Here is a 69,831-nt window from a genome sequence, read left to right as displayed (position 1 = left end):
GCCCATTACACCGAAAGCCGGGAGGCCAGTGCTTCTTGGGTAAAAGAGCTGTGTGATTATAAATACAAAATGTAAGGTGGTTTTGTATAAGATCTTTACCTGACACTCGAAGATCAAACGGGTACCAATATTCAAATTCTTGCTTCATCTTTTGCAGCAAAGAAGTTGGTATTTCAGATTTTGGTTCGGGCCCACCACAAAAGACATAATCCCAAACTTCATCAGTCATCTGTTCAGGCTTTATTGAAGAATTATCTGAGCCATACATATTACCATTTTGCAAGATGTGGGCAATGGTGTAATAAGCCATGTAAAGGGTAGAATCAGAAAGTGATTCGACAAGGAATTGCTCATCCCAAGGAATTCGAGTTCCGAGCCCAAAAGATCGCGAACAGGCCCACTGATTCAACCAGCTTAATGTATGTCTGAACCCATTTTTTGTTTCCTCACAAAAAGTGTTCATATTTTCTAAGCAGTCCTCAGCATTTTTCTTCCACTCTTCCTCACCATAGGTAATGTACCACTGATCCGTGAGGGCCACTATACATTCATCCCCTGATCGCGAGATTACTTTCTTTTCGGGCTCACTGTACAAAACTGCTAAGCCAGCCTCCAGAAGCTTGCTCTTAATTAACGGCTTCGCTTCTTGAACCTTCTTCCCTTTGAATTCTCCTACCAACATTGTACCATCAGTGAAACCTTTTAAGTATGTAAGCCTCTTTGCCTCCGCAAGCTTCTCTTTGTCATTTTGGCTCTTGATCTTAAGATCGTTACACACCTTTTCTGCCGATTTATCCCCGAATTCTGGGATATTAATTATCGGAAATACCTCGAATGGCAAAACCCACTCATCATTAACTCTGTATTTCTTCCTGAAATCTGGCTTTGATTTTAAATCTTGCAATGCCCTATAATCATCGGGTGAATCACTCGGAACACTTGTCACTATACCGGTTCCTTTATCCGTTAAAATAGTGAGCATCGGAAGTGAGTAAATAACTTCATTAAAAGCAAGAGGAGATTTCAAAGGCAAACCGATCAAATCATAGCCAGATAACTCAAGCAAGCACATTGGTTTTTCAGGGATTTTTGATAAATTCTGATATGATAGATTAAGCGCAGCGCGCTCAGTAAGAATAAAAACATCAGCCTCATTGATCTCAAAGGCCCCATACTTCCCATCTGGCAATACCCAACAATTTGTTTGCCCATACATTGTTTCGGGTCTTAACGTAGCCGCAGCCAAATACACTTTTTTACCTTCCAAAACCTTCAACTTTTGAGGGAAAGGAGGAATAATTTCCATTTTAATTAAAACATATTCTTGCGGAAGAACCCCTTCGCCAGAAGCTCTATCGTGATCCGCACAAGGTTGACCATCCAATGGTGAATAAATAGTATATCTTGTATCCTTCACAATCTTTCCCATGTTCTTTAACTTATTCATTTGCCATCTAACAAACGAATCGTAGAATGGGTTCATATCAGTCGTTATAAAAGACCGCCTCCAATCACAACCCAACCCAAAAGCCTTGAGGTCTTCTTTCGCCAAAGGGGGGAAGTAAGTGAGCCAGTGATATGGGTCCTGAAACTTCGCTATCTCCTCATCGGGAAGACCAAAACTTCTCATAATTTCCCATTGCGACTTATCTCCACTAGATTTGGCCGCGGCTTTTGATCTCTTGCTCTTAAACTTATCAGGTTCGGTTTTGCTCTCGGTAGTGACTTCGGGGGCCAAATTTGATTTCTCTTCCTCTTCTACGGAAGGGAAAACGGGTGGATTTCCGAACTGCTTTACTTCCCGTGCAAGCTTGTCTGCTGAGGCCTTAATGGGCATTCCGGTACAGTGGAAAGCGAAAGGTAAGAGGACGTTACTGCCACGTAGGCGGTGGTAGGCAGCACCGAACTCAAGTTTAGAGATAGAGAAGGCATGACCAAGGTGAAGTAAGCCATTCATGTAGGGGTAAGGGAAGTTGCCAAAGAACTTCTCACCTTCCTTTGGTGTTTTGCTGCCTGGCTCTGCCTCGAAAACTTTGTTTTCGTACCAATAATTTTGGATCTCTGACTGTATTTTAAGTAACAGGTCCCTGCGAGCATAGCTCCTTCCTCCCTCCGTAATTGTCGACATTCTTCTAATCAAATTAGTTGAAAATTAGATATATGAGCAGCGTAAGTATAATTTCAAGCAAAAAAAATGTTGTAACTTGTACTTCTAGTCACGCCAACACAAATCAAGAGAAATGACTAAAACAAATAATCAATTTACCATATGCAGATTGCAAAACTTAGGGTAGCAGAAACAGAAAAGGGGGGTGGGGGGATCAGCTTCAACTTTGTAGTAACTTAAGGTAAGAAAGAAGACCATCTTCAAGAACAAGCAGCCATGAAAAGGTAGGAAGAAGAGAATTACACAGCAAAAGCAACTACACCCATATCTAGAGCAACATATTAGCAACATATTACAGAGATATAAACAAAAGGTAAAAGTCTATGGCGATTCCCTCAAAATTTGTGTTATTTCCTAAACTGAATTGAGTGTTCAGTATATTAGCAGCTATGATAGCTATCATTAGCTAACCGTTAATGAAAATTTGCAGCTCCGTCAGATGAAAATGTTTCAAACAGTAAAATTCAACAGAATCACCATTAAATTTAAGAAAATTCCTAAAATTAATTGACGAAATAACTAAAATGAAAAGAATTAAAGGTTAAGGGAGTGTACTCAAAATAAAATTAATATACAGTCCTACTTCAAAATAACGTAAGAGTTAATCCAGTCACTAAAGTACATTTTTAGCAAGAAGAAATAATTCTACATTCAATTACGTCCTAACTCTACATTTCACAAGGAGAACTCACTTCAAATTCCAACTATCACTCTACAAGCACCCAGAAAACCCTAAAACCACTCAAAATTTAAACCCATTTCAATATCATAATCAGCAGGTAAAGAATAATTCAAAAAAGTAACAACACAAAAGAGCATCTTTTCTCTTCTAATCCAACACTAGGACTATAAACAACAACAACAACAACAACAATAAACAACAACATGAAAACAAGATCTTACGAATCCAATCAAAGATTAGCTACACAATAAGAGATTAGGAGATGAATTCGAAGATGAAATAGAACTGAGATCGAAAACGTACCTGATTAGGGTTGGAGATGGCGCCGCAGAGAGAAGCGTAGAGTGGGTTTGGAGGAGGACGAGGAGGGGGCGAAGAGGGCGGGGCGCCAGGAGAAAGGAAGAGGGAGACTCTTCTCTAGGGTTTTGGAACCAAAACGAGGCGGATTTGGACGATAAAGTCCGGTTTAACGGGTACTTTTGAAAAAAAAATGAAACCCGATAAGCCGGTTGAACCGGACCGGGTTTGGATCCTAAATATGGACCAGATTAGACCCGACAAATGATCCAACAATTGCAATTCCTTTACCCTGCTATTTTTTTTAGTATAATCAAGAAATCTATACCTCTGTACCTATACATTATTTCTTATAGTTTTACCATATGGCAATTTCTCCTTCACCGTTACCTTCTCCTCCCTTCTCACTTCTTGATGCTTCGTCTTTCCATCTCCCATTTCTGTTTGATATTCCGTCTTCTCAGTTGCTCACTTTCTAATTAATGCATTCATATGATCAATTATTATTTGAACAAATTACTTTCACAAGAAAAAATTAATAAAATAAAATTTCTTCATACTCTTTTTTCTTATATTATTTATATTTATTGATGTCTCATTGCAGCTCAAAAATTTTAAAATTGTTATTTTATTAATCTTTTGTTTTTTTTATAGTATTAACCCGTCGCAATACACGGGCAACTTCACTAGTACTTATTATATTCTTAAGAATGATGAAAATATATAAGAATATTTTTATTTCTCTCAAACTAGATAATTATCTGAAATATGTTCTTACTATTTGTTAATCAACTTATTTTTTATATTAGTAGTTACTTAGTTGTTACATATTATATGAATCTATTATTTTTATTGAAGATGAAGTTCAAATTCTTTCAGACAAACTAGAGTTTAGGTAAATTTTTTTTGATTGTTTATTTTTATAATTACGGAACTGGAGTTTCTTTAATTGTCTGTTTATATCTAGTAGAAAGTGAATGAAATAGAAACTAAATATGTGAAAGATGAATTAATATTTAATTATTATTTCTCACTTTTTTTTTATAATTTATTTCGATTTAGGATAGAGCAAAATTGATTACATAATTTACGGTCAAGAATTACTTCATCCCTTCTTACTTTGGATATAACAAATATATTCTATATGGACGGAATGATGACAAAATAGTAACAATCAAAATTAAGTACTATAATTTTTAAATTTTAGAAGACAAAATAAAATTTTTTTAAAAATAAAAAAGTAACATCCAACTGCTGATATTTAGTAATGAAGATTTTTCTAATTTTAACACCACAAAAGATAAATAGAGAAAGGCCCGATTGCCCTGCAAGGTTAACAATTTTCTTGCCAACCATACCCGACAACAACTAATATAACTTTTTTAAAATAATTTTTTAAAAAATATTTATTTGACAAAATAACTCTTTTAAAATTTTATTTGGCTAGCTAACCTTCTTTTTGCCAACTTTCTAATTATTCTTCTACTCTGGTACTGAGTTAGACGAAATAAAATTATTTGACTAAGTAAATTTTGATAGAATTATTTAACAAATTTTAATGGTTTATTTGAAAAAAAAAAAAAAAAATCCAACAAACAGGATAGGATAGTATCGGGTTGCCGGGTAGGGTTAAAAATTGCTTTGCAAACCCTACCCGACAACCTACTAGTGTATAATAATCTTTATTTTATCTATCCTGCCCTTCTCACAAGAAGAGCAGCTCTTCTTCTTCGTCTCTATCCTTGTAGTAGTGTTTCTCTCTCTCTCCCTCTCTCTCTCTCTCTCTCTTAGGGAGAAAAAGGGAGAAATGGGGAAGAAGGAGTTGTTGGCGTCGGCGCCATGGAGGGGGGAAGAGGAGGGGAAGGGCAACAAGTTCAAGGACGCGAAGCTCCGCGTCACGAACCGCCCCGGGGAGACGCCCACCATGCACGTCCCCACCAAGAACAAACCCCCGTCGAAGCGCCGCCATGGCCACGACGACGACGGCGACGACGACGACGACGACGACGATGTGGCCGAGATCGACCCCGAGCTCCGGTACAGCTTCCAGAGGAACTTCCAGGTCCCCCCTCCTCTTCAATTTAATTTCTTTCAATTTAATTTTGCCCCCATTTGGTCATAATTTCTTTTTGTGTTGATTTCATATGTATCCTTAAAAAAATTTGAAATTGCAGATTTATCCCTGTAAAGGTTTACTTATCAAAGTAATATGTCCTTTAAAGCTTCAAAATATGTAAATTTATCCCACAAACGCCTGCATGTTGAAGTAGACTCTTGGGTGAACTAGAGTTCAATTAAAAATTGCTTCGCATCTTTTCCGTTGTTTGTTTTTGTAGCTGCAGGACTGAAGTTTCTCCAATTCTGTTTTTTATTTGCCAGAAAGTGAATGACGGGAAAATTGAAATTCTCTATTGTTAATATTTTGTTATCTTCTCGCTCTTTTTATTCGTAGTTAACTTCGGCCTAACGTTGGTCGAAGTCAATTACGGTATTTTGGAGAGTTTGAGTTTCGATTGTAGGTGAAGTTTCAGTGAACCAAACAATGGAAATGGGCATTCACGGCAGAAAATCACTTCACCCCTATCAACTTTCGGTGAAACAGACACATCCTTCACTATCATTAGTTGTCTGTTAAATTTTCACCTTTTGGACTGTTAAGCTCTTGTAAAAAAAATCTTTTTTTTATAATTTCTTTTATAGCTTGTAATTTGTAGTTCACGTAGAGTGGCATGAAAATTAGAATAAAAATATTATAATTGATAACTGATTTTAAATATAAGTAGAAAGATATTTATCAAATAGTAGAATGGTCATTTTGTAGAAGAAAAGTCAACTTTAACCGGTCAACAAACAGAGAGGATAAATTTGCAAATTATGCTATTTGGGAGGGATATGTATGATATTTAAATCTCTATATAGGTATAACTATGCAATTTTATTACTTTGTAGGGATGTATATCCAATTGACCCCTTTTTTTTCTCTTTCCAATTTTCGGAGTTAACAATACAATTTAGAATATATTTTAATTAGTTTTCTTGTGGTTTTGTACATTTTTACTTTGTCATCCTATGGTTTGAAAAGTAGCACTTTGGTAACATCTGTTTTCTTTTTGTTTCTGTCTAACTGTGAGAATCTACTGTTAAATGGGATAGCAAAATGATAAAATATATTATAAAGCATGGGTGATGAATTACAAGATAGTACAATCCTATAATTTTCACTTCGTAAATGGTATCATTGTACTACTCTATTTGACGGCAGATCCTTACGGTGAAACAAAGATTAAAAAGCATGGGATAGCAAAGTGATCTCTTTTTAAACCACGTGTTGATAAAATACACCAAATTACAAGCCTATAATTTTCAGTTTATTGACTTGTAGTTAGTAAATTGTATCATTTTGCTACCCTATTTAGTAGCAAATCTTTATGGTGAAATAAAAAGAAAGCTACAGGGTAGCAAAGCGACACTTTTCAGGCCATAGAAAATGCTCTAGACCACGCGAGGGCTAATTGAACGTTTCCATCTTGATACTTTAAGATTTTCCTCTGTCGATGGTTGAACGTTTCCATCTTGATAGTTTTTTTGTAGGTTATTCTAGTTTTAAACAAGTAATAAATTGCTTGTTTCCTTTTTGTGCCAAGAAGAGTTGCCCTGTTGGGGTTTTGAGAACTCCCCCATCTCGAGACCTATCAAACAGAGATTGGATCTGTTGGTTTTTCACATTAGACATGTTAAATTGTGGAGCGATTATCATTGTATGGTTGCTCTACATGTTCATGCTTACTGAAATTATTGCAATGCACTAGTTTGTCGCACAATTTTCCTAGGTGTATCTATATGAGATTGGATTGTGTTGATTTTCATTTTATAATTTATTCGAACATGAAATCATTTTTGTTAAGGTTTTAAGTATGGCCATTATCAGGCCGGGCTAATTATCAGTAGCCTATATCACTGCACCTGGTTCCAAATAGGTGTTGATCAAGTGAATTTGAGAAAACGAATCAAATTTCAACATTTTCCATTTACTTTTTATATACCATAATCTGGCTCAGAGGTCTACTGATGGCTAATCTAGTATTCCTTTACATGTTATGAGTTAAATTTGAAATTTCATCTTAACATTTTATACATTTGTTCCTGAAGAATGGGGATTGATTTGTTCTCAAGAGATATGAACACCTCTATTGTTTAAATGCAGCTGCATAGGATTAGTTAAAGGATTGAATAATTTTTTACTGAGCTTCAACCTATATATTTTGACCGAAACCATTTATTGGAAATTCTTTCCGTATCCATATTTATACTAAACATCAAATTTATGTTTCTTTCCTAATGGCCAATGGTAAATATTGGAGAGTCCTTTTCTTCAGAAACTGCCTGGTTGTATTGTTTAGACAAAAATTTTATGGAAATGCCTATGCTGTAGATTAATTATAGAAATCACCAAAAATTTAAGGTGGGGGTTTTGATAACTATGTGAGAAAAACCTATAATGTTTGAGACTTTATTGCCTATGCATTAACTGGGGACAATAATGATCAGTGCAAATTGAACAAGCTTTCTAAATGTAGTGATAAAATTAAAACAACTACTTTTATTCAAAACATTTGAAAGAACCTTTTCGCGAATATTCAACTGATTTGAACTAGTCTAAACTGCTAAACAAAGAGGTATTTCCGCAATGTGCGTGTTCACTTGTTGCAGCTGCTTGGCCATTGATTTTCTAATTAAATGTTTCTTTACATGTTTGCAGTTTCTACAGAGGGTTTTCAGCATCGATACTGTTGTGAAGCCTCTCCCTCCTGCTATGGCATACAATGTTTCTCGCAATCTGCACTTTTTCCTTCGCATCTTCACACAGTTTTGGGGTAAGTTTCTGCTGTTGATATGGGATATGTATAGCATGTGGAGGTAACTGCATGTTACATTCACTCTATGCTTGTGGTTTTACAAATGTTCCATCATATCTTAAATAACTTTTTAATGTTAATCATTTTAAATTATTTGGTCCTTTTGGAAGTCAAGCGGTGTTATATTTGTGAAGTATTAGTTTTGTATCCTATATTATGTTGTTATTATATAGTTAATATCACTGCATGAGCTTGCGCTACGAGCAATTAATAGGTCTCGTATGTGCGATTCACATTATTGAGTTACATAATATGGTTCCTATTGCAGCATGTGCTGCAGACGGATTACTTGGTGTTCAATTAATTATAAGATCGATCAATACTAAGCTACCACTAGTTTTCTAGGCATTTCGGAAGGGACGGTGACAAATTGATAGCTAGAATAATTGATTACTGCCCAAATGTTGCTTAAAATACGTATGTCAATCAGAAAATTGTTAGGTGTCAGTAAGTATCCAATGCCTATGTGACCAACCAATATCTTCTCATGAATTATTTATCCAAAGCTGCAGAATCTGTGCGAGACTAGGAGACTCCTTAGGTTGGTACTTTCCGATGTACTAGCTGTGGTAATTTAAATCACACCATTAGAGGTGATCTAGAATATTTTGAACATCTAGAACCTGAAGAACACAATTTTGCGAGCTCTTTTACCTATGTGTCGAAATGTCTCAAAATTGACAATTTTAATAGTAGACTATAAGGATTCATTAGATTGGTGATGGACGATGATCTAGCTTTGTTGAATCATACGAAAGGCTGAAAACTCAATAATTTACGTACAAATATTATAGCCATTGATATTTACATTATAATTATTTTCATACTTATTTCCAAATCATTATCCATTCCAATTCTGCTAACTATTATTTAGCTCAAAAATGGTAGGACTCTCTTTCCAGGTAAGTTTGTTATAGTTGCTCGCATTATCGCATAGTTGTTGGAAATCATTTAGTGAAAGTAAGTGTGATGAAAAGGTAGTTATGATCGCTGAATTTATGCTCTCCTGCAGATCCTGAGGGGATTGCCGGTGCGCAGAAGTCACTTGGACTAGGGCAGGAAGAGAAGGGCCGCCGAGTTCGCTGAGGATGGTTCTTTTTATGTTTTTGTTAGTGGAACTGTGATTGTCAACTCTTACCAAAATGCGCGTCATCTTAATCTTGGATTGTCTTTCGTAGTTTATAATACTATTCCAACTTAAATTATTTTTGTGTTAAGTATTGAGATCGTTCTATTTATGCAGAGCAATTCGAAAAAGCACTAATAACTTTTTCATAAGAGCCTCCTCTTCAGCTACTATTTTCTTAAAACTCGTGCTTTTGGTGCACGCGAGTGCGTTTCATCCTCTTGAGAGAGACAGGCCTTTTGTTTTCCAAGCATTTGGTTCCTAGAAGCGATTATCTGCAAAGTGCTTCATGTGAATGCCTCTTTATGACACCGTAGCTGTTTTGACCTCTCTATGTGTTTGTATGTGTGTTTGCTTCATGGATTTTTCCGAAACTTTTGGTTAAGTACTAGCAACTATCTATATTTATAATTTGGTTGATTTTCAAGGTCCTGTTTGTAACTTTGCATACATCAATCTCAACATAGTGGTTGAAAGAAAATTAAGTATGGATCGTTAGATAGTTAATGTGCGGGCCTATTTTAAAACGGCCTATAGTTCAGGTGGTCTCCATACATTTTCTCCTCATGGATCATAAAAACCATGCACTTGAGGCCATTGTATTAAGAGCTATGCTACGCTACAACCCTTTTATTACGACCCTTGTCATTAAGAGTTTTTTTTTTTTTTTTTTACTTTTTTTTTTTTGAAAAAAAAATTAAAATCCCTTAGATAAGGAGTTGTAGTGTTGTACAAGATTGAAGAGATTACAATTATTTAGATTGTAGATTTAGCATTTCTCTTATATTAATACATTGCGCTAACTCTATGATATAATTTGAGTATTAATAACTTATCAGGTTCAGATTCAGAACCTTTATAGATCCAAATTGGATCTGATCCATTTTATACCTTATCGGATGGGAAAAAATATATATTATTGTTTGTGCTGTAGTAGAGAGCAAAAGTAAAATTCTGTCCCTCCAATTAAGTGTTTCTAATATCGCAACAAAATTAAACTGTTAGAAGTATTTCACTGTTTTAATATAATGAGCGTTGTTTAAACAGCAGTTCATGAATTACCAATACACGTTATAGGATTGATTCAGTATTTAGGACTATTTAATACCATCAACCAAAAAGGATTAGAGAAAAAGTAAATAAAAATATATTTCTCATCATTGCGATCTATATATTTTTAATGAAAATAAATTTAATATTTTTTGCATTGCATTTTCTCGTTACAATGTCAAATGGTGCCTTAGTTTGTATGAAATAGTATTAAAAAAGATTGTTGCAAATGGTGCATTTTTATTAATGAGATTATAATAGTGGGAAATTTAAAAAATAGAGTATTCAAGAAAAAGGTTCAGAAACTAAACTGCAGTATTAGAATAGTGTAGGACCTATCTATACATTTCACTCAAAAGTTTAGAAACTTTCTTGCAATTCGAGAATAGTGTAGGGGCTATCCATACATTTTACTCAAAAGTTGAGTAACTAAATTGAAATATTAGAAGAGTTCAGGGGCTATATATACATTTACCCCCTATCGTCCACCTCCGAGGCTCTATACCCGACTCCGAGAGAGAGAGAGAGAGAGAGAGAGCGCTGTAGATCGATCGAGCTCGGATTCGAGGTCATCAATGGGGATCCTCGGCGACCACATCGAGGAGGTGAAGGAGCACTGGAGGAAGAACTTCGCCTTCCTCGACTATTACAAGAAGCTCTACGGCAGGGAGAAGCCGCTCCCCAAGTGGACCGACGCCGACGTCGAGGAGTTCATCGCCTCCGATCCCGTATACGGCCCCCAGGTATAGCAATCCCATCGATTCGGTTGATCGATCCCCCCCCCACCACCCCCCCCACTTGTTAGGGTTTCAGTTTTTGCAATCGATTTGATGCTTCTAGGGTTTAATCTGATGTATCCGTATGTTTACGTTTAGTTCTTGATTTGAGTGTGTTTATTTGTTGATTTGAATCGATTTGTCGTGTTTGGTTTTGATTAGTATGTGCAGTACTGTTTGATGAAGCGCTATGATAACATTGCCCAGCAGATTGTTTCTGCAGCAGGATCGGAAGCACCAAATTGGAACTTCTGCTTTTGAGACTTTGAATCTCATTTCTGCTTGCTTCCCGCTATAGCAGACTCGGACGAAATATGTGCAAACCCTACAATTTTCATGATTCGCTGCCAAATTCTCTGGTAAAGCCTACTCCTTTGAAAGGAGAAGGAAAACCGCTGCTAAAACCTGTTTCTACTCCTGTGTTAAGCAGCAGCAGGTTCTGAGCATTTGGCAAAGGAATTAATCCGAAACTTCCGCTGCTGCTGCTGCTGCTGCACAAACGAAAATGAGATATTGAACCTTCAAAAGCAGAAGCTCCAATTTGGTGCTTTTGATTCCATAGCGAAAAAAGCTGTTGTGGATATGTTAATAAAGTGCTCCTAATAGCGTTCCTGACAAAACACTTTATCAAACAACATTATACCCTAACTCAGGTCCAAACAGGTCCCAAGTCTTTAAACCCAGCCTCAGTTCTCTACAGGTGGCAGTGGTCTTCCTTCACTGCACAAATGTGTAGAAAGACATTCTCATACTGCATTTCCCCGTAGGTTTCTAATGATAAAATTTGAGGCTCGTACCCTTTTTGAGTTGTACAATAATGGTTGAAAATTTAAAGCCATGGTAGCACATATTTACAATTTAAAATTACAAGAAGTTGGAATGTGCAGACCAAGAAGTACTGACACTCCTAGCTTTGGGTTGTTATGTGTTTCTTGCTATCTAGCCTATCTGATATGGTACACTGCATTGTTCAATGGCTGATTGTACTTGCCAAAAGGCATCAGGTTGTTGTACAAAATGGGCAAAATGGGCATGTTAAGCATCAAAAACTAAATAGTTTTGTTTGAGAGTAATTTTAAGAGTGGATAGTGTTATCTTTGGTAGAGTGTACAATTCTTTATCTGTAGTTACATTCTTGTTGTATTCTGCACATAATAGCAGATCTTACCAAAGCATTTGTTATCTAACTCCATTTTTCCCCTCTGTTTACAACTTTCTTTGGTGCGAGTGCGCGAGTTCGCGTCCATCTTTGTATGTGCTTATGTTTATATGTTCCCTCACATACATAATTTAACTTTATTTTGGTCATTTTGGTCTCCGACTGCATCACAAGTACAGTTAGGATAAAACAGTTGAGGATCGAACCTAGAATTTTCATTTAGAGAAACCCATGTTGAGGCTTATATATGCTAGTAACATAATCTTGAATGCTTCACTGAAACTGTTTTACTTTGACCCTTTTCTTTTTTGTTTTCTTAATGTTCAGTCGTCAGAATATCTTTCTGGTTCTAATCATGACAACCTTTTGTTGTGGCGTCTCTAAATAAATATCTTGGCCCTTTTAGTTGAAAGCTTTAAGGGAATCAAGGAAGTTTGCAATTGCTGGAGCCCTTGTTGGTGCTGCTCATTTAGGAGGTGTTTCCTTCAAATATTCGAAGAGCCCACATGGTATGGTATCTGGCACCTTTGTTTTAACAGTGCACACCAATTTTGTGTCGAAATTCATATTTTGGCTCAAATGGTCTCTTGTTGTTTTGGTTCTTGATAGCAATATTGTATCATTTGGAAAGCGATGTGTTAATATCACAATTGTTGGTGCTAATCTTCTGCTTTATTCTCTGAAAAGATTTTCAGCAGATACTCCATAAGTTTAGATTGTCTGTTAAATGGTTCATAAAGCTATGAGACATTTCTTTTTCAAATTGCTAGGTTTTCTTAGGTTGTGCTGAAGACTAACAACAATTTACTGCACTTAAATTGCCGTGTTAAGCTTAAGCCTGATAAATGGTTGATCCTTTCTTGGAAAATTATTGTGTGAAGAATATTGGTAAGACTCAGCATACGGTGTTTGCTAATTTGAGTGACTTTGATATGTGATAGTTTAATGAATTCTATTTGTCAGGCTATTTATGAGGGTCTCATCTAACATTCAAATGATGGTTAAAGCTTCACAAAATCTAGTTTCCATACATTGACCTATATTTGGAAGCAATATATGGTTTTTAATTTTTAGGTGTACTTGCTCGGAATCGTACTTCTCTGTTGTGGAAAGATATATTTATCCAAACAGCATCAAAGTGAATTAATAATGCTAATTGTTAATAAAGCATACTTCTTTTCTTAATAATGTTTTAATTACGGCTTTGGTTCCTACAGGTGTAGTTCTGGCGACGGGTTTTGGAGCCCTCTGTGGTGCCGTCTTTGGAGCCGAAGTAGCAGAGCACTGGAATCAACTCTACAAGATTGACAAACAGGCGGCTAATCTCAGGTTCCTCTATTGGTGGGAGGATAAAACCCTAGGTTAGTTCTCTAAGATCCTGTCTTCTGTTGTTTCTTTTTATGCAGTTTTCACCTCTAGTTCATAACCAAGAATCCAAGAAAAGCTTAGAACCATTCATACGATGTTTGTGGAGCTTTGTATATTCTAAGAATCTTTTCAAAGTAGCTCAAAAATCTATTGCTAACCGTTTTGTGATTATGATGTGATGTTACAAAGAAAAATGGTCATTATTTGGGAGCTATTTAAGGAAGGCCTAATGTTTTTCTTCTCTAATGCGTATGTAGTTTCTCTGATTGCTTCTATTATCTTTATTGTATCTTTTATGTTTGTCTACAGGAAAATGAAGAAATCAAACTCATGTTCGTTTCCTGCATCTGGATCAGTAGTTTAACAAAATGTGAATTGTGAGTTCCGGCAATCGGTATTAGAACTATATTTTGGCTTCGTGTATGCTACCTCTCAAATAAATAGCATGCTGTGTGGCAACAGTTATATTTGTGTTTTTAAAGTGCTATTTTCTGCTATTATGTTGTCATGTTTTCTCTTCTAAATCATCATTATGTCGCTTTTTACCTCTTTATCTGAGCAGTACCGGTCAAATGTTTTAAATTATACTCTGTTTACATTATATCGTCTTTTAATTTATCTCTCTTTGGATAAGTTGTGAGGCTGTTTGAGGTTTACTAGTAGGAGGTTTCTCTTTTGGAATACTTGAGCAGTGAATTATATTTTTGATGGATAAAAGAGAAATATTGGGGTATTTTTCTAGATCTGCTAACTGAGCTGAGTTTTTTTTTTTTTTTCTAAAAAAAGCTAAGCAGGGACCTTTTTGAAACATTATGTTGTCATATATTAATTAGTGACAAATTCTAGGGGGTTATTCATCTAAGCAGCGATAATCTTAATGATTATGGAGATAACAGTGATTAGTAGTGGGGACTGATAATTGTAATGATCAAGGGTAAATAAAAAAAAGGGCAAGAAAGTTGTTTGAGAAATTAGGCAAAGAACCCTAAACTGATATGTGGAGACCTTTCTGTAGATGAATATGAACCTGTAAAAGCATGGACTAGCTGTTTTCCAAAGATGGCAAGAAATGACTTGATCCTATTTACAAATTGTAGAATTGCCTAGGTTACCTTGTAAGATTCTCAGAAACTTTGCTTTTGTTCTTTGTTTCACACACAAATGGAGACCAAAATATTATGTTGTTTCATCTATTTGAGTGATTAGAAGTACTGTAGAAGGTTAGGCAGCCATCACTACTACAGATACAAGATTTAGTGGCGACAAATGTCGCCACCATAGCCAACATTGTCGCCACTAAAAACGTTTTGGCGGCGACAATCTGTCGCCGCATGCCGCCGCCTAAAACCCCGTCGGTAAAACTATTTGGTGGCGACAATGTGTCACCGCTATAAGTTAGATAATTAGCGGCGACAAATGGTCGCCGCGAAAAGTTAGATAATTAGTGGCGACATACCGTCGCCGCTAAAAGTTAGATAATTAGCGGCGACAAATAAGTGTCGCCGCGAAAAGTTAGATAATTAGCGGCGAGACTTTTTTATGACCAGTTTTATGGTAGCGACTATTATCGCCACCATTTTCTGATATAAAATTAATTTTTTTAAAAAATATAATTGGTAGTAATAGATATTATTGATTTAGTATAAATTGCTAAAAAATAACATATAGTTATAAAAATTTCTCATTCTTAAATTTTAACCTTTAATTTCAATTTAAGCTTCTCAAAACCAAATAAAATTTGGGACAAAGAGAGCCGATTCTCATAAATATGAGAGAAAGCTTTCCAAACAAACGACAGATCAACAATCAGAAATTCTACATTTTGCATCGAATTGTGTCTCTCACAACATAAAGAAGTTTGGGACAATATATATAAGTAAAACTGAATCATCATATATAAGTAAAATAATCACCCAACAAAACCAAAAAACAAAACACAATAATAGTGTTTTTGTCATTTCCACATGCTATCAAATGTAAAGTTTTCAAAATATGCCTAAATTTTTAAACTTGATTCAATACATCACCAATGACCTGCCAAAATATTTCTCATCACCACCTCTTATAAATCTGCAAACAAAAATGAAGAAAAATTAGCTTTTCAACATTTGTTGATTCCTGAATTTATAACGCAAACAATATAAAAATAAAGAGGCCAAGTACGTAGATAACAATGTTTTCTATGAACTATATAACAGCCAGAAATCGACATTAATTCAATTCATGTAACCAAATATTGAGCATTAAGAGTAACACAGAAATTGAGTAACTTTGAGAAATCAGAATAATAATTACAAATATGACTAATATTACATAAAAAGAAATTACAAAATAGTAAGATGTGAACGCGAATGAAGTAACAAGTTACTAATGCGAATGAAGTAACAAGTAACAAGTAACAAGTAACAAGTAACGTTTATTTCAGCTCATATTTCAATCACAAACAAAACAATCAGATTTGAAGCGCTTCAAATCTTATTTTCTTAATCGTACAGTATTAGATATGATNTATGTATATGTATATATATATGTATATATATATATATGTATATATATATATATGTATATATATATATATATATATATATATATATATATGGTGATTGAAACTTGAGATTGAAGAGAGTGGTCCCTTTGTTGGGAGAGAGAGAGAGAGAGAGAGAGAGAGAGAGAGAGAGAGAGAGAGAGGCAATGAAGAGTTGCAGGAGAGGAGTTAAATCATAGTAGATGGTATAATGTAGTGTGTGCATATGAAAAGAATAGACCAGGAGAAATCATTGTCTAGACCTAGACCACAACGTCAACCGTGTGGATCGCAACCCTCAGAAGTTGCCACGATATGTTATTACTTATCAGATACTCAATCGCCAAATAACTTTGTCATTCACTGATGATATGTGGCGACTTCTCAGCGTCTGTCTCAGAATGACATTCTAGTCAATACTCTAATCCTAATTCTAGAGCAATTCAAATGTGTTGAAGGAACATCAATGCAAATGTATAATCTCCCCTCTTTTTTCCTTTTTTCTTTTGGTTAATATGCTTGTAAAGATGCATTCAACACAATGATTTCTTACCCCATCAACATCTTATGTATTATAAAAACATCATCATCATGTAGGGTGCAATCCATTGGAGAGTTAGATATTGAGCCATAAATGCTATATATATTTACATATGGATGTCATTGTCATTCTCCTACCTCCAAGCTCCACATAACTTTCGAGAGGGGTGAAGCTTCATCTACTTTGAAAAAAGCATAAATATGTGGTCCCCTATAGATACTTAATTTAGGGTATATAGGTGCTATATATGGATCACCTCCATGAATAGAAAAAATGTAGCCCTAGTAACAAAAGTGGAAATATATGAACTTTTATCAGAGCATTTAATGCAAGAGAGAATAATATATATTGTGGTCCAAACTCCAAAGTTGAAAAAGGATTCAACAAAACATTTTGGGGTTTCATACATAAGCTCTATAGTTACACCAGCCTATCTTAAAAAAAAAAAAAAAAAAAGAAGAAGAAAAATGGTTCTATTGTTACATTCCTGTAGAACTTCAATTCTCTGAAAATTATACATGCATAACACAAAATTGAGCTATATATGTTTAACTAATTTGGGTAATTATATGAGGGAAAAATCCGAGGCGTAAGTGTGGGCCTCACGAAAGCCCCGATCGACTACGGCCTGGTCCGATTCGGCCCAACAATTCCAATTATAGTCACTGGTGATTTAGAGGTCATGCATAATCATTTGGATTAAAGAGCTTTCCCCCACTATCACCACATGAATTAACAAGAATATACCTCCACAAATCCAGAAAAATCTTAAATAAGGAGCTCCCCATTCAATCTTATCAGGTTCCCTCTAAATCTGTCATTCAATACAGTGTTGAGATTCGGATTGAAAACTTTAAGATTGGAATAGATCTTTAAAATTCACGAGTAGAATCATATGGCCCACCAAACTGTCTATGTGCTCTGCAAATCATAGGATGATTGGGTACAACTAGGCTAAATCGAAGGAAGGCTAATTGAAGCACATACTAAATAATTCGGAATTCGCGATGATGAGTTATATATTGCTTGCACCTAGTGTATCAGTATATCAGATGCAACCCTTTCCTAACATTCTACTGCAGAGGCCTTAAAATTGGAACACAACATATTGCATGTGTTTATCAGCGCAATTGGCTAAGAGCTAAATGGTTAGTATCTAAAGTCCCAAGTTCAAAGTCCAATACCTTTACATTTTTAGCTAAGTTCATTTCTAAACAAAATGAATGAAGTGGGTAGATTGTTATCTTTCCCTTTCAAAAAAAAAAAAAAAAAAAATGCAAGTGTTCTATGAATACATCAATAGGGCATTGCAAAGTGGTGTTGTTTAAAATTTTGATTTGAAGATATTTATCATCAAGTATAAAATCTGACCCATGATATGTTGGGCATGCATGCATGCACTCTTATTTCTCAACAAAATACAAGGCTGCAACCAAAAGGGAGATGTAATTTTATAACTTAATTTCCTTCCTAGGGTTAGACACAAACCTTTTTAAAATCTTAGAATTAAAAAAAAAAAAAATTGATATTTAAGATTACTGCAAAAAAGTTTACCCTTAAATGATGATGTTGTAGGATTACAACTACGTTTTAGTTGCAAATCGAATCTCTCATTTCTCAATGACACTAAGTATTACTTAGAATGAAAGAAGATTCCCTTAGCACAAAGGATTTGGATCGTCTATATATAGATGCTAGCACTGCAAGTATTAAAATTGAAATTATTAATTTTATTTTATGTATTTTAAAGAAGGAAAATTAAAATTACTTTTGAGCTTTTCAAACTTTTTTTTTTTTTTTTGAGAGAGAGAGAGAGAGAAATAGCTAGCAAGGTGTCCGCTTCTTAATTTTCTTTTTCTTTTTTACAAATGAACTCAGTTAACAATGCAAAACAACTAGATGTACATTGAATTTATGACCTCAGACATCAATAAGCAAGCTTTTAACCCTCAGCACTACATATTTGTAACGATCCGACCCGTTAGCAGTAATAACTTGTTGGGTAAGAAGTATAAAAGCTAAGTGCTATATGAGGCAAAGTACCACACCAACGAATTTGATGGGACTCATCTCTTGAACCCGTAAGAATTACCTCTAATATTATATCGCCTAGTAATTCTGGTTTGTATATTTGTGATCTGGTTTGGACCTGATGAGAACGTTAGGATCTAAACATGTGGAGTATGTAACGCCCCGATAGTGTCATGGAGTCTGTAACGCCTCAGTAGTTCTATATCGGATGAAAAATAGGTTATAGTTGGAATATACAAGACTTCCACCTTAATAATAATAATTAGACTTAAATATTTTGGGCTGGTAATTTAAAATTTATCGAGTTATTATTGCTAGCGGGTCGGATCGTTATACCCGTACAACATTAAACTGTTGGAACTCTATTACATCCTGCCACTCTTTTCCCTCCTTCCTTTATAAGGAAAGCCCCTCCATCCAATGCCAACCCCATGCAGTGCCCTTCTCTCTCTCTCTTCCTCTTCCTCACACCCCTCTCTCTCTCTACAGTGGAGTTCCTGGAGATCTATGCATGACTAAAAAAAAGCTATATATAAAGTGGTAATTATATGCACATATACCACGAAATTTGTATATAGCATAGTTTGTTTCTTCATGATATATATATATATATATATATATATATAGATTTCTTTTCCTATGTACATCTTTCTTTTTTTCTTTTTTGTTCATGGAAGAGGTAATTATTAACTAACGAAGCAGAATAAATAAGAGTTGTTTGATTGATTAGATCGGATACACGTTTTCTCATTCTCTTTTGTTTCTTCAAATTAAAGAGTTTAATCCACGGGTTTTGTTTTAGTTAAATTTTTGTACTTCTCTTTTATTTTGATTCATTGGTAGTTCCATATGGAAGTAGTTAAATCTATATGAGCAGTTCCCAGGTTGGTTCTTAATTTCTCTCACTTCCCAAAAACCAAAAAAGTGGGGAATATAAAAAATAAAAAAAAAACTTAAGGAAATAATTATATATACAAACTATTTTCTCATATAATTAAATCTAAATATTTATTTCTGTTCTTCTTTCATCCTCTAAGATCTAGCTCATAATAATTATTTTGTTGGAGTTGCTCAATTAAATTTGTTCACGCTTCACCTTGAATCCTTGTTCACCTATGAAATCTTTTAACCACCTTAATTAATTAAATTCTTCTTTTTCAGAAAAACAAAATTATCGATGGTATTTTTCCATAGATTTATTATTATTATTATTATTCAATTTGGTAATTCTTTTTTCTTCATTTTTTTTGTGAAATTCTACTAGCTAGGATTGAGCCTAGGTGGAGGTGTAGAGATAAATTATTTTGAAATTAATAACTAAAAATCAATTAGCAAGTTCAGATCCAGCCACATGCATGGTAGTTATTATTATTTTCATTTGTTTTGCAAGAAACCATAGCTCTCTCTCTCTCTCTATATATATATAGCTTCTAAACAAGTATATATGTTTTTGAAGTAGTGTAAATTGTTGCTTGACTCAGGGAATTGTGAAGGAGATCTAGCTAGAGAGATAATAATAATAACAATAACAATAACAATGGGGAGGGGAAAGATTGAGATAAAGAGGATCGAGAACACGACGAGCCGCCAAGTCACCTTCTGCAAGCGGCGCAACGGCCTGCTCAAGAAAGCGTACGAGCTGTCGGTGCTTTGCGACGCCGAGATCGCCCTCGTTATCTTCTCTACCCGAGGCCGGCTTTACGAGTACTCGAATAGCAGGTGTATAGATGTACTCAATTCTTTTCTCCTCCTCTAATTACCATTAATTTTGTTTTCTTAATAATAATCGGTAGAATTACCATCTTGTTAGCATCTAATATTATCAATATCCCTTCTCAACTCCAATTGAAGTGTCACTATATATATATACATACATAGTTTGCATCATTAAGGGATTTAATTATAAAGAAAGTAAATTAAAGTATATATTATTTCACTACCTGTTCAATTCATGATGGTGTGCTTAATTATATATATATATATATATTATATATATATATATATATATATATAACCATGAATGACCTTTGAAAATGGGAACTTTCTTGTATACTATAGTGTTATTTTACTGGTAATTAAAAAGATTTTTAAGTAATTGTATGTCACTTATATTATGGGTATTATTATATATGGACTAGGAAAAAAGTGCAGCTATAGCTAGGAGTTTGAGTTTTTTTGGATCAATTAATGTTTGCTTCTTTCTTCATTTCTTCTCTTCCTTTTTTTTTTTTTTCATTTCTCAAAATTAAGTTTCTGAAGGAGCAGATCTTCTATCTCTTGTCATATATGTGTGAAGAGTTCCAAATTAAGTATGTTGTTTACTTTGGTGAAGAGGGTTTTTGCCTCACTGAGAGATCTCTCAGTGTATATGCTATTTCTTTTCCTCTAATTTGATTGATATACTCTATACTCCTTTTTTTATATATATATGTTGAGGAAACTGTGAGAGGTCTCCTCTACTAATGGCTAATAATTTCCATGTCACCATATGAATACAACATGACTAGCTATATAGCCCTTCTATGGTATTTATTACAATATATATGCAGTTTCAATCTTTAGGGTTTCCTCCCTCCCTCCCTTCCCTTCTTTCTTGCCTTGCCTTTCTTGTCTTACATATTATGCTGGACACTCTAGCTGCAGTCATCTCTCTCTCTCTCTCTCTCTCTCTCTCTCTCTCTCTCTCTCCTGAGGAGGTACAGTTGGTGACAAAGAAGCATTATATATAGCTAGGCATTAGAAACAAGGTATATATTAACTTCTTAGCACCTCAAAGGAAGGTCAATGGAGAGAAGCCACAGTTTCCATCTCCATGTTAGAACACTTTACATGAAACAATCAGGAGACTTGCTTTTTGCTTTGTACAGATGAAAAAGAATTGAAGCTTTTATATTTGTTACATTAGAAGAGGAGTGTATATAACTGGTCCTTTTATTTAGCTGGTGTGTATATATGCATGTTTCCTTTGGGAGCTTAAAAAGGAAAAACTACACTGTGTGTCAAAAAGTAGTCAAGCAACTACAGAATCAGAGAGAGAGAGAGAGAGAGAGAGAGAGAGAGAGAGAGAGAGAGATACTGAATGAAACTATTCTCAACATACTTATTTCACTTTAGTGAAAGAAAAAAAATTCAAGTTATTTTATTCCACTTTTTGTTTGTTTAATATATGGCACATTTATATGCAGCTCTTTCATCTTTTGGTGCAACAGTTGCTTTATTGTAAGCAGATTTTAGCATCACAAGATGAAGCTGAACAGTTGAATTAGAGGCAAAAAGAACATTTTGTGTTTTTGCACCCTCTGATGCATTTGCTGCAAATACTAATTATATGTGAATATGCCATTCAAATTATAACTTTGTTTGGATTTTCATTAAAATCCATTTGTCTTATTATTCTGTGGCAAAACCTTCCGAAATGAAGTAAAAGAAGGGAATATAACAATATTTATGTCAGAAGAGATTTCAATAAGTAAAAATAAGAATTAAACCAACTTCTCTTACACAGACCCCCTCTTTCTTAAAATTATAGAAACCTGAATCATTCTTTCGATCCTTAAATCGACAATTTGAGCCATTTTATTCATATGGTTAATCGTTTAATCGTACAATGTATCCTTCAAAATGTGTATAAATAATTCGACTTTTCTATGTTTGTTGCAGCATAAGATCAACCATTGAGAGGTACAAGAAGGCCTGTTCCAACAGTCCAAATTCAAGCTCCACTGTAGAGGTCAATTCTCATGTAAGCATTTCTTTTTTCAAAAAATTTCATATCAGCATTTCTCGTAATACAACATCTTGGCAATTTCTCGACTCAGTGAGGTATAAATTTACTGGTTTGGACTAAATATTATCCATATATAGTTTGCTTATCAGAAGCCAATTGCGAAAATTTTCAGAGGAAAAAGATTCAATAATAGTGCTTAATCACATGAATATGAATTTTTTGGCAATGATGCATGCTTTGATGTTGCTAATGCGAGTGATGCGATAATTACTTGTATATAGATGAGATATTGATCCATTCTTATTAATGTTTGGAATCGATCGTATATTTCTCTGAACAGTACTTGTCTGCTAATTACTTTCATAAATACTGACTTCAAGTGTTAGCTCATTTGATTTACAAGAAAACTATATATGAGCTTCTTTTGCTCATCTCCAAAACTAGCTTCTCTAATTATATTCTAAAGAAGCAGGCCAATGGCGTGACAAAAATAATTAAAATGAGCTTAATTTTGAGGCTGAAACTAGTAAGTCAATAATATCTAAACAACACTTTTATAAAAGCTCCAGTCTGGTCAGACAAGCGCTATATTTTATTATTTATTGCAAGCATGAAGTGTTTTATCTATGAAAGTTAGCTAAAATAGTTGATGTTCGAAAAATTAAATAGCTAACAAAGAGATGTAAATTAATAACCCCATAAAGAGTACTAAATCATTCATCTTATATAGTCACTTGCTCTTTATCCTTTTCTCAACTTGACTGTGTTTTCATGGTTTAATCAGCAATACTATCAGCAAGAAGCAGCGAAGCTCCGCCACCAGATACAGATTCTGCAAAATGCAAACAAGTTAATTAACCCTCTCTCTTTCTCTCTCTCTATATATACACGTACTTATTAATCTAGAAATGTAACTCCCACTTATTATGGTAATCTATAGCAATATGTTCTATATGGTTTTAAAACTTCAAAAGTGTGATTTGCTCTTCTTACTAGTTTTAAATGCATCACTACTAATTTTCAGGCACCTCATGGGTGAAGCACTGAGTAATTTGACAGCTAAAGAGCTCAAGCAACTCGAGAACAGGCTCGAGAGAGGCATTGCTCGGATTAGATCAAAGAAGGTAAACTCTAATACTCCACAATCATATAAAACCTGCCATGTTTCAAATATCCTAATTCTCTCAAGTAATTAAATAAATGATGATAACTTAATTTATTCACATTAATTTAGTAGGTTTTTTTAGCTCTATATTCTACTTAACTAATCTTGTGTTAATTTCTGCTGAATAAACAGCATGAGCAGCTGTTTGCGGAGATCGAATACATGCAGAAAAGGGTAAACTTTTGAACTAAACTAAAACTCTTGTAGTTAATTCCACTTATCTTATTGTTCTTTCCTTATAAAGCTACTTCCTATAGTGATTCTCCTCTGGCCTTCTTTAACATGTAGGAAGCAGATCTTCAAAATGACAATATGCACCTCAGAGCTAAGGTAACTCAGAACAATAGATTTTGTTAATTTTTTTTGGAATTAAGTTCAATAAATAATCAAGAGTGTAGCTAATTATACATCATGAAAAAAAAAAAAAAAGGGTAAATTGCACTGCACTGCTGGTTCTCGATTGCTTAAGCAGGTTTCAGTCCCTAATCTTTGCATAATGTCGCAATCTTACCATTTTCATTAAAGTTCTGTGGCTAAGTACTTAAATTGTTCACATAGGAGTTGGATGATGATTATGTGACTGGTGCAATTTAACCAAAAAGTGTAAGATTGCAATGAAATGCAAAGGACAAGAACACACAAATTTAACAATTAAAAGGTCTGATCAGGAACAAAAATGGTGCAATTTACCCTACAAAAACAAAAAAAATGCGACTATTTACGTACCAGGATGTTACAATCTGCAAAAATCTGTGCCCTTTTCAAATTTTGGAATCCTCAGATAGCAGACAGCGAGCGAGCGCAGCAGGCTAACATTGTATCCGGTGGAACCGAATTGGACGCTCTTCCGACGTTTGATTCGAGAAACTACTATCATGTCAGTATGTTGGATGCAGCATCGCACTACTCGCATCACCAAGATCAGACCACACTTCATCTCGGGTACGAAATAAAAGCCGATCCAGCTGCGAAAAATTTGCTCTAAATTGTGTGTGTGTGTGTGTGTATGTGTGTGTGTGTGTGTGTCCTTTTGCTTATTGAGTGTCCTAGCAACATCAATCATAAGGTGATAAGTGTTTGGTAATTAATGATATGTTTGAACACTAGCACTTAATTTGTACTGATCTCTAAATTCTGCTGTTTTCGGTGTGCGCAATTTGGTTATGAAATAAAAATAAGTATCAGAAGAAGTAAATGAATTCTCTTGTCAGAAGAAGCAACTTAATTGAGTGTTTAAAATTATTTGAGTGTTGATGTCGAAAGTTTCTTTAATCAAGTTTTTGATTTCTCTGTCTATAAATCTTTAACCAAGTTTTTGGTTTCTGTCTATAAATTTGCTGGTTAAAGTAGTATACCACAAATTTGTCATGCATGTATGTACTTAAAAGTGCACTAAAACATTTATTAATCAGAAGCACTCATTACTTTAGTCATTTAAAATTTAGAAGCAATTGCTAGAGAATAACAGATACTAACTAGAGTTAGTAGCACATAACGGTATAAATATATATATAGAGAGAGAAAGAGAGTTGCGTTGCAATACAATTAAGTAATAATATGCTAGTTGAACACACACAAACTCTCTCTCTCTCTCTCTCTCTCTCTCTCTCTCTCTCTCTCTCTCTCTCTATATATATATATATATATATATATACACACACACACACGCACTCAAGTCTCAAGATACTTTAGTTTGCAATTTTGAACATGTGTCGCTACAAGAAAATGTTATTATAAGTACGGTTTTTGAACGACGCTCGGAGGAAACGTTTCCAAATATATATTCCTATAATATAGCAAACATCGATAATTTAAAAAATATCGTCATATAAGTCGTATATTGCATCAAACTAATTTATTGAATGACAAACTTTACTATTATTTTTAATTTTCTGACGCTTTAAAGCGTCATAAATTTTTGAAATCTTGATGATTTAAAACATTAGAATATATTTTACCGACGTTTGGTATAAGCGTCGGTACAAATTTTGAAATCTTGATGCTTTAAAACTTCGGAATATATTTTATCGAGTTTTGGTATAAGCGTCGGTATAAACATGGCGACTCTTCATTTACAAATACTTTTGTCGATATTTTCAAATATGATGGTAGGTTATTTTAGAACGCTTCTAAACATTATTAAGTACCCAAAAAAAAAGTATCTTTAAATATTAATTTTCTCGTAGTAGTGACATGAAATTCATGGGACATATATAAGCTACATGCTCAGCACTATAGCAAATTTGGAAAAAAAAAAAAAAAACTAAGGGAGCTAATGGGCCTTCTTAGGAGCTGAAGGGCTAGGCCTGGAGAAAGACCCGACCCGTCGATAAAACTTAATTTGCAACACATGATAATTAATATAGAGACTCCGGTCTGCTATCAACTATCAAACTTTTAGCCAACTACGCTAGATACAATTAATCAAAATACCTGCTCAGTTGTAATGCCCCAATAGTTCCACATCAGATGAGATACCGATTCCGATCAGTTTATATGAGGCCAACACACTAATAATAATAATAACTGGCTTAAACATTTTGGGCCGATGGTTTGGACCCAATGAGTTATTTTTGCTGACGGGTCGGATTGTTATATTTGGTATCAGAGCCGAATACCAGCCGGAAGTGTGAGAGCTAAATGCTATACGGGACAAAGTGTTACACCAACGGATTTGGTGGGAGCCACCTCTTGAACCCGTAAAAGCCCCACCTCTAGAATCTCACACCACATCTTGAACCCGTAGGAGCCATCTCTAGAATCTCATATCGTCTGGTCTGTCTGTCTGTGATCTGGTTTGGACCCGACAACAAGTACGTCAGGGCCTAAACATGGGGAGTTTTTATAATGCCCTAATAGTCCCACATCGAATGGGATACTGATTCCGATCAGTTTACACAACGAGTTATTGTTGCTAGCGGGTCAGGTCGTTATATCAGTATTCTAAAATTAGAGTAATTTCTCAATCGATTATTAGCAAATTCATGCAGTTGTACAGTCCACTCAAAACAAAACAAATCTTGTAGGAATTAAACATCACGATCACCTCCATGCCACGTTTCGCTACCAGTAATTCCAGATCAATTCTCTATTTTAAAAAAATAATAATAATTTCAAGGATTGCATGATCATTTTTGTGCTTGTTGGGGTACATTCATTTTCCACCGTTGCTAAAAGTGGATCACTGCCTTCACATGTGCTGCTCTCTCCTGTCTGATGAAAGTTTTGAAGATAAGTACTAAAACAATCTGGAAGCTTTTAAGTTCTTTACAAAAATAAATAAATAAATAAAATTAAATGGCAGTAGAATAGGAGGTTCGAAGTTTAAACTTAATCCTCTAGTCCCGTTTACTTTTCTCCAATTTGATTTGATGTTGACATTTTTAAACCTTTTCGTATGTTTTATATATGCTCCGGCGTGAAAACAGTGTTAAATATAATATACTAAAGTACTTCTTCTTGGAAACATATATGAATAATAATTGTTTCACATGAGAATTAATTTGATAAACCAAACCAAATGAGTTGCAATGAGTTAGGATTTAGAACATGAAATTTCCTTCATCAGTAGACCTTCGTTAATTAAGTGGTAAAAATACCCTCAAGCAGTCAAAAGTTTTGTAGAATTTTTATTTTTGTCATCTGAAGTAGATTAGTTATTCTTCTGAATTAGTGAGAGTTCAAAGTACAGCACAAACTAGTGGGTACTCCAATATGAGACTTATCTAATCCACCTGGATAAATAGAATAGAAGCCACAGTTGACAAGTATTCTAGAAAATTAAGACTGTGACTCAAGGAGAAAACACTAATAAGTGGCCGTTGGTTGGTTGGATGTAGTTAGAACTTAGAAGTACAGTATGGTTAGAGATACATGACATACAGTTATAATTATGTACATCATGTTTTTTTTGATATAGTAGAAAGTTCTATAATTATAAATATTTTGTTTGGTTATACAATAAAATTAGATTATAGGGACACATGTTTGGGACACTTTTGTATAAGTGTCTCATTTATGCCAAAACTTTAAAAAAAATCTACTAATGCCTAAATATAAAGCCTAATCCAATCAAAAATAAAAGGCTATTCTACTCAACCCACCCCACCCAGCCTATTCGGCTCGATTACAAACAGAAAAGAAAAAAAAAAAGAAAAATCAATTACCATCTCCCCTTCTCCCCTCACTCAATCTACTGAAATTCTAAACGAAGAGCCCTTCCCTCTCATCCTCCTCCGCCACCGCAGCCAACAAAGTAGAGTTCCAGCGGTTGCTAAATGCTTAAATAAGTATTGATAAATAAGCATTACTCTTTTTAGGTTATAGCGACACTCTTTAACTGTCACTATATACCTAGCGACCCCATATATAGCAATACTTTTTAAAAGTATCAGTAATTTAGTCAGCAACACTTTTTTTGACCTATACCGACATTTAAAAGTGTCGCTATAGACTGTTTTTGTTGTAGTGTTATATGCAGTTGAGAAGTATATTTTTAAAATTTTATCACTTTATATGTATGATGGTGAGATTTCCTTCAATATTGAAAAGAAAATATTTTCTACTTAAAAGGATGTAAGCCTACCTTTCATTTACTCTCTCTAACTACTGCTGTAGTTGGACTGAAATGCATTAAACAAAATACCGAATTTAGATTCGCATGTAGTTGCAACTGCAGTGCAGTTACAACTACGTGAAACCAATCAGTCCCTAAGTATTGATCTCTCAATATTAAAAATAGGTTAATTTGTGTGTAACCTAATTCTACGACTCCGACTTTTCGATCTTATTACAAGAACAAACTATCGTTGCTGTTTAACAATTCAAAAGAAAAAAGAGTACTAAATTGTTTAGAGACATCACAAACCAAAATTCTTAACCGGTTTCAATCTCACAGTTGTTTCAAGTTTTTGAAAATCAATGTCAACGAATATCAATTTGTCGTATGCGACAATACATTCAACTAAAATAAGATACCATATATGCACAACTTTGATGACATATTATGTAGATTTTTTTTCTTTTTTTTTTTTTTTGTCTCAATACAAAGATCATTCACAATTATGTATGTTTTTGTGCTCAGTCCACTATATGAACCCTTAGCATATATATCTCATGGAAACTCCAAACAATTTTCCTTCCTTTTCGCTTTGCACCATGACGCTGCGATCTACTGCAAACCAAAATCATGCTCGAATCGTCAACTACAAGTTGGCGACAACAAGGCAATCCACATTACATAACTAATTGCGTAATGGCGGCTATACCGAAAAGCAGCAAATACAACTCCTCTTGATAAGCACTTAAGGACCAAGTGCTTCTTAAAATTTTTATTCAAAAACATGAAGAACATGCCCAAGCTTGAGTAACAATGTAGATTTTTTTTTCTCTCTCTATCGCGAATCCTCATAGCTCGTCGGCCATCGTAAGCATGCCGAGCTCACGCGCAATTTCGGCTCATGCTTAAGAAAGAAGAGTGATCCACTACCTCTAGATTGTGACAATGAGATCATGGTAACCAGCTATAGTGCCCCACTTTCCACTTGGCTCTTAAACAGGTACAAAAAATCATTCCAAGGGACCAGATTCCTTATAGAAGTGCTTTATATATATTCATACTTGTAGCTTCTCTTGTTTCTGTGGTAGTTCATATATATGCACCATCAATTTCCTATCTACGTGTTTTCTAGCGTTATTGGTGGTTCCATTATGCTCTGAAGTGCTTGTACAAATCTTCTTTTTATTTCTTTTTTATACTTTTGTTTGCATATCAAGTGCTACATATATATGTCCACTAAAGTTTCATCATGGGCCAAATTAGTTAAGTTGCATGACATGATATGGCACTGCTAGGTAACACTTTTTGACCAAACATTAATTATTGTATGATTATCTCAAACCCCTGGTGGTATATATCTTATGTGGGTTTTGCTTTGTCTATTAAGTATAGTCTAATTACTACTAAATCAATCATGGTTTAATTATATAAATACACACACACACACACAGACAAACACTCACTTGTGCACACCAAATTGTGAACTCGACGTTCCTCGACTTCAGTTTTTGCTGAAAATTATAAGGATGAAAAGTGCTTACTATGTGGTGGAGTTTCTAGTGCTTGTAGAAGTGATCTTGAGAGGAGGAGAAGCTCTCAGCATGAACTACTATGGCATGAGTTGCCCCTTCGTGGAGCCGATCGTGAGGATCGTCGTGAACCAAGCTTTGCACAAGGATCCAACACTTGCTGCAGGGCTTCTTAGGCTTCACTTCCATGATTGCTTTGTGCAGGTTCTCAATTACAGTTACTTCATATATACATATATAATATCTCATCTTATTTACTTCAATAATTACAACTGTATCTTTATCTTTGTCAATAGCAAAGAGTAAATGATTTTGAACTTAACTTTTGATTTCATTTTAATCCTCATAGTTTTGATCGTGACAATCTAGTCCATCAAGTTTGTTCTGCATAACAATTGAGACGTGCAACGTCAGTATCATTGTTGGAAATTTTTTTTTTCTTTGCCTAAATCAAAATTTCGGGGGCGAAATGAAAATTATGTCAAACTAAATGAACTCAATTGTTACAATTGAAACTCCGAGTCTTTTTTTCTCTTTGTTTTTCATCTTTTGGCATTAAATGACAGGGGTGTGATGCCTCAGTTCTACTTGATTCGACAAGCGGTAACACAGCAGAGAAGGACTCGCCTGTGAATCTAAGCCTACGAGGCTACGAAGTGATCGACCAAGCGAAAAAGTTCCTCGAAATGCAATGCCCTGGAATCGTTTCGTGCGCAGATATCGTCGCACTAGCAGCTAGAGATGCAGTTTTCTGGGTATCAGATTTACGCTTTCATCTCCTTAAACTCTACTTTGAGGAACTACAATGTTTTTCTAAAAAGAACACCATGTTACAAAACAATGAGCAAGTTTTAGCTTATTGAAAACTTGGCAAAATTGTCTTCACTTGATTCTTTTCAACCAATATTTCGAGGTTATGCTATTCCATCATTTTACGAATTGAATTTTAGGCCGGAGGTCCATATTACGATATCGTCAAGGGGCGAAAAGATGGGACGAGGTCGAAGCAGGAAGACACTTTTACGAGCCTGCCGGCACCGACACTCAATACCACGGGGCTCATCAATGTGTTCAGTCAGCATGGATTCACGGTTTGGGAGTTGGTGGCTTTGTCCGGTAAATCCCAGATGTTCTGATTCTCAATTTAAATTTGTCGTCACTCGAATTAAATTCAAAACTTTGTAAGTTGAATTATTTTTGTACTTGCATCAGTTTGCTTTGATGGATTGAAAGCAAAAAGAAAATGGATCGAGAAAACAATATAAACATATGCCATATCAATTTCAAATAAGCTTCTAGATCTAGTAGTAGAAGCTTCACGATAAATTTTCATTTTTTATTACAGTACTTTTTTAAATAACTCTACTTAAATAGTACTACTGCAAAAGCTCGAACATGTCATAGTTACTCAAGAAGAGGCAAACTATAAAATCTACTTACAAACATTATTAAACAATGATCACAACTCCACTAAATTGTCTCTCTTTTTGTTCTACTTGTTTAAGGTGGCCACACCTTAGGTGTTGCAAGGTGCTCATCATTCAAAAGTCGGCTCAGCAGCTTCGACTCGACCCACGACGTCGACCCGAGCATGGACCCTACCTTCGCGAAGACCCTGTTGAACACTTGCAGCGCCGGAGACAGCGCGGCCCAGCCCTTCGACGCGACGACGAACTCCTTCGACAACCTCTACTTCAGTGCACTACAGAAAGGCGACGGCGTGCTCTTTTCAGACCAAACACTATATGTTTCCCCTCAAACTCAACAAATTGTGAACTTCTTTGCGATGAACCAAGCCATCTTCTTCTTCAACTTCCAACAAGGGATGATGAAGATGGGGTCTCTTGATGTCAAGGAGGGGAGTCAAGGAGAAGTTAGGGCGAATTGCCGCAAGATCAATTGATGCAATTGCCCTCTTTTTGGTACTAGTGCATGCTTTGTGTTGCTAAGGAACTTAAAAGTGTATGATCAGTATGTGATCCTTTTAGTGTTGTGTTAATAGATAGGTAACAACTTGAATAAAAAGATGTATGGAACTTTAGTGCGCAGCAACATATAGATAGTGTTGCATGCATGTGTAATAGGGATATACTTGTAGGGAAACGGGCAGTAGCTAAGCTATATATGATGTAGTTTTAATGGTATATATAAGATAAGATTTGACTTTGTCATGTCAATGCAAGAGAAATTTCAGTCTCAAGAACATCTTCTTTTTCTTATTTATTCACAAAAGTAAAAATTTCATTATATATATATATAGAGAGAGAGAGAGAGAGAGTCTATCGATAGCACCAAGCGCTTGGTGCTATCGAAATCGAATTTTCTACCGTTAGATTTATCCCTTTCATCATTTCTAATCGTTAGGTCATACTACATATATATATATATATATATATATATATATATATATANTGGAATACTTGCTAGTTTAACGGTGCAAAAGAATCTGAATAGGTTGAATTTTTAATAGAAAATTCTATTCACTACCTAGATAAAGGTCAATAACTCCGATCTTAAATTGAAGGATCCGATCATCCATTTTTAAGACATCGTTCGATTTTAACCGTTCATTTTATGCCCACTTGATAGACTTTATTATAATTTCGAAAAATTACGAAATTTATTTTTTAAAAGTTTCAAATACTCTAGATCATGTTTAACGGAGTGGATCGTCGATTCCGAAGCTCCATCATTAAAAACAACTTATGAGTATGAAGGACCGAATACTCATAATAATATAGTAGCCCTATTATATATATATATATATATATATATATATATATATATATATATATATATATATTGTACTGATATGGTATTAAGCTTGTGCCAAATAGTGCTCAAACCATTTTCTGTATTTACTTTGCTTGTTTAAATGAGGATAAAGGAGATGGGTCAAGAGCTCACTACTTATTTCTGTTTATTTATTTATTTATTTTTGAATCTTGAATGCACGTAGGACAGATCTTATTGATGGTTTACTTTTTTGAATTTAATACTCAGCTCAAGCTTTATATTTAAATTTGAAAATTTAAACTAGTGATTCACCATATTTGTTACAAAATTGAATCATCGATTAGGTTTAAAATACTTTCCGAGAAACTCATAGTATGCTTAAAAAGTAGGGCATACGTCACACATTATATTTCCGTTACGGTGATCGTACATGCGAAAGAATTTTTGTTCGTAACAAAATTTTTTGCTAGTAATTAAGTAATCAATTGAGGAATCTGTAATCTGTTGTATTCTTAAGTAGGACATGCATCTTATATTTATGCTTATGCTATGATAAATTAGATAAATTTTCATTGGTGTTAGATAATTAGAGAACTTTTCCGAAATATTAAGATAATTTTCATTAGTGTTACATCATCTCATACTGTATTATTTTTGAAGTAGATAAATTTATATAATGTAAATTTTAAATATATATACTCTTTAATCATAATTGATTAATATTTTATGTTGTATCACAAATTGCCACCCTATTTAATTACAAATAACATCCTTGCTACACAAAAATCTTACTCGTCCCGAAATACACGGTGGACCCCGCAATAGTCGCTGGTCAAATCCCAACTAAGGGCGTGTTTGGTACTCTGCAAATTAAACTAGCCGAAAATTTTTTTTCCATGTAAAATTTTACTTTTTGATGTTTGGTGATCAGTAAAAAAATTTTCAAGGAAAAAGATTTTTACGTATTCTCAGAAAATCCGAAGTTTTCGTTTTCCGCTCGTAGCGAGTGGAAAACGAAAACCACCGTACAAAAAATCACGGCTCAGGAGGCTTTTTTGCGCACGGTCCACGAGGTGCCTTTCACCTCGTGGACCGCGTGAGAGAGAGAGAGTCCGAGAAGCATGTGGACCCGTGCTCTCTCTCTCTTTCATTTTATATATATATATAGAGAGAGAGAGAGAGAGCTAGCCTTCTATACTATCTATAGTACCGGAGCTCCGGTAGTATAGTCTCGTTTTCGATCTTACGATATTCAAATCAACGATTCACACCATTAAAACTGATCTAGGGTATTTAAAGTTTTTAAAAATAAAATTTTATATTTTTTTCTACATAGTTTATTTTATATCAAACCATTTCAAAATTGTCAATTTTCAATGGCTATTTTCGCGAGTTTGGAGTTTAACGGTGTAGAAGAATCTAAATTTCTGCAAATTTTGATAGAAAATACTTTAAACTATCTAGATTAAGGTTAATATTTTTTATCTTGAATTTAAAAGTCTTATGCTCAAATTTGAAAGATTATTCAATTTTCACCGTCCATTTTGACATAATTTATTTACTAAGTAAACGATGTCGAAAAAAACTAAAATTTTATTTCTAAGAACTTCATATATCCTAGATCATATTTAACGGTGTGGATTGTTAATTTGAACATCCTAAGATCGAAAACAAGACTATAGTACTGGAGCTCCGGTACTATAGATAGTATAGTAGTCTAATTCTATATATATATATATATAATAAATGAGCTACCTTATGCTTTAAAAGTACCAAACATTGGTGCTTGTAGATTTTTCAGCATTTGGATCAACTCTTTTCATTATTATCTTTCTAACCATTGGATTAAATACTATAACCTATGTGGAACCATTCAACCCTAGGGGACCATTAAACTCTAACACGACTAAATATCATCTCTGACCTCTACAAATTTTCATCCAAGGATTAAAAACTTGATATCAAAAAAGCGTTTTACTATTAATATTATTCCAGCCTAATTATATATATATATATAAATATATATATATTAGAGTGAGGCTACTATGCTATCGGAAGCACGGAACCTTCCGTGCTTCTAGCTCGTTTTCGATTATTGCACTTTCAATTCGTCGATCGCTTCCGTTAAACTTGATCTAAAGTATTTGAAGTACCTAGAAAATAAATTTATGATTTACGATATCATTTGCCTAGTGAACGAAGGGGTAAAAATCAACGGCTGAAAATAAAAATCTTACAAAATGTAATAATATGACATTAAAATTTTAAATCAAAGATATTGATCTTGTTTATACAGTATAAAGAATTTTCTATCAAAAATTTCACAGGATTTGGATATTTTCACACCGTTAAACTTGCAAACGCTCACTACGACTATTGAAATTTATTGATTTTGAGCCCATTCGATACTAGGCTAATGATATCGAAAAATAATAAAATTTATTTTCTAGGTACTCCAAATACTCTAGATCAAGTTTTAACGGAGCCGATCGACGATTCGAAAAGTTACAATATCGAAACGAGCTGGAAGTACGAAAGGCTCCGTACTTTCTGATAGCATATGACCTACTAATATATATATAATATTATATATATATATATAATATATATATTATATTATTTATTATTTTTTAAATATATTATGTGTAATATTTTATATATGAATATTATTTAATAAATACACAATAACTTATTTTATAGTATTAAATATATATTATTATATATTTATTATATATTTAATTAATGTATAATATATTTTAAATATTTTTTATAAGTAGATAAATTATAATTCTAATATATGTAAAGATGTCCGTGGACCGGGTCGGTCTGGTAATTAATAATACTGTACCCATACCTAAAAAGAAATGGTTACAAAAATATATATATACCCTACCCATTTAACTTCGCGTTGGGTCCGGATCTGGGTACTAAAGTTACTAATATACCGATCGGGTCTATTTGAGCGGGTCTGGGTAGTGACTACCCGTATACTACCCGTTCAAGACCGGATATTGATCGGATCTAGATCGGGTACGGATATCCGTATAAATATATATTTTTTATAAACTTTATTAAATAGTCAATAGACAAACTATAAAGCGCACCATAAAAAAACTCGCATTCTAATAAGTTGTACCGTCCAATAAAATTCATTCAAAAGAAATATTGTCGCTGATGATGATGATGACACTGATGATGATGATGACAATGAAATATTGTTGGCGGAAATGAAATGAAAAAAAAGGAGTAGAAAATAAAGAGTAAAAAAATTAGAAAAAAGTAATGAGTAAAAGAGATAGCTAGGGTTTCATTAGGATAAAAATACGTAGTGACTCATTATCTATAAGTCATATTAAAATTGATCCTTCAACTTCAAAAGTTTATTTTTTTTTATTTACTATCGGATATTTCATCGGGTCCGGATCCGGGTTCGGATTTGAAAACTATTCCGGACCCTACCCATTTAAAAGTTAGGTTCGGGTCAGATCCAAATCGAGTATGGGTATAAAATATCCGGACCCATACCCGAAACTTTAATGGGTAATTTTTTTTATCCGTATACTATTCATTTTTTATCGGGTCCGGTTCGGGTCCGGTTCGGGTCCGGATAGGGTCCGGATCGGATATGGGATATAGGATATTTTGGACACCTTTAAATATATGTAATATGATCATTATTATATATCAATACTATATATAAATATAATAAATATATATATATATACATTAATTTTTATTTATAAATTGTTTTTTCTTTCAACTAACAACCAAACAACTCTAACGAAAAACTATTTTTTTTTTCTACAAATCAGACGCTTGAAAGCGTAAAATTTATTTTCCTTCAAAAAAAATTTTTCCATCGAAATTTTTTTTTTCCAATTTTACGTCAAACCAAACCGCCTCTAAATGAATCAAGATACCACGTGTCACGTTACCAAATTAAGATTTAAAAAAAAGCATGAGGGCAAATTGCACCACGAGTCCCCATACTTTTTTGACGTTTTTCAGTTTGGTCCTCGCTCAATCAAATACGACGTAAATATTTTTGCGGTCCAAACAAATATTATTAAATTTTAAGGACTATAGTGAAATTTTATTAAAATTATCAGAACTAGAAACCCTAATTTGTTCCAAAAGATAAAGGGCATAAATAGTTACGGATAAATCCAAATCATTAATTAATTAAACTTAATTTAAATTAAAAATCTCATCACCCCTCTCCCTTATTTTTAAGTCCAATGCAACTCACATCGCCTCCCTATATAAACCCCCACCCCCTCCTCTCCTCATTCTCCTCTATTCTCTCTTCTCTCTTCTCATTTTCGATCGGACTATATAAACCCCCACCCCCTCCTCTCCTCATTCTCCTCTATTCTCTCTTCTCATTTTCGATCGGAGCGGAGCTCGGGAAGGTGCGACAATGGCGATAGGAGAGGCGGAGAAGACGAAGGGGTCGTCGGGGGGGGAGATGCTCATCGACTTCGTCCCCGACGCGGCGGGGGTGTCGCTCGCGGAGTCGACGGGGTTCCTCAAGGCCCCCGGCGGAGCCCCGGCGAACGTCGCCGTCGCCATCGCCAAGCTCGGCGGGAGCGCCGCGTTCATCGGAAAGGTAACAAAAAACCCTAGCGATCGATCGATCGATCTCGTTGTTGTTGTTTAGCGCGTTTGTCGTTTTTCGAGCGGATCTGTGACGCGAGATCGGAGGGGCGATCGAGATCCGTCGGATCTAGATCGGACGGTCCTTTGCACTTAACCCCCTCTAATGTTTCTCATTTTTCTGAAACAAAAAAAAAAAAAGTGCGAATCTCATTAGAGGGAAATTTTCAAAAGCTCATCTCATTTATTCGATAAAAAATAGGGTTTTTTTTTTCCTCTTCTTTTATTCTTCATAAAATTAGATCTTTAAAATGATATATAAATTGTGTTGTAATGTAGTTAACTTATTATTATTATTTTATTAATTAAAGCACAATAATGTATATCTCTATAATGTTTTCAGGATTTTTTTTTAGGTCCTTTCGCTATAATAAAATATCTTTAACAATAAAAAAAAATACTGCTAAATCATTGGTATACAAAATATTAGTATTTTGACATGCAAAAAGTTAAATAAAAATATCTTAGTACATATATACATAGGCTGATCATTATGCGGCGATTGCGTGCGTCGAAGGACGAGACGTGCGCATAATTAGATGATGAGGACACGTGACTATGGTGAGCTCTGACCACGACTCGGTCAAAGTGGGCCCCGCTTTTCGCTGGGCTTTTAAGTCACGTTTCCATCGGATCATCTGGGCCGTTAGGTATTTTAGGCGGACGGTGCGGAATGGCCCTACTGTGCTCCTAATAATAATAACTTTTAATGAAAACCGCGAATAACATCATATTTTCAGAATAATATGCTACCTTTCTCTATTAAAAAAATATATTAGGATAGAAATTTGCTTCAGAATAAACTGCCTAATAGTTGCACCATATTATTTTATATTTAATTAATTACATTTTTTAAAAAACATATAGTAAAAATATTTGAAAAAACTTATGATAGAATAGGTCAATTTTAAGATCAAATGTGATTGATTGGAGATACTGTGTTAGCTATGTGACTGTCACATTTTAAAAAAAAAATTTCTTAAGCTATAAGCCAATTTAAAATTGATAACTTAACCATTTTTTTAATTTTTTTTTTATTAATAGTAGATTTGTTAAATTTAATTATTCTGAATACTTTTTCAATCAAATTACTCTACTTATTCTATTAACCATTCATGACTAAAAGCAAATGAAATATTTATTAAGAAATGCCAATGCTGCGTACGTCTCACACTCCCTCTAAAATTTAGAAAAATTTAAAATTTTTAGTATTTAAAAAAAATTGAAAACAACGACTGATTCTTTGCCCTTAAATAAAATGGTGTATGATGTGCATTCTCTTTTGACGGTACCCGGTAATAGTGTTCTTATTTATTTTACCACACTTTAAATATAAGGTTACTATAATCTAGAACGTAAAGGTGAAAAGGAAAGACAACCCAACTATAGTTTATTTTGAAATAAGCAATGCTATTGGTACACTATAAAATAATATTTGCATCTTACACCTATTTTATTTAAGAATTATTAATTTTTAACTTATCATATCAATTTTTTTTTATTTTACTAAAAATTATTTGAAATTTTATAAACTTTAAGATAATATATAAAATCTACACCCTCCTTTTTTGGTGTATAAATAAAATATTTTTTTGAAGCGATACTATCAGTACATTCTGAAGTGGGTGTATATCTTATGCTCATTCAATCCCAATGCCATTAATTTTTTATTTTTACTAAAAATTATTTAAAATTTTATCAACTCTGGACGTGAAGTATAAGATCTATACTACACTTTTCCGACACACAAAAAGTATTTTTCTAAAAATATTAATATCCATAATGCCAAGTCTACCACTCTATTAATATTAATATTATTATATCCTACCCACGTGGGCATTTTTTATTTTTTTGCTGATATATAGTTATTTCCCTGGTACCTAAATTTGGCGCGATATCCCGGTCACAGTGGTGGGGCCCACAGGGGGTGTGTATGGTTGGTGGGTAAGGTGTATATTATAGTTGCAGTAGTTGCTCCGGGCGGGGCGTCGGGTGCGTCGGATTCGAAAATTAAAACAGTGGATCCCCACTGGTGGTTCAGTCGTTCATACTCTATATATGGTGGGGCCCACTCTCACCGCTGGATCCTGGTTTTGGGTGGAGCCCGGTGGGCTCCAACAGTGCTTTTCTCCGTTGTCGGTGGCACCGGGTGCACGGTCCAGATTAACAGCGATGGGACCCAAACTGCGGACCAGGATGTAGATAAGATCAAGTCCCAAATCAATCGTCACCGTTATTTTATACCAAAATAGTAATAATAATACTAATAAATGTTCAATCATATAATCCGTATTATTCTACCATTTTTCTTTATTTCGTACGGCATAATATATGTGTAACGCCCTCAATAGTCCCACACATCGGGTGGGATACTGATTTCGATCGGTTTACATGAGGCCTACATGCTAGTAATAATAACTGGGCTTAAGCATTTTAGACCGATTGTTTGGGTCAAACTAGTTATTATTGCTAGCGGATCGGGTCGTTGCAATTGGTATCAGAACCGAATATCGGCCGGAAGTGTGAGAACTAAGTGCTATGTGGGACAAAGTGCTACACCAACGGGTTTGGTGGGAGCCACCTCTTGAACCCGTAGGAGCTACATCTAGAATCTCACATCGCCTAATAACGATACTGGTCTGTCTGTCTGCGATCTGGTTTGGACCTGACGAGGATGTCAGGGTAGGGTCTAAATAGGGGGAGTTTGTAACGCCCTCAATAGTCCCACATCGGGCGGGATACTAATTTCGATCGGTTTACATGAGGCCTACACGCTAATAATAATAACTGGGCTTAAGCATTTTTGGCCGGTGGTTTGGCCCAACGAGTTATTATTGCTAGCGGGTCGGGTCGTTGCAATTGGTATCAGAGACGAATACCAGTCGGAAGTGTGAGAACTAAGTGCTATGCGGGACAAAGTGTTACACCAACGGGTTTGGTGGGAGCCACCTCTTGAACCCGTAGGAACCACCTCTAGAATCTAACATTGCCTAGTAATTCTGGTCTTGATTTGTCTGTTTGTGATCTGGTTTGGACCCGACGAGGACGTCAGGGTCTAAATAGGGGGAGTTTGTAACACCCTCAATAGTCCCACATCGGGTGGGATACTGATTTCGATCGATTTACATAAGGCCTACACGCTAGTAATAATAACTGGGCTTAAACATTTTGGGCCGGTGGTTTGGATCCAACGAGTTATTGTTGCTAGCGGGTCGGGTCGTTGCAATTGGCATCAGAGCCAAATACTAGCCGGAAGTGTGAAAACTAAGTGCTATGCGAGACAAAGTGCTACACCAACGGGTTTGGTGGGAGCCACCTCTTGAACCCGTAGGAGCTATCTCTAGAATCTCACATCGCCTGGTAATGGTCCTGGTCTGTCTGTCTGTAATCTGGTTTGGACCCGACGAGGACGTCAGGGTAGGGTCTAAACATGGGGAGTTTGTAACGCTCCCAATAGTCCCACATCGGATCTGTCTGTCTGTGATCTGATTTGGACCCGACGAGGACGTCATGGTAGGGTCTAAACAGGGGGAGTTTGTAACGCCTCCAATAGTCCCACATCAGATGGGATACTATTCTGATCAGTTTATATGAGGCCTACACGCTAGTAATAATAACCAGGCTTAAGCATTTTGGGCCGATGGTTTGGATCCAACGAGTTATTGTTGCTAGTGGGTCAGGTCGTTGCAATTGGTATCAGAATCGAATACCAGTCGGAAGTGTGAGAACTAAGTGCTATGCGGGACAAAGTGCTACACCAACGGGTTTGATAGGAGCCACCTCTTGAACCCGTAGGAGCCACCTCTAGAATCTCACATTGCCTTGTAATGGTCCTAGTCTGTCTATCTGTGATCTAGTTTGGACCCGACGAGGACGTCAGGGTCTAAACAGGGGGAGTTTGTAACGCCCCTAATAGTCCCACATCGGATGGGATACTGATTTCGATTAGTTTATATGAGGTCTACACGCTAATAGTAATAACTGGGCTTAAGCATTTTGGGCCGATGGTTTGGGTCCAACGAGTTATTGTTGCTAGCGGGTCGAGTCGTTGCAATATGAATGTCAAAATAAGTGATCGGATAATAATCTATTAAAGACTAACTTATGTAATTGTAAAATAGGATTTTGATTTTTACTTACAGATCTTGCTATTTATAATTTGGTAGGATAATATATTTCAACCTAGGAGGCATTTATTTGAATTGAGCTATGATAGTTTAGTCATTGGTGCTTATAGGTTTTCTCCTCTTAGATTAAGGAATGTGCAGCTAGGATGACAATAGTACTCTAGAATTTTATTTTTCTTTGTGAAAAAGGTAGCAAGCTACCTGCTTCATTCATTAAATAAAATGAACTGAACTTACATGATGGAAGCAGCTAAGGACTCCGAAAATAAAACAATAAAAAAGAGGAAAGAGAGAAAGAAAGAAAGGAGTAAAAAGGAAAGCAAGAAATAAGGAACAAGAGGCAAGGGGAGACTCGTTAGCGCAGTGCATCCCAATAGTTCGTCAGAAGGTTTACCCGTTCTAGAGACCGGCTAGCGTTGATCGGTATTGCCTGGAACACAGAGTTGTTTCTATCTCTCCAAACCACCCACCAAATTGCTGCTAGGAGGGTAAGTCTTTTCGGTCTCGTCAAGTCGGCAGAAATGGTGGAGGTAGATGTCCAAAGCATGCAGACATCCCCCGGGGTGCCGCCAGGTATGTTCCACCCACCTACAATGAGGAGGAGGTATCGAACAAAGACGCAGTCGCAGAATAGATGGTCGCAACTTTCCGATAGCACAGCGCAGAAGACACAGTGTTGGTCAACCGCCATGCCCCGGCTGCGCAATCTATCCGATGTGGGCAATCTCTTTCGTAGCAGTAACTAGATAAAGAGTTTGACTTTGATTGGGATTTTCAAGTTCCAAACTTCGGTGTTCGTCATGTTTATCTGGCCAGCATTGGTTATGAACTGGTATAGGGATTTGACAGAAAATAATTGATTGGAAGTCCACCGCCATTTGCAAGAATCCGCTTTATTGCATAGGGCGCAGTGATTTTGGAGTTGCCTTTCCGGAAGAAGGCTCGTCGCAAAGCTTCAATCCGATGTAGTACCCATTGCGGTGCTTTGAAGATGGAGAAGTAGAAAAGCGACAGGTTGGAGAGAACCGAGTTGACGAGGGTAAGCCTTCCCCCTAGGGATAGGAGCTTAGTTTTCCAGCCATTGATTCTCTCCTCTATACGGTTGATGACCAATCTCCAATCCTCTTTACGAAGTCGCTTGTTGTGGAGCGGTAGCCCTAGGTAGCGAAAAGGTAGGTTTCCGATGCGACATCCAATGATGTTAGCAAGTATGTCGGCTTTGCGTGAATTGTGGCCGATGTAGTAAAAATTCGATTTGTTCTTGTTAACCCTTAAACCAGATGCCCATTCAAAATTGTTCCAAATGAATAGAAGGTTGCGTAAGGATCACTTCCTAGGCTCACAGAAAAAGATTGTGTCGTCAGCGTATTGGATAAGCGCCGTCCGACATTGATCGGATGGTCCAATGCCGCTAAACAGGTTATTCTTTGTTGCCGATTCAATCAGCCTAGCCAGACTGTCAACTACTAATAGGAATAGATAGGGGGATAGAGGGTCTCATTGTCTAAGTCCCTTCCTTGTTTTCAACCATCCGGTCGGAAGGTCGTTCACTAGGATGTCTACTTTGGCATTGCAAATGCATTGCTCAATCCAAGCCCACCATTTGTCAGTAAATCCTAGCCATCGCATTATACATCTTAGAAAGGACCATCTTACGTTGTCGAAGGTTTTTTCAAAGTCTGCCTTGATAATTGAGCATTCCTTACCGGTTATAGAGCACCAATTAACTAATTCACAAGCGGTGACGAACGAATCCGCCAGCTACCGGCCCTTGAGGAAGGTCGACTGTGTAGGGGAGATGATGGAAGGCAGGACTAGTGCGAGTCTGTTAGCCAGCACTTTGGAGATAATTTTCTGAATTTCGTTTGATAAGGCTAATTGGTCGAAAGTCGGTCACCTTTCTTGCGCCTTTTTTTTTGGGTATAAGGCACACGTAGGAGTAGTCCGTCGGACCGGTAAAAAGTTTGTCCTCTTGGAGTTCTAAAAAAACGTTGAAAATATCATCCTTGACCAACTCCCAGAAAGTTTGGAAGAAGAGTAAGTGGATGGTTGGTTTAAAGTATATGATCTAATAGGTGAAAATGGTCAAAGAAATAAATATAACGGCGAAAAACTTACAAGCACCAAGTGCTTGGTACTTTTCAAAGCACCATAGCTGGACTCCATTTATGTTATGTCCTAAAAATGATATTTAATCATATTTCTAACTTTCAATCACAATAAAGTATTTTCATACCAAATAAGATACAGTATAAGTTATTGAAGCTTGCAAGCAAGGTCTGATGGTAAATTCTGTCTGTGTGGAATAATTGAGAGGGGAAGACTTGAACTGGAAGATTAGATACCAAAATTAAAATTTTTAAAGATCAAAATTTTAAATTAAATAAATGAGTTATAGTTTAGATAAGTTTAATACATAAGGTATTAATCTTGCAGTTTTAGTTTGCTATTGCTTTGATGAATATATTATACCTTTTTCATTCAAAAGCCATCATCCCCTACTTGTCATATTAAATTTTTTTTTTTTCGCTTGTTTACTAAAATCAATCTGAATTTTTGTGAACTCTCGGATAGATATAAAATGTGCACCATTTTTTGGGGTGTAGAAGTTAGAATTTCTCATAACTAATTCATTTATATAAATTTTTTTATAATATAATTTATGAGTTGAGCTAGTATAGTATTGATAGGTATGAATAGTACTTAATCAACTTTTACATTTTTAAATTATTGCCTAAACATCCAATAATTAAAAAAATTGATAGTAAATACTATTCAATTATAATCAATAGTATTCTAGCTTTACTAATAATTTGTTCCATTTATGGCACGAGGTATCACGGTGTAACCTGCAAGTTTCGCTGCCCAAGTAGTAGTTATTGAGTGATCAAGATTATTATACTGCATGAATGAATTAAGCTTGCACTGATCGATGAATCATTAACGGGGTTTTTATTTTATTTTATTTTTAAAAAAGAGCAATATTTTTGTTTTTGAAAATTTTGCTTTGATTGAAGTAAGTAATGTTTGCATGCGTGCATGCATGCATGCATGCTTTTTTTTCTGGTATATAGTTCGGGGACGACGAGTTCGGGCACATGCTGGTGGAGATCCTGCGGCAGAACGGGGTGCGGGACGAGGGGGTGCTGTTCGACAAGGACGCGCGCACGGCGCTGGCGTTCGTGACGCTGCGCAGCGACGGCGAGCGCGAGTTCATGTTCTACCGCAACCCCAGCGCCGACATGCTGCTGGCCGAGTCCGAGCTCAACCTCCCCCTCATCCGCCAAGCCCGCATCTTCCACTACGGCTCCATCTCCCTCATCTCCGAACCCTGCCGCTCCGCCCACCTCGCCGCCATGCGCGCCGCCAAGGCCGCCGGCATCCTCTGCTCCTACGACCCCAACGTCCGCCTCCCCCTCTGGCCCTCCCCCGACGCCGCCCGCTCTGGCATCAGGTCCATCTGGAACCAGGCCGACTTCATCAAGGTCATTCATTAATTGTCCTCCTCTCCTCCATTTCTTTCTTTCTTTTTTAATTTGTCCCGCGTCTGACTACTACTGTTACAAAATCATTTAGACTTAACTTCGTAAGCCTCTTATTACTATAACAAATCAGATGATCCGAAATATATGCCATAAAATAACAGTATGTGGAAATCAAATATTAAGATTCTGATGGACACAAATAAGATTTAGGACCGACTCTGATACCATGCTAATCGATTGAATATACAGAAAATGACTAAATTTTTTGTTGTAATTCATACAACAGGTCAGCGACGATGAAGTTGAATTCCTAACGCAAGGAGATCCGCAGAGCGAGGAGAACGTGTTGTCGTTGTGGTACGAGGGGCTGAAGCTCCTCATCGTCACTGACGGAGAGAAGGGCTGCAGATACTTCACCAAGGTTTTGAATTTTCCCTTTTCCTTCATTATTCTGATTATACCATACATATTATTCTCTCTAAATTGGTTCGATACACAAGAGAATGAATGTTAGTTGCATTCTGTAACAGAGTGGAGGCATAAAACACCAGTTTAATCAGTTTATCATAATGATCTCAAATTCTTCATTTCGATCTTTTCCGAAAATCTGTAGACCGCATTCAACCAATACCAATGAGGATTTTTCATTTTTGATACTTCGGAACAACACATGAAGCGACCAAAATTGAAACTCAAAACACGCCAGAACCGCCGAAACCAAAGCTCTCTACGAAAGCTGGGACGAAAGTTACTAAAAATTACACCAAAGTGCAGCAACTAAGCGTGTGAAGTTCGCGTTTGATAAAAAAAAGGCCTAATTCATCTAAAACTAACTGCGAATTTTGCTTTCCCCGTTGTCATATTTGCAGAGTTTCAAAGGCAGGGTTCCAGGATTCTCCGTAAAGACGGTGGACACAACAGGAGCTGGTGATGCCTTTGTTGGTGCCCTTCTGGTTTCCATTGCCAAGGATGGCTCTCTCTTCCAGGTTCTCATCTTAACTAGAAGTGTTATCTGTGTTTACCAGGGTAAAATGCATGATTAGTTAGTCCCCGCGCTATCCCTGAACTTGCATGCATGTATATTGAACTTTAGTCCCTGATCGTCAAACCAAAAAGAAAAAGGAAAAAAACAATCTATTTTCGTTATAAAACAAAAGGTTAGAAGTTTCTTTAACAGTCAGGTACTAAAGTGCGGTACACGCATATAGTGTTTAAAAATATGTATATAGCAATCAAATCACAATATCAGAATAAGACGTGGAGTACTCATACATTTAACTCAAAGATTTAAGTGTTGTGGTACGGAATCGTACCGAAAATTAGCTGGTATGATATGATACGGTGCATCTCGGTCATAAAAATACATATGTGCCGGTATATAATTGCATAATATGTTTATTTTTCTTTAGCAATAAAAAATTACTTACTAATTTAAAGAATAGAGAATTTTGTGCTATATCATTAGTACTGATGTTGTATTATCCTGATATCTTGTTGGCACGATGCGACATGATAAATACGATCCGGCCTTACCGATGGGCACTTAAATACTTGTTTTAACCTAGTTATGAACATAATCAGCTTTATTATACCTTGCTTAATGTGTTATTAAACTTGCATTTGTACATCAATAATAGAACGAAGAGAAACTGCGGGAGGCGCTGAAATTCGCGAACGCGTGCGGCGCGATCTGCACGACCCAGAAAGGAGCGATCCCGGCCCTCCCGACCACCGCCACAGCCATGGAACTCGTCTCCAAGGGCAAATAGTGCCTCATCATGCATTGTTATATTTTTAATTCGCTTGCTTGATTATTGTTTTAAACCTGGTACTCGTGCATTTTTATTTTCCCTACTTAAAACTTCCAAGCAAGAACAGGAGATTTGTGCTCTTTTAAGTTTTAATAAGAAGAGTGTGGATGTTGCGTTTACCCTATGGTTTAATTTCCTTTCATTCTTCAAACTTAGCCACTAACATAGTCACTAGCCTCACTTTGGGACTGAGAGATAATTAGTTGTATACTATTTATTACAATAGGATAGATATTTATTCGGCCTGTTTTTAGATTACCGTATTTCTTTTTTTTTCCAGTTATTATTTACTTTTTTTGTTTTTAATAATCATATATGGATTGGAGTATGACTTTGCATCTCTTCATTGTGAGATGGTCGTAGAATCTGAAGGAAAAAAGTAATAAGTTTAAGAATAGTTTGGTTAAGAATGAAGAACTGAGATGGAACGCATTTAGAAACTCCTTTAAGTACTCGATTCTTGTAACTTTTTGGCCTTGGGATTAACCCTATTTAGCTATAGGATCCAAAAACTAACAATGGTGCCAAGTGGTAGGGCCTCCTATTATGCATAATCCATAGGCAGGAAGAATTGATCGCCGAACTGAAAAATTAATAGCACCCAAAGACTTTGCGGTTCTAAAAGCGCCATAGCTGGACTCCCGAAATGAGATAGCGAAAAGCGGAAAGAGGCGGGACTTTTCGGCCCTGCTTTTTTAGATCAGGTGCAGAGGAGAAAGTGTGTAAAGAAGAAACACATTAAAATGAGTAGTTGGAAAGAATACAAGGGAGTCGAAGTAACACAAAGGAAGAGGTAGACAGAATCAGCGGTCGCTTGGATCATTGGAATGAAGCTAGTGAGCAAGAGATTAAACAGAGGAAGAAAAGGATGAAGGATTTGTTGGAGCAACTACCGGAGTTGTATTTTCACTTCTTTTTCTCCTGCCACCTTCAAATAGATACATCATACTTCTAGTACTACAAACTAGTGCATATTTCTCATTATCTCATAAATACAAACTAGTAACTATAAGAGGCCACTCTCTCTGTTCTTCGAAAGACTTTTTTTTTTGCCCCCATTCTCTGCTTGTATCCAGCACTGCACAAAATCAGGAGTCAACAGTATTTGGCATCACCGCACCAGAAGCGCATTTGTAGCAAACAGCATGAACTGGACATGGAAAAACAACAAAGTGAGCGAGGAGAATCCATATATGTATATGTACATGCGTGCAGAGAGAGAATTAGACACGAATGTTCTTACAAGTCATCATGCTAGAGCATTTTAGCTAAAACCATACAATAAGATTTATTTCGAAAATCAAGTTTCAATAACTAAAATTCGTGGCTCACGGCAATACTATAGCTAAACGCCAGGAGAAATTTAATCAAACACTTAGGAAAAATTGAATAGAGACTCCCATATTCTATAGTTATCTAAGTGATATGGAAATGTAAACCTTAGTCTTAGGAAGATAAATAGATACCATAAGGCTAGAACTGTAAGCTACTAATAGTTCCCTCATATGTCAGAAAAACTACATTTGACTCCACAGAAAAGAGTTATTCCTAGCAAAATTAAACGCACGCAATAAATAAAGTTTTCCACGAGAAATATATCTTACGATTACCTACCAAAACAAATTAGCTGGGTGCCTGTCGGCCTCTAAGTAAACTATTTCTTCAAATTTCCACAAGTAAAATGAGAACTGACCTATTCTAGAATGTCGTCACTTCTTTAGGAAAATATTCCTAAATTCCTCATTCGATTTGAGCTCTTCGCCACCTCCATCGGCCTTTGGTTCCTTTTTAGTCCAACCAAGGGGCTTAACAAGAGATCTCGGAGCAGCAAAAGTATTCTTCCCAGTGAGTCCCAAGTCACTGCTTGGCTTCTCCACAACAGTTTTCTTGTTCTCTTGTGCTCTGCCTACCTCATCACTTTGGAAACGCACTCCTTTATCTGCCACAAAGAAATATATATCATCCTAAGCAGAGTAAAAGGAATCAACAGGAAAGAGCACACCGATAGCTTAGCTTAGATGCTGATTAAGAAACATCTTAGGGTTTCATCCTCAGTGTCATAGTCTATGTTGAATATTTGGTGAATGCTGGTAGTATTGAGCCAATGTCAGCATATAATTGCTTCCCAGAAGATATAGAGTAGACGATATATTAAAATAAAAGATTGAACTAGAGAAAAAAGAAACTTAAACAAACCATCCAAAGTTCAACTAGGTTTGATTTTCTTATCGATACAAAGCTCTATTCTTTAAAGAGAATATATGTAAATTTAAAAGAAGGTTAAATTGGACGAGGAACTTTGAAAATCAACAAGTTCACAATGAATGCAGATTGAAGCAACGTATAATTTGAGAAGTTCTCTTGACAATGCACCCCTCGAAACCGGTTTGCCCTAGATACTGGAAAAACTTCTCTACTCTGAGAAGTTGCAGCTGGTTATTCGGCAAATAAGGAAAGTATGAAGCATCTGATTTGGCAAGATGCTAAAATAAGCTTCTAATAAGACTCAAAAGCAGAAGCTCCTATTGAGGAATCTTCTATTTGTGCTTTGGCAGGAACAGTAAGGGAAATTTTATTACCCAAGCAAAATCAGCCCACCCAGTCTGAAAAGATCTGCCAGGTCCGGTTCACCAGGCCGGCTCAAAACTCAAAAACTGAGGCCCGGGAATATTTACGTATGCCCAGGCTTTCAATTTCTTAGGCTGACTCAGCCTCAACTGGCGCTCATTTTGGACCTGTTAGGGCATAAACTGTGATGCACAAATATTTCACTTTGCTTGTCGTATCATATCAAATAAGTATCACCAGTACTCACGCAATACACGTCCGATATATATCGGATACTTTATAGAAGTATTCAGCATTTTTGAAAATTCAGGAAATTATCGGATACTTGATGAATACATGACGGATACACTAAGGATACTTGCAAGATAGGGAGAAGAGTTATTTTGCAATAGAATTACACCTCCACCATGAATTTGTGGTTGATAAAAAACTAAAGATCACAATTGGTCTAATTAATTTTGTTACTCGATGAATAAAATTTAACTGAGCTTATATCTTTACACAAGTTAGTTTATTACTTTACATTAACTAAAGATTCTAAACTACTTTAAGTGTCTATTCTCATATATAACAATAATATATGTATCAAAAATAATATTTTAATATTGAATCCCCTACGTATTGTATCCTAAGATTTTCAAAACTTGTCGTATCGCCGTATCCATATTGCATCGTATCCATATGTGTGTAACATAGGGCATACGCTAGTGCACCAGACTGGGTATGGACCAATTAATCTAGCAGAAATGTGACCATTTCAGATTTTGCATGAGCCTAGATTTAATACGCAGCTTATCGCGCTTCTTCTTGATCTAACAAAAAAAGCACTTCCATAGAAGCTCCAGCTTGGCCAAACAGGCCCTTATGCTCCTAAACTAAATTGCACGGATTCATCATTGCATAAGGAGGTTGCCAGTTGACATACCACGACTCCTGGGCAAATTTGCATCAGTATGTGCTTTCCTGTGGCTCTGCTTCGGATTTGAACGTGCAACGCTTAATCTCTTGCCAAGCAACGTTTGCTTGTTCTTTGCAATGGCTGCTGTGAGATGTTCATCATCCGAGAAATCCACATAAGCCAATCCCTACAAAATTAGAGGAAAAGAGCAAAATGATTATTCAAGCTTTAGTTGGTTTCGGAAAACAAGGTATCATCTTCAACAAGTTTCTTAGTGACCAGAACGATTAAGATGACTAATCGAATTCAACTTGAATAATAACATTAATATACTCAACCTAACAACCTAGGATTACAAGTTTTGACACTTGAAATGAAGAGAAGGGCAAAAAGAAAAGCCACATGTTAGAAACAAGAGCGAAAAAACCCAGTTTGAGATCTGCAGATATGTGAATGAACAAATTACGATACAAATACAAAAGGTGCACCGAGTTTTTTAACTGCAGGAAAGGCAAATGCATTCTACAAAGACTTGTAAGTTTCAACTATGGATAGAAGATATTCAAATCGGCGCACTTAAGTTCTCAACCTTTGTTTTGCCAAATAACTTGTATTTATCATCCTTTAACTATCCTAAATTAGCAACCATGGAGAAATTTAAGATTGTTATTCTTGAAAACTAGAAAGTATGAGATACAAACCCTAGATCTTCCTGTGAACTTGTCCCTTAACAACCTTATAGCAGTCACCCCACCACAATCGCTGAAAAACTCACGAAGGTGTTCCTCATTTGCCTACAGAAAGAAGTTGCCTCAGCTTGCATTGGATGTTAAAGTATGGTTTCAGACTCAGTAGCAAAGAAAGAATATCACTCACTGCAACATTCAGATTTGAAACAAATGCCGTGCACTGATCGTTGTAAAAGTTTGACTTTGAATCCCTTGCCTTCAAACTTCCTTTAGATTGCTCAGTAGGGGCATTGGCATCATCCTTTTTAACTTCTTCAGTGTTTTCAGTGGCATTTCGCAACTTTTTGGTAGGACCCACATCAGATGCTTCTACAGTTTTCGATGTACCCTCTTTCCTTCTCTTAGGAGGAGGCTGTTTATTGCTAGAGAGTTGATTCGTCTTCCTCTTCAGAGGGGATTTTCTTGCGTCATGAGTATCTTTTGTAATGGAATATGTAGAACCAGTTTTAGACTCCTGTTGACTCTTGAATATCATGAGCTCATGGAGACGGGGTGTTACCTAGTAATTAACAAACAACAGGTAAATATTAAATTTTAGCACAAAAAAAAAATCTTAATCTGCCTCTCAATATCCTGATTTTCGTTGGTACATTCTTAGACAAACAATTAAAGGAAAAAAAAAAAATGAAATGTGCAGTGGATATATAACATGATATCTTTCTCTTTTTCCATACTGACAATGAACAGATATTCTATATTCAACTATTCAGAAGAGGGCTCCTACAAACTATCAAATTTGGAGATAAAAGGAGTTAGAAGCCCAAGATCGCTTTCTTGTTTACCAAAAATACAAAAAGATAAATTCTATTAGTATGAGGATCACATCTGATAGCTACCGTTCAATAACTTTTCTATCAGGATTAAATTCATCTCCGGTTGTATCTTGTCTAAATCCAATCAAATAACACTCTTATGGTTGGCTCCACCAGCTGAAAGTTTCTAGCTCCATACCTGGTTGGACAAAACCTAATACATAACAGAGGGCATAATACGATAGTAAATAATTCCCTCAGGAAAGCTTATACGAAACGTAACGAAATTCAAATATTACTAACAAGTGACAACAACAAAACTCCTAAAACTGGGGATTATTGAATTCCATTTGAGAAGAGCATGCCAAAAAAACTTTAGCGATTTGGTTTGGTACGTTATGCATGCTATTAATATTGCCATAATTACCTACCAGGAGGAAAAGACAGAAAGTCTCCATGTTAAGATTGCTTTAATAAATAGAGTGATAACTATCATGCTACCCGGACAAGTAATTTAATTTACCAGTATTCATCTTTAAGAGACCAAAACGCAAGCACAAAGCTCAATGAGCTGATCATTATTGCCATGCACAACAGACAAGAACAATTAAATGGAAGAGGTGGTCAGGTGAATACAATAATTTTATGGTTTCACCTAAAATGAGTAGTAGTCTTCCAGAAGACATTAAATAAGAAAAATAGTTGAAATTAGCGACACAAAAAAAAAAATAAAATAAAGAGTACCTTTTTTACTGCAAGATCAAAATCTTCTAAAGTGCCATGTTCCCGTTCAAATCGGAGCCAAGAATGGCATACAACCTGAGACATCATTAGGAAAATAAAGTTATTCTTTTTTGCCCTTTCTCTTTGGAAGTCATTATTCTTGCCCCAATACATGGAGAAAAGCTAAAAAATTTCAACTGAAATCAAATAAAATCCAATTTCGCAGTCGACAAGCATGCATAAAGAATTTATAAACATAGAAAAAATTTTATCACATTATGAGAAAATAAAATAGAGGTTGTTTAATGATGCAGCAATAGACATCTTTCCAAACAATTACCACATGCCCCTTGAGTAAACAAAAATAACTATATGCTGAACGAGTTGTACTAACAAAGAAAGAAATGTACTAAAGCAAATATTAAGAAAAGTGTGAAAAGATGTAATATTTGCATTTTGTTAACATTAAAGAGCAAGAGATACTAAAGGTTTTGCTGTTCTCCAAGATAAAAATCTTACTTCTGAACCAGTTCCTGAGAATCTCTTACTGTAGCATCTCTTATAAATGGCTCTTGCTTCTTGTATATGACCCATTTCAATTTCCATTGCTATATAGTGCTGCCAAACTTCCAACATAGATCCACTGAAGAGGATCACAGAGTTAATTAAGGACGAACAAGTCTCTAAAAGGACACCCTAGAGTCTTGAGTATGCATTGTCAACATGGGAGATAGCTCACCAATATTTGACAATTTACAAACAGCTAAAATGCAGAAACCTTCCCTGAAAAAAATGTCATTTGAACTTTTCCGTCCTGATATATAAGAACATGCATTTAAACCCTGAATATATTTACACTATTAGCACTTCTGCAATTTAGCCTTCACGAGATTACATCATATAAAGGAATTAAAGCAAACCTTTTCTTGATAAGATTTTCCCACACACCACGGGCTGCTACCATTTCTTTTCCAAGATTAGCTTCTAACCTCGCCCAGTATTCATGCAGATGCAATAAATCATCAGTGCTCAGTTGTGGAGACAAGAAATCAGCAGCATCCTGAAATTATGTGGTCCAGAGATCATATTGAAAAAATTTGTTACCAGCGAAAAGAAATATATCTACACACCAGCTTATGAAAAACAAACCATGAAAGTCTGCCTTATCAGTTGGAAATCAATTGCACTATCCTTTTCACCATTTAATGAGATCCTCCGTCTCAAACCATCAACTCGGGTAAGATAAAGCTCGAGATACTGCAAATGCCAAACATTAAAGCATGCAAGAAGTCTTTCAGTATTCATTTTCTAAATAAAAAGAGTACCGGGTGCTTTCCCAATCAAAAAGTCACCTTTTGGTGAAGTAATTAAAAACTTTCAGGGATGAGATCATCATCTGTAACATACTGTGTTAAATATAAAAAATATGAAAACACTGTTTTCTAGCAGCTTCAAGTTTTAAAGAATAATAGTTATTTTATATTATTTAACATGGCATCAGAGCAAAAAGTCCTAAATTCAAGTCACGTTAGACTCCTAGCTTGATTGATTTCCTCCCATTTTAATTTAAATCCACATCATGAGCCTGTCAAAAAGTCTTGAGCCTAGACATGAAGGGAAGCGTTAAATATAAAAATATAAAAACACCGTTTTCAACCAACTTAAGCTGTTAGAGAATAACAGTTATTTTATAATATTTAACATACAGTGCAAAATTACTTCTAGTAGGTTGTGCTAAAAAGGCAGCGAAAGCTAATAAACGATTGAAAATTTTATAAAAATGTCCTACAAATGGCAAACTCATTTACAACAAGAAAGCATTTAATTGACATCAGATCATATTACCTCTTTGACACTGGGGAAAACACAACGTACAGCCAGCTCAAAGACCTAAAGAAAAATAGAGAATAAACCATGTTAGTACATGGATAAGTAATAATTTATAGGCTCAAGATCCATATGGCCAACGGATTCTACAATTTGTTGAGAAGCATTTTTAATTTCCATGCAATAACCTGTAGCCCACTAGTCCCTAAACCTATTTATGTGATTTGATACAACAATTGGCTATAATAGCACCAAAAAAAACTGAACAGCTGATGACTAAGATTAGCTGGATTTTTTTTATCAACTAATACACCTTTCCACTGCATCCAGCTTCAGAAAATCATTAAATAAGATAGTTTAGTTCTGATAATAAAGAAATAAAGAACTATTAAGACATAGTAACATAAATGTGTAATACTATATTTGTAAACTGTCATGCATGGTTTTTATATAAATGCATGCATTTGACTATTAGGCGTATAGTCAATCTACAATGAGATTGCTGAAATGTAGGATCTACCAACAAACCTTTAAAATACAAAACATTTATACATGTGGGGCTCCATGTTTATGTGCATTTCTCAATATTGTACTATTTATATGGTGTTAAGATTTTGGCTAAAATGCCATTCAGGATAAGCTAGTAGTGAAACGGATGCCTTAGTGAGTGGATCATAACTGAACTCTCAGTGAACAGAATATCATACTCACACAGAAGTACTTTCTGGTAGTCAGTAACACAAGAAAATGAACTATTTGTTTATCAAGTATGGGGAGAAAAAACTACAGAATCAAATATCATTTTCCAGATTAACCGTAACAGTAAATGAGAACTTACATATCTTATTTCTTCTTCAGAAGCATGCACACGTTCCAAAGAAAGCAAATATCGGACCCACAACTCACTAACCCACGTGCAATTTCTTGTGGCTCTATAATAGACACTTTTCAAAACAGTAGGAACCTGAAAAGAAGGATACTTACAAATTACACTACGGAGCTTTTATATAATACATATAAATCCCTGAATCATTTATTTAAAAAATATACAGTAGTAAATTCTAATTATTGCATGAACCCTTGAAACTGCATAATCTTAACAAAGTACGTAGATATTCAGTTTTGAGTTTCATCCAATTCACGAGAGGAAGTTAGTTTTGTATTCTTTTCTGGAGAAAAGAGTTAAAATTTCTATCAGAAAAACTTTTTCAATTAAGGGTATTTTTGTAAGTAAAAGAGGATACATGCAAGAAATTGTCTTTGAAGGAAGGGTATGCATTAAAATTCAGTTGTTAAGATGCACAACATAAATATACATTTTGCATGGATATCAGCACTAATCTGTATTTTTAAAACAGCAACACTGAAAACAAGCATATGAGAAAACCTTCAAGGTTCTATCAAGATAGCTAGTATATCCAAGCCAGAGATCACTTGACACAGGAAACTCCACAACAGCACGTTCATAAAGAACTTGAACACGAGCAGGATCTCCGCAAGACTCCTCAAATTTTATGTAGCTCTGGTTTATCAAAAGTAAATAATGTATTAGGCTTGCAGACTAACAGAAAAGAAATAGCATTGCCATCACAAAAGATGTAGACAACTAATAAATACAAATATTNAAGGAAGCAAAATTTCAAAATTCTGAGCAAGATACTTTGATGATAGGATTCCTACACAAACTTCTAAAGGAACTAATAAATAAGGGACATAATGTGAAACTGCAAAGGCTACAAAGTACTACCTAGAACTAACTTTCAATGGTGATAACTTTAATCCAGTAGTTCACAGCATGCTTAGAACTAAAAAGGGTAATGATCACTTTTCATAAACAATAACACATTAACAAGAGACAAAAATATGTACACTAATTAGGAGATATCACAAGCAGTCCTTACTTCCAGATTACTGTAGCAGTTTTAGTCTGCTTTCACTAAGGCCCCCATATAACCAATAAGGCATCTCGAGAAAAGGTGATTTTGGCCACCTTTTGTGGATCTTGCTACTAGTCCATTATTTTTTCTATTGCAACATTGGGACCATCCATGGACTGCAATGCCCCTGGGCCCTGGCTAACATTGTGATGAATTTATGCATGAAAGATCTCAGCCATGATGACAAGAAGAATGAATGCAACTTTCAAGAAGTTCCATGAAATGATATTTCAACTGAAAGTTTTTTTTTAAAAAAAAATGGTTAAAAATTGCGAAATTGAAAAAAAAAATCAGTGGGCTGTTTTCGCTAAACGGCCCCAGGAAATTTCCATAGAATGCAATCATAGCTGCTCACATACACGAAAATTAAGACGCAGTTAACAGGTACATAACAATAGCAATGAACAATTTATTCCAAAAGGTAAGGATCAAATAAGGATCAAATAGACTAAGTTCATAATATATAGAGGGAACAAGTGACGTGACAGCTGAACCTCCAAGTATCAAAAGTAAGAAAATATATATATATATATTTGGAAGAAAAGGAGTCATAATATATCTTGATAACCAGAAAAAAGTAAAGGAAAAAAGATAAAAGAATCATTTATTGTAATACCATAAACTGTTGTAGTTTATCAGCCTCAGATGTATCAGGATCGACTAGTCGGTCCTCATATTGCTTCCGCGCATTGTACATTTCTATCGCTTTCTGATAGGCAGAGGCAACATTTGAGGGAACCCCATCCAAGTCAGTGTTAATGTCATTAGAATTCCCTTGTTCAGCTTCCCAAACCTTGTAATCTTTAAGTGTTGATATGAGATCAACCAAAGGAATAGACAGCTGACGATGGAAAAGAGCACGTATGCGTTGACTTTGTTTTGTTTTTTCCTGAGGCAGAGACAGAAACGAGAAATAAATCTTAATGTGGAAAGTGTGGTAGTTTGGGTCCTCAGGAAGTTACGAGCTGTATAAATATTCTAATATTTGAATAGAAATTTTTACACACTACACACACCCTGCAAAATTAACTATTTACATATGCACCAGGGAAAATATGAATTTGTATATGTAGCCTCAAAGATATATACTTCCTAAGAAAATGCCTTTCCCAAAAAAATTTGCCTAAGCAAAACCAACACCTTCCATGAATTGAATGGCTTCCTGACTTCAGCTAACGGTAACCACAACCCCCCCAACAAAAAAAATAAAATAAAATAATAAAATAAAAAGGGGCATAGAAAGTTCAGATTTTAAGCATATTTGCATATACAGCATTGCAGGAATACATAAGTAAAAGCCCCTTGTAGCAGGTACCTAGATAAGGTAGAAACATAATTGTATCCAGAGTATTCTACCTCGTCATTACCATCAGAAATTGTTAGAAAAAGAGCTTGCTCATACTCTCTATAAGCTTCCCATATTTTACTGCCTTCAACAATGTGCAAACCCGCTGCAGTAAGAGCACGCTCAAATAAATCTCTCATCTTTGATATACCAGCTGGCAAACATTGGGAAACTGATTGATCATGCTCTTCAACAAAATTAGCATAATCACACCATAGTGGAACAGACTGCATCAAAAAGAATGCGAAAATCAATTATTTTGCAATGCTACCCAAAATAGTCTCAAATTTTAGCCAGAGGAAACAAGACCTACCAAATATTCTTGCACAGCACGCTCATATAGCTTTTCTACCTCGGTGAAGGATTCAGCACTATCTCATCAAAACAACAAAGAAATGTGAGAATTGGCAGGTCATTTAATGGATTCAAGATGAATTTTGATTTTCAAATACATAATCCTACATGCATAAACTCAAAGGCAAGGAAAATATCATTGCAGACAATGACAAATTGGATGAATTCCCTCACAACAACTGCACCACTAACTCACAACACTTAATTATTAAAGAGACAAGGAAAAAAAAAGAGAGTTTGATCCGTACCTTGCACTCAACGAGATTTCATCCTTCGCCCACTCTTGCCACATTTTGGGGCTCAATGGGAAATTCTTATTCATTTCTTCCCTTGCTGCCCTTAGCTTCTCGATCTGACCAGATTTCCTCAGACATTGGATGTACTGCCTCCCAACAAAAAAAAAAAAAGAGAAAAATTTGCAAGAAAAATCAGTGCTTAAGACAATGCACTACTACTTAGCACTCCACTGGTCAAAAAGGAAACAGTATGAGAAGCCTTTTATACAGGCTACGGGGTTCAGAGACTATTTGGACAGGGTGGAGCTTTTGTAGAAGTGTTGTTTGAGCATGTTAGAAGGGCCGTAACAACTCTGTCATTAAGTTGTTGTGCCACGAACCTTCCCCCCTCCCAATTCCACGACATATGCATGCAAAGAAAACAGCTTGCGAGCGCAGCTAGAAGCAGAAGCCGGAAACAAAGCTTCTACTTCTGGGGATAGGGGCCTTTTTGGCCCTGCTGTAAACTGTAGCGTCTGCCAAGCACTATCAAAATTTCTCCAGCAATATTACCACTGCAGCAGAAGCAGAATCAGAAGCGTCGAATTAAATTAAAGCTTGTGTTTCTGGGGCACGGAATCTCATTTCAGCTTTCTGCAACAGCAGAAGCCCAAGTCATTTTTCTTTGCCAATTGCTCGACTGAAGATAAAGCCCAGAATTCTGCTTCAGGGAGTAAAAAAGCTGCTCCAAAGCTGAGCAAAAGAAGCCCTTAACAGAAGCAGCGATTCATGGGACACATCATACGATTGCAACAAGAATAAAAATCAAAACACCATCCACCTCGCAATCGAACCGATGAATCGGAGCGAGCGGAGCGTACCTTGACGTGCGCTTCGTAATCCAAGGGTTGCTCCCGCAGAGAGCGCTCTAGGGCTTCGATTCGGAGGTGCTCAGCGCCTTCTTCTTCTTCTTCTTCTTCTTCTTCCTCGTCCGACTCGGATCCTCCGGAGGAGGCGGAGGAGGGGGAGCTCGGGTTCCTGTCCTCTGCGGCGGCGGCGGCGGCGGCGCCACCTAGGGTTTCGTCTCCGGGCGCAGCGGCAGTGGCAGCGGCGGCCGCGGCCGCTGCTTCCTCCTCCTCCGCCGCGTCGTTGGGTTCGGCTCCATCGATCTCCATGTGGGGGGAGCTTCGAAAATTTGGGGTTTTGCGTGTGACGGGTGAGATAGAGAGAGAGAGAGAGAGGGTATGGGAAGGTATATCGAAACGAGGAGTGCGTCGCGCTTGTTATGCGTTCGTCGGGGTTTTAGTTAGTTTTACGAGTGCTAACGTTTCGCCGAAACGATTTGAAACGATACGAAACATGATATGTTACGATATGAAAACACGAGGTACACCCGTATTATTATTAAAAATAAAATAAAATAAAATAAAAGGAAGAGAGAGATTGAGCCGTATCCATCTCAATGCTATGCGCAAGCATCCATTCCGAATCTTAAAGCACCCAATAAACCCCTCGTCACGCGCCCCGTCCACGCTCGCCCCCGCGATCCGATCCTTGTGCGGCGGCGGCGGCGCCGCCGTCGAGGCCGGAGCCCACGCCCGCGCCCTTAAACTCGGCGGCGCCGCGGCCGCCGCGCCGCGCGTCCGAAACGCGCTTCTGAACTCCTACGTCCGGCGCGGCGCCCTCGACCTCGCCCAGAAGCTGTTCGACGAAATGCCCGTGAGAGCGCCCGCGGATTGGAACTCGATCCTCTCCGGGTACTGGAAATTGGGCCGCAAAGAGAAGGCCCTCGAACTGTTCGATGCCATGCCCGTGAGGAATTTGATCTCTTGGACCATTATGGTCACTGGGTTCTCGCGTTTTGGAGAAGTCGAAGAAGCTCGGAAGGTGTTCGATGCAATGCCGGAGAGAAATGTTGTCTCGTGGAACGCGATGTTATCGGGGTATGCGCAGAACGGGGTGATAGAACAAGCATTGGGTTTGTTTTGTTTATTAATGGACAGATCGGAGGTAGCGCCAAACGAAACTACTTGGGTTACTGTTTTATCGGCTTGCTCTATGAGGGGTGATATTCGGTTTGCAGAATCCGTTTTAGGGGCCCTTTTGAAGAGGCAACTGCATGTTAATTGCTTTGTAAAGACGGCTTTGATCGATATGTTCGCGAATTGTGGGAGTTTGGAGACTGGAAGGAAGGTGTTCGCTGAAATGGGCGATCCAAATTTGGCGTCATGCAATGCTATGATCGCCGCATATATGAGGGAGGGCGATGTTACAGCTGCGAGGGAGATCTTTGATGGGATGAAGGTGAAAGATGTGATCTCGTGGAACTCGATGATTTCAGGGTATGCGCGGAATGGACAATGGAGTGTAGCAATTGAGCTATTCAAAGAGATGGTTTCTGTAGAAGGATTAAGACCTGATGAAATAACGATTTCGAGTGTCCTTTCGGCATGCGGGCATTTGGGTATTCTTCATTTTGGGAAATGGGTGGTCGATTATGCGAAAGAAAACAAGACTAGGTTAAGTATTTCAGGATATAATGCTCTGATCTTTATGTACTCGAGATGTGGGGTTATTGAAGATGCTAAGCGGGTGTTTGATGAAATGACAAAAAGAGATGTATTTTCGTATAATTCGATGATTTCTGGGTTAGCGGCTAATGGAAATGGCCTTGAAGCTATTGAATTGATGCGCGCAATGGAGGAAGAATGTATTGAACCAGATAGTGTAACGTATCTTGGCGTCTTGACTGCTTGTAGCCATGGAGGATTACCGGAGGAAGGTCGCCGAGTGTTCAATGCAATTGAAAACCCCAACGTCGATCATTATGCTTGTAAAGTCGATTTGCTATGCCGAGCAGGGCGATTAGATGAAGCAAGAAAAGTGGTCGACGAAATGCCAATGAAGCCGCATGCAGGACTCTATGGTGCACTCCTTAACGCAGGCCGGAAATATAGAAATGTCAACTTAGGCGAATTTGCGGCAAAAGAGCTCTTCAAACTCGAACCGGAGAATTCGGGCAACTACGTGTTGCTCTCGAACATCTATGCTTCACTAGGAAGATGGAAAGATGTGGATAATATTAGAAGAAATATGATTGCAAGAGGTGTGAATAAGATGGTAGGGTGTAGTTGGGTGGAATTCAATCATGTAGTGCATCGGTTTGTAGTCGGTGATCGATCACATCACTTGTCAGAAGAGATATATAAGGTATTGCAGAAGCTTGAGAGGAAGATAAGAGCAATGGGTTATATCCCTGATAAGAGCTGTGTATTGAAGGATGTAGATGCGGAGGAAAAGGAAGAGATGGTGGGGACTCATAGCGAGAAACTAACCGTCGCATTCGGGTTGCTTGTTTTCGACACGGGACAAGTGATTAGGGTTGTGAAGAACCTAAGGATATGCGATGATTGTCACACTTTTATAAAGATGATTTCAAAGATCGAGGGGAGGGAGATTGTGGTGAGGGATAACAATAGGTTTCATCAATTTAGCGATGGGAGTTGCTCCTGCAAGGATTACTGGTGAAGAGCCTGTTTGACACTACTAGAGTGAAGCTGTTTGAAAAAGCACTGAACAATCTTTTCCAATCGTTTCCAATTAATGCCGCTCATAACACTTAATCTAACCTGAAGCATGCAAAAATAATGCAAAAAAAAACTTAATATTTTACACAGCTTACCTACCTTGTCACACATTGCATCAAAATGATGGCCTGGAAGTATTAAATGTGCACATTTTCATACTAAAAAAAAGTAGCAGCTAAAGACTCTTAGCATGCCTCTTTACAGTTTAAGTGTTTCAGCCATGAGACAGAAAAAGGAAAAACTAGAATATATAATCCATTACGAGTAATATACGCAAGATAAGAGATGAACCTAATTTACTGATGTGGCCAAATAAGTAACACCAAAGGGGAAGAGTGCTCCCGACACATCGACATACAAAGTTATGGTTTCGCTATAACAATGCTGAAGTGCCTAATTACGAAACAACAAAGCATTTAACAAAGTCGAGAAACTTGAAAGCTAGCTCATTCAAGCTGGGCTGTCGAGACATGTACTTTGGCTTTACCTACCACCCTAAACCCTAGCCCTCTTGTTGGTGCTGCAGTCGGGGCATTTGTACTGCTTTATGTGCTCTGCCCTAGCTGGTGTGATTCTGACGCACTTGCCATGGAACCACCGCTCGCAGACGTCGCAGCATATCCAGAACTCGTCGCTCGCATAGTTGTTGCCGCACGCCCCGCACAGTGTGGTGCCGTGCTCCTCCTCGTCCTCCTGCTCCCCGTCCTCCTCCCCGCTCTCTTCCTCCTTCGGGAGCGGCATTCTCGACGATTTCGTATAGGACTCTGCCTGTCGAGACTGCTAGGAAAGGCAAGAATGTAAAGAGCGAGAGCGAGCTACAAAAGTGTTGTTTGAGTCGAGTTGTTCGAAGAAGCAGTAATAGCTTTTTTATCAAAATATCCTATACAAATCATCGCCACAAAGCAGAAGCGAATTCTCTTCTGCTTTCAGGGAGCAAAAGCTCGTTTGAGCTCCCGTCAAAGGAAAAGCTCCAAACTTTGGTAGTCAAATGTTGGTTTCCTTAAGCTTCTGTTTACTGGAGTAGAGAAGCAAATGCAGAAAATCAGAAGCCAAGCCAAATAGCACTGGAGAATAAGAAAAAATGAGAGAGAGTGCTATAAATGGCATCTTTGTTTACCGCCTTTGAGTTAGACTTATTGCTCTTGCTACTACTGTTTGGGGTTTTCTCTTTAGATTGCTTCTTTGCTGTTCCGGTGACAACTTCATATATAGTCGGGAGATTGTTGATCATATTGAAAAGCCGCCTCCTGTGTTAACAGATCAACTTTTGGATGATATTTTGCTGATTAAAGAGTACAAGAATCAAGCATGTAACTAGAAAATATCAAATGTTTATTAGCATAATAAATGGCTCCTTCAAGGAAAAGCTGATGACTAAGCCCTACATGCAAAACCAAATTTGCTCATCTTCAAATGCAACAGAAGTACAAATGAGAAACTTTTATACATAACAAAAAAGTGCGCATTTTCTCATTAGAAAGAGTAGATGCTTGGCTAATTTCATCCATTTCACAGTAATTATGTTTTTTCGCATGATTCCAATCTCCTGCATAACACCGTCATTTTCCACACCCTTGTTCCACTCAAAATACAACAATTTTTTTAGTGCATTCCCCTTTACATCGACTAGAGAAACAAAAATATCAAAGTCCAACAAAAATAAGTATATAGAATAAATACAAAGAAGAATCGAGCAGTGCACCGGCGGACAACGATCTTCCAATTACTTGATACAAAAAAATCAGGCATATTAAATTTTTTTTGTGAGAAGGGCCCAACTACCAGATTGTGTGAGCAAAATTTCACTTGATATTTAGAATAGCTGTAAGAGCACATTGAGACATTAGACACATTATTTTACTATCAAAATATGCAGTGTCTATATTAAAGAATGTTTTCTTCAGCTCAAGAAACTCATAGAAATGCTTATTCTGAAGAAAACAAGAATTACTCAGCAGTATCCTATTACTGAAGCAACTTTTAACGTTCCTCAAACATAAACCACTAGGATGAATGTCTAGAGCAGTTTAGACTTCAGCTATCGGGCAAATATGGTATATGTATCCAGTTAGATATGATTCTATCGAGATATGACCTAATTCGGTCTTAGATCTCATGTCATTCTAAGCAGAGCTTGTATGAATTTATTTAGGTTTATTATGATCTCTAATCTAATCGTATCCTGTACAAGTTAACACAGTTATGTCCAAGTCTGACACGATTCTTTTCTTCTTTTCTGTTTCCATGGTTGCAAAACAGATCATTAATGAAGAGAAACTTTGTTTCCTTGAATTTGACAGCTGTCACAACTTTACCTCCTTTATCTATCTTTCCGCTATATTATGTATACTCCTTCCCTTTCTTGTATCTAATTTGTTCTCTTATTCTTCATTTATACTTAACTAGAATTAATTTATTACCCTATATTTATCATCACCGAAAGGCTTGCATTTAGCTCAGATCACAAAGAGCTCCTATATCACTGTTTTCAAGTTTTAACCAACTTAAAAACTTGTACTTGCACGAAATTGGAAAATATAAATCTGAAATTTGTATCAGATTTGAAAAAAATATGAATATAATTGCTCAGAACCAGTAATACAATTTATTAATTCTATGCTTTTCCTTTCTAACTTATGTTTACCTCATAAACTATGCTACCTAGTTTTCAAGAGCAAATAATCTTATATGAGGCTTGCTGGATTTAGAGCAAGGCAAAACTGTTGCCTACAAAACTAAGAGAGTGCAAACATGATATGTTGGGATGGTCATAATTGACCAAACTGAACCAGAATGAATCGTGTTTATTTAGAACCTCTGCATAGCCTCAGGCAATGAGGGGCAGTACGTTACCGAATCATTGTAATACTATTCTAAAGCCAGGAATAGACTCCAAGTCAGGTCCACAATTTGTTCAACCCAAGTATCCAACCAACACCAAACCCTTTTAGTGCCCTATGTGAACGCATATTTCCCATAAACTAATGGAAGAATTTTGAAATACCTCATTTAATGTCAGCTAGCTTCAAATTACATTATCTCACATTTCAACAAATACACAATCATGTATAACTCCAATTCAATATATTCCTGCCTAATCGACATAGACACTTACTTTCTACAACAAATAAAGAGGTTGAACTAGCACAAACTTCCTTCTTAGAAAAGCATTTGCCTTCCTTCTTCTTTTCTGCCATCAACTTCAGAAAAAAGAAAAGTGCTGACAATTAAATAGAGAAAGAAAAAAAATCTAGGAAAGAATCCATCTATTGGATGGAAGGTTAAAGAAAGGTGTTCATAAGATTTTAGCAGACAATATAGGGCACTGGGTGGCTAAAGCGAATGTTAGGCCCTTAAATGTCACCAGAGAAAAAAGAGTCTGTTATAACGTGAATACCAAAAGTCATTCAACTAACGAACAAGTACTAGAAACAGAGAATGCAGTTTATGACTCTACATCAAAAGAAAGAAACATATATCTGTAGCTAAATCCCTAAACATCATTACGATGTCCTTATATTGTTAATTTGCCATAAAGCAACGAACCATGCCAGCCCTAACAACAGAATACAAAACAGGTAGGGAAAATCAAGTAGACTGAACCCAATGGATTACCAATGAATGCGCAAAGTTCCTTGTGCTACTGCAAATAGTGGATGTAGCAATTTTGATAATAGAAAACATATATCTATATATGTTTTACAATATTTGCTATGCAATTATCACGCTGTATTCAAGAGACACCCCTCAACCTTCCCAACATAAAAGAAACAAAGAAAGTGAAGGCAAATGATATACTAACAATCATCCATACTATTTCTTGTCGTTTTCTACTATCCATGTCCTTCATGTCCAGAATGATATTTAAAGAAAAAAGAAGCAAACAATATATTGTCAAGACACCTTGAAATTATATATCAGATTCATCAAAACATTAGAAGCATATATCACCAAAATCAACTCTAATAGTGCAACAACAAACAGTCATAAGTGTGTGGCTATTAATGCTTGCTAGACTACCAAGAACATCCAAAGAGATTATAAGAGCACATAAATTGATAGGTTCATTCTCCATAAGAAAGAGCAAAAACGGTACATAGACATCCCATTTTTGTAGCAGGCTATGCATGCAAGAAAACATATAAGGAAAAAAGAAAAGAGTAAATGCTTCACAAGGCATGCAATTGCAATGTAGCGTTAAAAATTAAAGCTCAAATAAACAGTATTACCTAGCTTCCTTGTCAAACCCAAACCGCGCAGCGAAGTAAAATGCAACAGCAAGCAACCATGCATCACTGTGAACAGCAACTAGGGCTAGCCAATCCTTTTCTTCCATACCATCCCGAGCAAAGTTAATACCTAGTGCTGGTTCAGGAAGCTCTGGAGGTACTTCCTCAGCAGGTAAGTTCACTTCCCAAGTCTCATCAGGAAGTCCATAAAGGCACAAGTTCTCCTTCTCTGAAAACAAAACAAGTGTCATTGGCGACAGCCTCAAATTTTCTCCTTCAGTAACATCATTGTAAAACCATATAGAGTCAAGGTTTCATTGGGAAACTACTGTTTTCTATATACAAAAGCCTTAGCTTTGTTCAGAAAGTATAATTGAATGTGCAAAAGAAATATCTTCAAATTATATCACAATAAATATCAGCTATTGAGTACATCCTTGCAATTTTAGAAACAAGCCACAAACCCAGATATAAATACTTTGAAAACATCAAAAGCAAAATCATCAGCAATCAATATTCTTTTATGCGATAAGTCATGAAACTGCATTTTTCATCTATATTTCTAAATTTCTATTTTAACATAACAAGATGCCGCTATCAAACTTGAAATAACCATCAAATGATAACTTTCTTCAAAAGCCATTTACGCCTACATAATATTGATACATGCAAATGTTAATAAGCCGGTAGATTCAAGAGATTTGAAGCAAATGATCAAATCAAACATTTGTTGAATCAATTAACAACAGAAACAGTCTTGAATTGCTAAGTCAAACATTAAAAAGAAAAAAACAACAACAGCTTCGACAGCAGCTAGTAAGGTAAGATCGAGGCAAAGAACAACAAAATCGCACAAACCACAACACTTTGACCAAAAGGAAGTAGAACTTACCGGGATCACAAAGCTCGTAGAACTTCTCGACATCTGCAACACCACCAACACCAAAACCGTATCAAATTCCAAAACCCTACCAACTATAGACTCCAAAAATACACGAATAAGCAACTAAAACCTCCGCCAAACCCTGATTTGAGCATTAATTGGAGAAGAGGACGAGAAGTACCAGTGGTGAGAGCCTTAACCATGCCGGCTCGCCTGGCTCTAAAATCCCTAAACACGTCCTCGGGCATCCGGGAAGTGTACGCGCCCGCGCCCCCCTCCATGCTCTACTCCTCGAAACGAGCGCGTCGAGAACGAGGAAGCGCGAGCTCTAATGGCCCTATCGAGTAGATGATTGTGCCCTAGAAGAGACGGAAGGAGGAGGAGAGGAAGAAGCGGTGAAGATGGGAGAGAGAGAGATATATGTACAGAGAGAGAGAGAGATTAGGGTTTCTCTACGTTGGAATTAGGGTTTTGGTGAGTAAGAGTTCGAATCACTCCTCGAAATAGAGAGAGAGAGAGAGAGAGAGAGCGAGAGGAAGAAGAAGAAGAAGAGAAACGGGAGGGAAGCTTAGAGAGAGAGAGAGAGAGAGAGAGAGAGAGTCTTGCGTGGTTTTATTTTTGGATTTTTTTTCTTTTTTTTCAGGGAGATTTAATTAATTTAATTTGTATTTTTTTCTCCTTTTATTTTCGTATTCGTACGAGGGCATCCATTGCCGTCCGATGAGCCTCGAGATTCGTGATGCAGGGATATTCCTCCCAGTGCGGCGGTGTTAACATTACCGTAGCCGTGATTGGAAAAGTCAAACACTTTTTACTGTTGATGCCATGCAAAAAAAAATATATATATATATATATATATTAAATAATATATATATTAATTATTATTATTATTTCAGAGTATAAATTTTTAAGACAAAATTAATCGAGATTACATTTTATTTTTAATAATTTTTTAAAAAAACTAAATAAATATATTGTACTAAAACCAAATAAATAAAATCGGATCAACCGAATTATTTTGGCTCGATTCAGTCCAGTTCATACTTTTAATTTGATTTAGTTTAATTTTATAATTATATAGACAAAAATGTACCATTTATGATGTTCACCTCTAACTAAAAGCACACACTCCTTATAATTTCAAAAAAAATATTATTTTTATTTCATGCATCAATTAATGGCACAAAATGCGTGCGTTTATATTTGCACGTGGCACCCCACACCTATTGGCTATTATGCAGTAAAAAATATTCCAAGTACTTAAAAAAAATAGATAACACGCTATCTGTTTCGTTTATTTCATTCAGAAATAAACTTAGCTGAAAATATGAATCAATTAGAATTCGAACTTGCGACTTCGAATACTTTTTCAATGTTTCTCCATTTTTAGAAGTAGATAAAATGAGATTTATTATCTTCTTTTAAGTTTTATCTTTAGCTTTTTTCTATTTTTGCTATCTTAAATTATTTCTCTTCTGCTTTGTATTTTTTTTTTTTTTTTTAATCTTCTTTCAATTCTTTCCATCCCAGCTAGGGATATGCATTGTAAGTAGGGATGCAAAGGGCCAGATAATTTCTACTCCATTTTTTATTGGTTCGGGATAGATTTGAAAAGGATTAATTTTTATCTTTTTTTATCTTTACTTATTACTCCGTTTTGGACAGATTAGGATATAAGTGAGGTTAATTTTGACAGATCTTTAATGAATCGAACAGATTAAACAGATCAAAAGAGAAAAAAAAAGGGTCCCTCGTCTTTCGCTCTATTTTTTTGGCGGATTTAAGAATAATTTATATTTTTCAATCTTTTTAGTTTCTACGTACTACACCATTCCGAACGAATCGGTACGAAAGCTTCACCAACCCAAATCTATTTGCATACCTAATTGTGAATAGGGTGGAACAAACCGAATAACAAAAGTTTAAACGTTGCTTACATTTGAAATAGAACGGGAATAGTAATAGAGAGAGAGTTTAAAGTTTAAATCACTTATAATCTTAGCTAAAGCCAAAGTTTTACTTTTATCATTGAATTTCTAAGTTAAAATTTCAAATATCCAAAATTTGAAAAAATATTTATTTTAGTTCTTGTTTTTATTTATCATGAGGAAAGTCATTAATTTTACTAAATTTTTTGATATATTAAAATAATTTACATCAAAATAAATAAATATGAAAAATAAGTCTATCAAAAGAATAATAGTACCTTTACACCTATATATAAAACTTAAGCTTTAATTATAAGCTTACCTAACAGTTCATAAAATTTTTTTAGGTTTTAGTATTAAAAAACCGTCCATGAGACTAAGGACTTGTTTGGTTCATTCATTTTGGGTATGGAATGGGAATCGGTTTGATTAAATCCGGTTAATTTTGTTTGGTTCGCATGAATCGGTTTGAGATTCCTATTCCAGACTGGAATGAGAATGGCCCATTAGCCTTCAACTTGATTCCGGTCTTCTAGCCCGGATTGATATTTCATTCTGGAAGCCCACTAAGTCCTCGAAGCCCATGTGACCATCTCACCCTCCTTCTCTTCACCCCTTTCTCATCACAAAAAAAAAACATATCCTCTCTCAAAACCCTATCCCTAACCCACACGAATAAAAGTTTTTAAAAATAAATTTGATATTTTTTTTGAAAAACTTATTAGAGAATAGTATTTTTCATAAATTTTAAATAATATAAATTTATATTTAGAGTAAAATTAGTATTATAGTATCCTATAATTTTTTTAGTTTAAACGAACCAAACAATGAAATGTGAATAGCTCATTCCAATTCCCAATCTACAAATAAACCAAACGTCTTGGAGGAGTGGACCATTCCAATTACCATTCCAATTCATTCTCATTCCATTATCCATTCCAATTCCACCCTTGAACCAAACAAGCCCTAAATGGAAAAATAGTGGGATTTTGAATGAGTGGCTCTTTCGAGAGTTGCATTTTAGTTTTATGTTTCATTATCGTTTGCATCAAAAATTCCTAAGTATTATTTATTGGATGTGGTTCATGTGATTTATTCAGATGATCTATAAAGATACAGTCGATTTATTCAAGTTGATCTATAAAGATACGGTAGATCGAACGGTTAGGGTGTATCTGGACACGTCCTTGATGGATGGACATGATTTAACATCCTTACATTAAGTTGTATATAAATATAACATACGGGAGTCCCGGTCTAAGCTTAATCTAATTTCTTGTGACGACTCAATTTTCGAGAATAAGAAAATTAAATTCGAAACGTCCCGCTATTTTGTAAATCGCAAACGAGGACGAACCACGAGTAAAAATCGCCGCCTACAAATCAAGTACAAAAATTAAAATCA

The 69,831-nt window shown here is 36.1% G+C and overlaps 9 protein-coding genes across 13 annotated transcripts in view; 6 read left to right on the top strand and 3 right to left on the bottom strand.

The window, feature by feature from the left end:
* LOC109710151 (leucine--tRNA ligase, cytoplasmic-like) overlaps positions 1-3,277 on the bottom strand; it is a 4,618-nt gene extending 1,341 nt beyond the window's left edge. Inside the window, exons 1-2 of one of the 2 annotated variants that reach the window (XM_020232613.1) lie at positions 3,153-3,277; positions 1-2,132 (exon numbers count right to left, since the gene is read on the bottom strand). The exon at positions 1-2,132 is cut by the window's left edge and continues 1,341 nt beyond it. In XM_020232613.1, the coding sequence (XP_020088202.1) occupies positions 1-2,128 (2,128 nt within the window). In that variant the 5' untranslated portion in view covers positions 2,129-2,132; positions 3,153-3,277. The remainder of the gene's footprint in view (positions 2,133-3,152) is intronic. The other variant, XM_020232614.1, reaches the window with a different exon arrangement.
* On the top strand, positions 4,861-9,340 carry LOC109709765. Its single transcript, XM_020232081.1, has 3 exons — positions 4,861-5,208; positions 7,906-8,020; positions 9,075-9,340. The coding sequence occupies exons 1-3, from the start codon at positions 4,954-4,956 to the stop codon at positions 9,146-9,148; spliced, it is 444 nt and encodes a 147-aa protein (XP_020087670.1). The 5' UTR covers positions 4,861-4,953; the 3' UTR covers positions 9,149-9,340.
* Positions 10,719-14,142, top strand: LOC109709779 (succinate dehydrogenase subunit 6, mitochondrial). Its single transcript, XM_020232098.1, has 4 exons — positions 10,719-10,981; positions 12,580-12,682; positions 13,391-13,534; positions 13,851-14,142. The coding sequence occupies exons 1-4, from the start codon at positions 10,814-10,816 to the stop codon at positions 13,856-13,858; spliced, it is 423 nt and encodes a 140-aa protein (XP_020087687.1). The 5' UTR covers positions 10,719-10,813; the 3' UTR covers positions 13,859-14,142.
* On the top strand, positions 19,074-24,724 carry LOC109710049 (MADS-box transcription factor 21-like). Its single transcript, XM_020232466.1, has 8 exons — positions 19,074-19,177; positions 20,119-20,356; positions 22,298-22,379; positions 23,149-23,213; positions 23,389-23,488; positions 23,662-23,703; positions 23,818-23,859; positions 24,311-24,724. The coding sequence occupies exons 2-8, from the start codon at positions 20,175-20,177 to the stop codon at positions 24,512-24,514; spliced, it is 717 nt and encodes a 238-aa protein (XP_020088055.1). The 5' UTR covers positions 19,074-19,177; positions 20,119-20,174; the 3' UTR covers positions 24,515-24,724.
* LOC109709864 (peroxidase 47) lies at positions 29,220-31,819 on the top strand. The gene is made up of 4 exons (XM_020232216.1): positions 29,220-29,820; positions 30,183-30,371; positions 30,567-30,732; positions 31,122-31,819. The coding sequence occupies exons 1-4, from the start codon at positions 29,614-29,616 to the stop codon at positions 31,517-31,519; spliced, it is 960 nt and encodes a 319-aa protein (XP_020087805.1). The 5' UTR covers positions 29,220-29,613; the 3' UTR covers positions 31,520-31,819.
* LOC109710363 (fructokinase-2) lies at positions 36,634-46,563 on the top strand. Its single transcript, XM_020232876.1, has 5 exons — positions 36,634-36,961; positions 44,210-44,620; positions 44,907-45,041; positions 45,490-45,606; positions 46,258-46,563. Exons 1-5 carry the CDS (start codon positions 36,773-36,775, stop codon positions 46,387-46,389), a joined length of 984 nt encoding a protein of 327 aa, XP_020088465.1. The 5' UTR covers positions 36,634-36,772; the 3' UTR covers positions 46,390-46,563.
* Positions 47,280-67,085, bottom strand: LOC109710361 (squamous cell carcinoma antigen recognized by T-cells 3). 3 transcript variants are annotated; one of them, XM_020232874.1, is made up of 18 exons: positions 67,070-67,085; positions 58,681-59,021; positions 57,833-57,966; positions 57,544-57,601; positions 57,242-57,457; positions 56,502-56,774; positions 55,336-55,470; positions 54,787-54,912; positions 53,967-54,011; positions 53,271-53,378; positions 53,042-53,181; positions 52,641-52,764; positions 52,143-52,217; positions 50,774-51,145; positions 50,599-50,691; positions 49,925-50,084; positions 48,125-48,370; positions 47,280-47,581 (listed from the first exon to the last, which is right to left on the bottom strand). In XM_020232874.1, exons 2-17 carry the CDS (start codon positions 58,972-58,974, stop codon positions 48,141-48,143), a joined length of 2,583 nt encoding a protein of 860 aa, XP_020088463.1. In that variant the 5' UTR covers positions 58,975-59,021; positions 67,070-67,085; the 3' UTR covers positions 47,280-47,581; positions 48,125-48,140. The 3 variants fall into 3 exon arrangements, 2 of the variants coding, with proteins under 2 accessions (XP_020088463.1, XP_020088462.1); XM_020232873.1 differs by lacking the exon at positions 67,070-67,085 and having other exon boundaries at positions 58,681-59,170; XR_002216345.1 differs by lacking the exons at positions 47,280-47,581; positions 67,070-67,085 and adding an exon at positions 49,011-49,166 and having other exon boundaries at positions 48,232-48,370; positions 58,681-59,178.
* LOC109710362 (pentatricopeptide repeat-containing protein At1g14470-like) lies at positions 59,184-61,519 on the top strand. Its single transcript, XM_020232875.1, has one exon. The coding sequence runs from the start codon at positions 59,267-59,269 to the stop codon at positions 61,325-61,327; it is 2,061 nt and encodes a 686-aa protein (XP_020088464.1). The 5' UTR covers positions 59,184-59,266; the 3' UTR covers positions 61,328-61,519.
* Positions 61,657-67,085, bottom strand: LOC109710364 (PHD finger protein ALFIN-LIKE 5-like). Of its 2 annotated transcripts, none has more exons than XM_020232878.1 (5): positions 66,680-67,084; positions 66,508-66,540; positions 65,616-65,844; positions 62,504-62,633; positions 61,657-62,163 (listed from the first exon to the last, which is right to left on the bottom strand). In XM_020232878.1, exons 1-5 carry the CDS (start codon positions 66,777-66,779, stop codon positions 61,882-61,884), a joined length of 774 nt encoding a protein of 257 aa, XP_020088467.1. In that variant the 5' UTR covers positions 66,780-67,084; the 3' UTR covers positions 61,657-61,881. The 2 variants fall into 2 exon arrangements, with proteins under 2 accessions (XP_020088467.1, XP_020088468.1); XM_020232879.1 differs by having other exon boundaries at positions 62,022-62,401; positions 66,680-67,085.

Source organism: Ananas comosus, linkage group 5 (assembly GCF_001540865.1).
Source record: "Ananas comosus cultivar F153 linkage group 5, ASM154086v1, whole genome shotgun sequence".
NCBI classification, from domain to species: Eukaryota; Viridiplantae; Streptophyta; class Magnoliopsida; order Poales; family Bromeliaceae; genus Ananas; species Ananas comosus.
The sequence above is the reverse complement of the archived record's forward strand: the minus strand, read 5'-3'. Positions and strand labels throughout refer to the sequence as shown.

Excerpts from the sequence above, each read along its gene's own strand:
- LOC109710361 (XM_020232874.1), bottom strand. The coding sequence starts at position 58,974 with ATGGAGATCGATGGAGCCGAACCCAACGACGCGGCGGAGGAGGAGGAA. Across the intron at positions 56,775-57,241 it reads TTTCTGATGGTAATGACGAG|GAAAAAACAAAACAAAGTCA; the intron begins GTAGAATACTCT and ends TCTCTGCCTCAG. Across the intron at positions 54,012-54,786 it reads CTGAAGAAGAAATAAGATAT|GTCTTTGAGCTGGCTGTACG; the intron begins GTAAGTTCTCAT and ends ATTTTTCTTTAG.
- LOC109710364 (XM_020232878.1), bottom strand. The coding sequence starts at position 66,779 with ATGGAGGGGGGCGCGGGCGCGTACACTTCCCGGATGCCCGAGGACGTG. Across the intron at positions 66,541-66,679 it reads GGTTAAGGCTCTCACCACTG|ATGTCGAGAAGTTCTACGAG; the intron begins GTACTTCTCGTC and ends GTGGTGTTGCAG. Across the intron at positions 65,845-66,507 it reads CTACGAGCTTTGTGATCCCG|AGAAGGAGAACTTGTGCCTT; the intron begins GTAAGTTCTACT and ends TTTTGTTTTCAG.
- LOC109710049 (XM_020232466.1), top strand. The coding sequence starts at position 20,175 with ATGGGGAGGGGAAAGATTGAGATAAAGAGGATCGAGAACACGACGAGC. Across the intron at positions 23,489-23,661 it reads CTCGGATTAGATCAAAGAAG|CATGAGCAGCTGTTTGCGGA; the intron begins GTAAACTCTAAT and ends CTGAATAAACAG. Across the intron at positions 23,704-23,817 it reads TCGAATACATGCAGAAAAGG|GAAGCAGATCTTCAAAATGA; the intron begins GTAAACTTTTGA and ends TTTAACATGTAG.
- LOC109709765 (XM_020232081.1), top strand. The coding sequence starts at position 4,954 with ATGGGGAAGAAGGAGTTGTTGGCGTCGGCGCCATGGAGGGGGGAAGAG. Across the intron at positions 5,209-7,905 it reads GCTTCCAGAGGAACTTCCAG|TTTCTACAGAGGGTTTTCAG; the intron begins GTCCCCCCTCCT and ends ACATGTTTGCAG. Across the intron at positions 8,021-9,074 it reads CATCTTCACACAGTTTTGGG|ATCCTGAGGGGATTGCCGGT; the intron begins GTAAGTTTCTGC and ends GCTCTCCTGCAG.
- LOC109709779 (XM_020232098.1), top strand. The coding sequence starts at position 10,814 with ATGGGGATCCTCGGCGACCACATCGAGGAGGTGAAGGAGCACTGGAGG. Across the intron at positions 10,982-12,579 it reads ATCCCGTATACGGCCCCCAG|TTGAAAGCTTTAAGGGAATC; the intron begins GTATAGCAATCC and ends TGGCCCTTTTAG. Across the intron at positions 12,683-13,390 it reads ATATTCGAAGAGCCCACATG|GTGTAGTTCTGGCGACGGGT; the intron begins GTATGGTATCTG and ends TGGTTCCTACAG.
- LOC109710362 (XM_020232875.1), top strand. The coding sequence starts at position 59,267 with ATGCGCAAGCATCCATTCCGAATCTTAAAGCACCCAATAAACCCCTCG.
- LOC109709864 (XM_020232216.1), top strand. The coding sequence starts at position 29,614 with ATGAAAAGTGCTTACTATGTGGTGGAGTTTCTAGTGCTTGTAGAAGTG. Across the intron at positions 30,372-30,566 it reads CTAGAGATGCAGTTTTCTGG|GCCGGAGGTCCATATTACGA; the intron begins GTATCAGATTTA and ends ATTGAATTTTAG. Across the intron at positions 30,733-31,121 it reads GGAGTTGGTGGCTTTGTCCG|GTGGCCACACCTTAGGTGTT; the intron begins GTAAATCCCAGA and ends TACTTGTTTAAG.
- LOC109710363 (XM_020232876.1), top strand. The coding sequence starts at position 36,773 with ATGGCGATAGGAGAGGCGGAGAAGACGAAGGGGTCGTCGGGGGGGGAG. Across the intron at positions 44,621-44,906 it reads ACCAGGCCGACTTCATCAAG|GTCAGCGACGATGAAGTTGA; the intron begins GTCATTCATTAA and ends TTCATACAACAG. Across the intron at positions 45,042-45,489 it reads GCTGCAGATACTTCACCAAG|AGTTTCAAAGGCAGGGTTCC; the intron begins GTTTTGAATTTT and ends TCATATTTGCAG.